We start from the raw sequence: 72,089 nt of genomic DNA, 5'->3' as shown, positions 1-72,089 counted from the left end.
GTTCATGCAAGTGGTTCTCTTTTCTCCAGAGGTCTCTTTAATTTTCCTGTAGGCAGTGTCTATCTTACCCCTCGTGAGATAAGCCTCTACATCCTTACATTTGTCCTCTAGCCATCCCTGCTTAGCCATTTTGCACTTCCTGTGGATCTCATTTTTGAGACATTTGTATTCCTTTTTGCCTGCTTCATTTACTGCATTTTTATACTTTCTCCTTTCATCAATTCAGTATTGCTTCTGTTACTCAAGGATTTCCACTAACCCTCGTCTTTTTACCTGCATGGTCCTCTGCTGCCTTCACTACTTCATCCCTCAGAGCTACCCATTCTTCTTCTACTGTATATCTTTCCCCCATTCCTGTCTTTGTTCCCTTATGCTCTCCCTGAAACTGTCTGCAACATCTGGTTTAGTCGGTTTATGCAGGTCCCATCTCCTTAAATTCCCACCTTTCTGCAGTTTCTTCAGTTTTTAACCTATAGTTCATAACCAATAGCTTACGGTCAGAGTCCACAACTGCTCCTAGAAATGTCTTACAGTTTAAAACCTGGTTCCTAAGTCTCTGTCTTACCATTATATAATCTATCTGATACCTTCTAGTATCTCCAGGATTCTTCTATGTATACAACCTTCTTCATTTCAGTATTTTCACAATTTTATATAACTAAGGCTGTGGTGAGCGAGAGAGCTGCTGCGCTCCCCTGCACCTCGGTTAGACTGAGGCGAAGGCTGGATTAGCAGCAGGCGGATTCTCGAAGTTTTGTCGTGATGTTTTGCTTCGTGAAATCAAATATTGCATACTTCTCTTTTCATCTGTGATGTCACGTCTCCTGCTTTGAGATTAGCTGATGAAAGGGAAGCTATCAGACACAACACTTTTTTTTGTACTATGCAACGCTGCAGTGCTTTGTTTTGGCTGTTCTTGTGTTAAAATTTGCGTGAGAAGTCCATGGCGTGCTGACAAAGCAAAGCACAAGGGATCTCTCCGAAACGCCTCGAGTTCTGTGTGGCTTTTTGTGCAAAAAATTTGCCGCAGTCGTGCTTGGGCGTTAATAGCGTCCTTTGTTACGAAAGAATGGACGACTGACGCTGTCACTTACAAACTTCTTTACTTGAGGTTCAAATGACACGATTAAAGAGTAGTGTAAATTTTCACGTCCAGCCTACAACGACGGTAGAATTTTGTCATTTCCAGTGCAATAACGGCAAGATTAGGCGTAGACTACTCTGTTATTAGTTTTCCTGAAGGGACTGCTCCCCACATCCAATCGTGGCAATATTCAGAACTTGGTACCTCTACTTCAGCAGAAGCACCTTCCTCCGGGTTTTGTGCGTAAAACGTGCTTGGTGGTGCTTAGAGCTGGCCGCATCTTCGTCGTAAGTAGTTACAGAGTACACAGCAGGCAGGCACCGCATTCTGCATCAATTTTCTGCATCAATTTTTAAAGGACTGGAATGTGGAAGAGAGAGTCGGAAACACGTTCTCCACAGTTCTTCGACAACGGGATTGGGGATAATAGCAAACCACCTTCTCAGAATTTAGTACCTTGAGACTATAGGGATCAATAAAATCGTGCCTTACGCAGAAGGCATTTCTCCTGCAAAAACATACGGCAGTTTGTGACCTATGACACAAGATTCACACGGTATTCTTAACTTACTTTTCTTCGGTTTGTTGCAAAATACTGTGTTTCGCACAACGCCACCATCAGGTATCCCGTCATTGGTTCCAAAGCCTCCATAGTGAACTCGTAATTTGCGTTTACTGTTGCAAGCAGCACCATGTTGCAGTAGCCATTGTAGTTACCACTCTCCAGGAGGAGGGACGATTAATGCGCACGTGTTCGCCGTCGATATGATCAAGACATTTCGGAACTCTTTTGCATTGTAAATCCATCCCTCTTGAGACCTTGGGAACTGTAACATAGGAAGGAAAAACACAGCTACATATAACGTCAACCTTTTTTTTTAATTTACAACCTACCTCCATGTGTTCATTTATCAAAGCATAGAAAATTGCGGCACAAGTATCTGGCATAATTTTCGAGAGACCCAGTTGTGAAATAGCAACACAGTGGTGCAGATGACGGTATGTAGGGCCAGTAGCTAAGTACCTTAATGCTGGTGCTGATTTCTCATGCGGTGCCGCAGCTCTCCCCATCTGTGTCTCCCGTCTTTGTAGTAAAGGGCTCACGAAGGGGGAGCAAGTGCTGGTAAGTTTCTCCATCCATTCTTAGGTAATTGTCGAAATCACCACACTCTAAAACTGGCAACATTTCTAGGTGAGAGTCTCTCCTCTCTTCTTTGCAGCCATTTCTTCGTCGAAAATGTTGGTGTCCTCCTCCTCTTCTTGCTCAAGCAGCCGTATAGTTTCAGAACCGGAAGTGCGCACAGCGACAGCCAAACGACGTCGTCGTCCACCCTGTCCCGCTCCACACAACAGACTGACAGTCGGTTCTGCCACCGAAAATCCGCGCGTTTTCTGCCGGGAGAAAGTGTCCTGTGGGACAGCGCTTCGTACGAACAATTTGCCCGCGGCGGGAAATGAGCGCACTCCCGCCTACGCCCTGACAGCTTCCCCTGCCGGCAAACCGCGCATTTTCCCCCGCGGTAAAACGCCGTGTCGCATAGCGCCGACGGGGAAACTGCCCTGGACGCTGAGGGCAGAGACGTGCTGTGTGTGGGAGGGAGGGAGGGAGTGGGAGCCGCTCCACGCCCTCAGGAGTGGAGGGACGGCAGTCGGGCTGGCAGAGGCCGAACCACGCAGTGGGGTCGCGAGTGCCAGTTTCTTCAGCTCTTCCAGGCGAATTGCGCTGCTGGACTCACGGATAGTAATATTCCCGTGTCACGACAGGGTGGCGAGCGAGAATGTTACCGGATCGCTGCTGAGTGGCTGTTTGAGACACTCGCCATTGGCCAATCTCTATTCTCAGAGTGCGTGTGTCCGTGACGTCCACAAATGCGCCAATACTTTGTCAGTTGATTTTGATTCATATATTCTGCTAGGAAAACATTATCTCATGTCTTCTTCAGTAGCGTTCGTGTATGAGCAACTTACTTTCTGGAGTTCAGGTTTAAGAGTGCCGTTGGCGGCTGCTCCACAGGTGGTACAGGGCGGCGCGAGGCACACACAGACTGTTTACGTGCTATGCCCCAAAAGAGCAAATAGTCCTGTCCCGGAAAAGCCACGTATAACACTTCTGTCAAATACACCTACTGTCATACCGTAACCTCAAAACTGGACGCAGTTCGTATAATGAAATTATTTTTATTCAAGCAGTTATAGTATAAAGCAACGGAGCAGTGTTACCTTCTGACAGGAATTTTGTTATGTTGACCGTGTTGTACCTAACGGAGGTGGTTTATCGGAAGTGAAACACAAAGTTACGTAAATATTTAAACAGTAACAAACAATATCTTACCGATCTACACTGTTCAAAGAATAAAGAAAACGGTCGCCAGCCTAATTAGGCAAGAGAACGATTGACATTCTTGTTCAACAAAATAGGTGTGAGTAACTTCACTGGACCAACACAACCTATACTTCGCCACACGTGACTGCAATGAACTCTGGCACCTGAATACAGCATGTTCACGTTAAGGCTGGAGCTACCAAATCAGAACAAACTATTTGCATAAATATAACACATAACAAAACACACTATTACCTTGAAGACTTGGTCAAATTGAATGCTCTCAATATCGTTACTACTAATATTCACTGTAGAATCGTAAATTGGACACAGATTTAATATTACTTTTCAAACAAATTCCTATCTGACATGAAATATGGATATGGTCCACAGCAAATTTAGTTACTGTGCGTAGATTTAGTCTTTCGCTACTAAGCACCTTTCTACTTAAAATGAAAATTAAATGGAATTAACTAACAGATTACTCCTCACTGTCTTTTGAATAAAGAAATTATTGTTTTCATAGATAGTGGTCTTTCTATGAATCGTTATCTAGCATGGGCACAATAGACAAACTGTTGCTCCTGTTACACCATTAACGGTCACTTTTAATACACAAGAGGAACCCAGTATTCTACAGAATTTCACTTGAATAGCAAGAGTAGTAGAAACTACTTTGAGTGGAGAGGGGCCCTTAATCATGACCACTGTAGCCGAGCATACTAAGCACAATTTCAATACACTAAAGAAACAAGGCCTTAACAAGTATGAACACGTAACCTTCAATAGTATTAGTTCTCAACTCTTACTGCAGTAGAACACAACTCGATGTGGTTATAAGACAATAGCTCGCCTTTGGTTGACTTTCAACAGACTGCACTGTCATCATTTACTAAGCAAACTTCATAAGCCACAGTTTTGAGGACTTTCACTTTAGAAGTTGGCAATAAAATTTTGATAAGCAGTTTTAATAGAGAAATTACTTTCAGCAAGCATTATTTACTATGTTACTCAGTTGTGCTAAAACACTGAGCTTTAATGTTCTTTCAATAAAGACACTCCGTAATCACTTTAGCATGGGAAGGACCCTAAGAGGTTGTGTGACTACGGATAAAAAAATCAAGGTAGGTATAAGAGTTCGAGTGTAAGTTACCTTGTATTTGCCCACACTAACCATCCAATGAGCTGATCCTTCACCGTACACTTCTACTATTCCTTGGTTCCTTTTCAGTGGCTGCGCAATGTGGTGGCGATTGCATGTAGGTAGGTGGATTTGCAGGTAGAACTGCTGGACCCTGTCATTTCTTGGTGGCGATGACAGATATCAATTCAAAAATAGTTCCAGCTCTTTATCCATCCATCCATCTGAGGCATTGGAAAGCGCCACGGAAAGCCTCTCTCGGTACCAGCACAATACACAACTTTTACATGAGCGGTTGACAGTTAGGTAGCTCGGTCCCGACTGACTCTTGGTTCCACCTCTCTGTCCATGCCCACCACGTTTAGCGCGTGCTACGGAGTTCCGTTCCCGAGGGGAACCACAACACCTTTTACATTTCAAATAACTTAAGAACCCTAAATGAAGGTCAGTAGTTTACATAACAGCAAACAAACGTTTAAAAAAACAGAACATTAGCATATATTGACATTTCTACAAAAAATTATTTAAACAAAATTACAATTATATACATTAAGTTTCGTCTCCCTCCGAATGAGACAAAGAATTTAAATGATAGATACACTACATTGCATAGAATCAAACCATGACGTCAGAGTTTTTACAAAGAAAGGACTACACAATTTTGTCATCGATTCAATCAAACATCATTTACAGAAACTCAACGATCTGACATTAAATAAAAGAAAAGGCAAAATGAATCAGTAGAGCATTAGAGCTATGGTGTTAGATGCTGCATATCGGCGGGCACACTTCTCTGTACGACATGCAGCCCGTCTTGTTCTCTCTAGTGTGTTAACTTTATTCACAAAAACGTGATTCCTGTTTTCGGCAGTTACATGCAGACATCAGTTTAAATACGTACAAGCAGAGACGAATTTCAAAATTATCGACATGTGCTGTGTTTTACCTGTAAGGAAGACGCAGTTTTCACATCGTTTAAGTGACATCAGAAGACATCAATGTGTACGACACCGCCCTGCTAGCGTCATTCACGAGTGCAGTTTGCTGCTGAGCTCGGAATGGAAATGAAAGAAAATTACAGGTTGCCTTAGAAACGTCCTTCCTTCTGTGCAAGGAATGACAGCTGAAACTACCGCTCGCGAAGCAGACAGCGTAATTTCGAAGTAGAGACAAATCGCTATCAAAGTACAAGTGGGCCACGTCACACGTATGCGCTTGTTCGCGCCCTGACAAGACTGCTGTGGGAAATCTTAACCCAATAGTCTCCGTCTCCGTCAGTGCACGATAGTTCCAACTGCATATTCCAGTGTATTCAACTAGATCCGTAATCGAGCTAATGTAACGCCTAGATACTCTGAAACAAATAGAACTCGATGGTTACAATGGCTGTGTCAATACCATCTCTGTATCACATTACACTGCCCTTGGGAGATGCATACACTCTCGTCTCACGATTACAGCTGCGTAAATAAAGCGAAATGGATTCGCATTTCACGAATCTGGATTTACGTGAGCCGTTTGTGGCACATGGAAGTTTGTGCGGGATTTGGGTTCGAGTCCCGCTCCGGCAAAACGTTTCATGTTTCGCAAATAGCGGACGTCAATTCGGATTCGCGAAATTTGAATAAATTTCACAATAAATGTAAAACTCTTTCCAAGCTAGATGAACCACAGATCGATGGTAACGTTTCTACTGAGCTTATGTTTCTCACACGCAAACAGATTGTCTATCGGAAAAACATCACAAATTGCAATTTTGTAAGTTTTTTTTAGTGTGTCAGATGTGACGCTTGCATATCTTCCGTATAAAGGAGGTAACAGAATGAACCGTGAACGCTGCAGGGTAGCGTATACTGTTGTAAAACTTGCTGACATTTTAATTTTGTGACGCACGACAGATGAAGCTTGCGTATCTGGACATGTTTAAAGTTGTGTCGTAAGGCGTGGGCGGCTAGCTCAGCTGGCAAGAGTGAAGGTTCCGCGCTGGAAGCCTCTTTCGGGGCACAAACGACACAACTCGGGTGCGGCTGGCGTCCTGTTGACAGACAGGCGCGGAAGTAAACACTGTGTCCGCAAGCCTGGACACTGGGGAGACACACAACACAGCCGCCGGGAGAGAGCGGTCTGCCGCCAGGGAGCGGTCTGCCGCCAGGGAGCGGCCGTCCGCCGGTGGAGACATCTGCGTCCGCTGCGGCCAGCCCGGGCTGCACAGAGGCCGGGACTTCCCCGAGCAGCTGACGCAATGCGGCCACACCCGCGGAAAACTACTGGCAGTAGTGGGTGAAGGAGGGGGGTGGGGGGGGGGGGGGGGGAAGGGGAATGTGCGGCAGGCAAGGCGGCGCGCCGGCGGAGCGCAGAAAGGCCCTGGTGCTGAAAGTACCCTCCACCACACACCGTAAAGCGGCTGGAAGTAGGTTACTTTCTCCTTTTGGATCACACCCCAGCTGTGCCGTGGGATTAGAATTTTCTCAGGTACTTGGCAAAGTGAGTTATGACATGGAAGTTGTATGCTCTGGATTTTCCGCAATTTTGTGATTAAACTGCCCTTAATCCACTCACTCGGCTCGTACTGCTTCAGAGAGCAATTTCCAATTATTTTACACCTTGTCCATAATTCCTTCACGTCCATCGTATCGAAATTAAATGATGCCTATTCATTGTCTTAAGATACTAATACCTCGTTATTTACTATATCCATCATACATATTCTCCTAGGCTTCGTGAAGCATGTATTAGCTTCAGTAAGCATCGTCCCTACGTTGAAATAGAGATCATCAATTCCTGTCCTTATAGTTGCAATATCTATAAAGTCAGGTCACTTTGTAGTTTCATCGTCTAAAACATTCCCAATGTGTGTGGGTTCCCGAAATAGCGGCTCAAGACAGTTCTCAGAAAAAGCGCAGTAGCACTTTCTCTTGCGATTCCACTTGGTTTTCTATCACATGGTCGCATCTTTCGATATCTGCTATTTTGACGTTTGTGCGATTATTAAAGGCGGAACTACGGACCAATATTCGTCAGTGAAACAGTTTTGGGAAAGGACGTTTAGTATTTTGGGCTTTTCTCTGCAATCCAAGGTTTTGAGGTTTTCTGAGGAATTGGAAGAGAAGTTAAACGTAATGGACAGTGCCGTGGAAGGAAGATACAAGATCAACAACAAAAGCGATACAATGTAGCCAGATCATATTAGGCGATCCTGAGGAAATTAGATTATGAAAAGAGACGCTGAAAGTAGTAGGTGACCTTTCCTAGTTATGCTTAACTGATGGTAGACAAAGTAGAGAAGATATAAAATGCACACTGGTAAGGGTGAGAAAAGCGTTTCCGAAGAAGAGAAATGTTTAAAATTCGAATATAAATTTAAATATTAAGAAGTCTTTCCTGACAGTATTAGTGTGTAGCCTTTTCTGGAAGTGAAATGTCGACGATAAAACGTTCAGACAGGAAAGGAACAAAGGTTTTAGATTGCAGTGCTGCAGAAGAATGCACAAGAATTGATGTGTAATCACGTAAGTAATGAGATACTGAATAGAATTGCCGCGCAAAGAAATTTGTGACACAACCTGACTAGAAGAAGGCATCAGTTGACAGGACACATTCTCAGACAGCAAGGGATCCCCAATTTAGTAGTGGAGGGAAGTGTAAAACAGGGGGGTTGGGGTGGACAGATGGTTTCGACCTATTTATTCACTTAAAGCGGGACTAAAACTTCCTGGTACCAGTACATCCTGTCAAGTTGGTAGACAGGATTTGCCTTCTAAATTCGTTGAATGCTGCACATAAGGCTCTCCTTACTCTAATTTAGTTCTGCTGTGGGGTTTTGGCCGCGCGTAGTTTTGCAGTGGAGCCGTGTTTGCCTCCTAACGCTGGTGCGGAACCTCGGCGGGTGTCGGCCCTCCGTCACCACTCTGGCCGGCGCACCCGTGCCGGAAGCGTGTCGCACAGTGCTGCCGAACTCTGCCCACTGGTGCTCAAGACAGCCGCTGGTGATATTTTCATGCTGACCCCCCACATAACCTGCCGGCCTCTGTATGCGTATTTACAGCCGTACTGAGTGATGCTGAAGGGTACAGTTACCAGTTTGATCTCTTGCTTCAGACGTTGTTCTACAGTGCAGTGATACTTTAGAGGTGATTAATCTTCTACTTGTTGAATATTCTACTTTGGTAAAGTAATTAGTCAGCATCAAGCCACGTCCGATGGATCCCGTACAACCACTCACACGAAGAAACATACGTAGCTAAAGACGGGAAAGTCGCACGGGTCACACCAATACTCAAGAAAGGAAATGGGAGTAATGCGATGAAAAACAGCCTCACATCACTGGAATCATTCTGCAGAATAATTTTGAAAATGAGTTACCTCAAAGAAAGCGATTTGTTCAGAATAAATTTCTTGTAAAGCACAACTAGCTCTTTTTTTCACACCAAATAACGAGCGTTGTCGACAGAGGATCTCAAATCTATTCCATATTTATGAATTTCGAGAAAGCTCTTGACAGCGGTCCTCACATGCAACTTGTAATCGAACTGCGTGTCGCCGGCCGCTGTGGCCGATCGGTTCTACGCACTTCAGTCCGGAACCGCGTTGCTGCTACGGTCGCAGGTTCGAATCCTGCATCGGGCACGGATGTGTGTGATGTCCTTAGGTTAGTTAGGTTTAAGTAGTTCTAAGTCTAGGGCACTGATGACCTCCGATGTTAAGTCCCATAGTGCTCAGAGGCATTTGAACCATTTGAAACGGCGTGTCCAGGGAGTGCCTTCCCAGTTGTGCGACTGGATTCGTCATTTCCTCGCAGAAAGGTCGCAGTTCGTAGTCATTCGAGGAAAGTCATCGAGTAAAACAGAAGGTACATCTATTGTGCTCCGAGGAAGTGTTGAAGGTCCTCTGCCGTTCCTGACGTACGTAATAGCTTTACTAGATAATCTGAGCAGCCATTTTAGACTGTATAAAATTATCACATTTACCGTCTGGTAAGGTCAGCAGAACATGGAAACCAAATGCAAAATGATTTGGAGACGGCAACTTGTTTGTACGGATACTGGCAACTGATCCTACATAATGACGTGTTAAGCTTTATGCAAAACCGGCTGAAATTACCATTACGGACAACTTAAATTGGAAAGAACACATAGAAAATGTTGTTGTGAAGGCGAACCAAAGAGCGCATTTTATTGGCAGAACACTTAGTAGATACAATAGAGCTACTGGAGAGACGGCCGACACCACGCTTGTAGCAAGTTACTAAATTACTAAATTGGTGATCCCTTGACGTCTCCTCGTTCGGAATGTTTGCTGTGGTGAAGGGATGCTTACCAGATGCGATTGACTGAGAACTTCGAAAAAGTCCAAAGGAGGACAGTTTGTTTTGTTTTATTACTAAGTAGGGGGGAAAGTGTCACGGATATGACACGCGAGTTGCGATGACAATAAGTGAAAGGCCATTTCGTCGGGGCGAGATCTTTTCATGAAATTTAGTCACCAGTATTGTCCTGCCAATACAAGAATACTTTGCTGCATAGTGAAATGACCGTCGCAAGAGAAAGTTGTCGTGGAACGTCTTGAAGTGTGCATTTTTCTCGCGCGCTCTTGGGAAAGTATAACGGGAAAGAATTAGTCGCAGGGTAATTCGATGAACCTTCTGCCAGGCTCTTAAGAGTGAATCGCGCCGTAATCATGTACATGGTGAAAATGTTGTGTCGCATAAATTATATGAATGATTCATCTGGAAAACTTTGTTGCATATTGCATGGTAAAATGTAAGTAAGTTCTTGATGCGAAATTGGACGAGAAGTGTATCTATACTTTAGGGGTATCTTCGATGTACATCACCTGCGGAAGTACGCAGTCTTACCTGTCGGCTCAGAATTAATTGGGGTGAAAGTCTGTCTACTTGATATGAGAATAAGGAGCTGATTTTTTATCTTTTTATTAATCAAATTTTTATTTGATGTTTATTATCTTTATAGCAGTTTACCGTCGGCTGAGAACGACTGGTAGCAAAACTAAACACTCGAACCAACAACGATAGTGAATAATAATGAAAAATGCAAAAATAATTCCCGGGCCCGTCCTGTGTGTCGGCGGTCCAGCAGATGCCGCCACGTTCTGACACACCACGGCGGGGCGTGGATTTCTGAGCAGGAAAGCAACTGCTGGGAGAGAACCCACGACCCCTTACGCCGGTCCAGTAGTCAGGACTCTGTAGAGGACACGGCAGTCAAATACTGTCTCGACACGAGCAGAGGTCACTGGGAAGGTCTTGAAAAAAGTGTAGTAATTGGTGTGGTAGGGTCTTTTCTCGCATTATGAGATGCAATACCCACTCTTTACATGACGAATAGTACAGTGTTTCCAGCTGATGCCAAAGTTTATGAACGTGGCTTTTCTGGAACGAAATTTTTCAGGCAGGACTATACAAAACTACTATGACGTCAACAGTTTTGTGCGGTGATCCACAGTGTTGGCCTTACACTGAAGCGGCGGAAATTAAACTTGGTATTTGACCCTAAAGTAACTGCAGCTTACGGGGATGACGTTTTGATATTCGGTTATTTTGCGCCGTTGTATTGTAAGAAATTGCGCAGGTATATCGAGTGTTCTGTGGCCTTTTCTGCTTTGGACGTAAGTTTCAATACAAAGTGAGCAAATGTGGCACCAAAGCGCCGATAGTATGAAACCGGATACGACGACTGCTCAGTGTGTTCTGCCTCAGCCAATCACAGCACAGATGACACCCTCTTATTACGAACTGTTAGATATTACTACCGCTTATTGCAAAAACTGCTGCTGCAAAATAAACATTTCGACCGTCGTACTTTGCGCAGTACATAGGAGCAGACAGAAAATTTTAAGCTGTTGCATGGACACCAGGGCAGCAGGCAGTCAACTGAAACGCTATAAGATGAATGGCCAGATCATGCGAATTAATTACGTTATGTACTTGTGACCTATGAGCTTCTCGGTTAAGACTGAAATCAAAATAACTACGGAAAATACAGGCGATGACGTAGGGAGAAGCGAGCGACGGAGGTGTTCATTCGTTAGGCAGCGTTCTGTCGCAGTAAGCGTTGCGTGTGCTCGCTTCTCGGAGAAGGGAATGAAACGCTGCCACGAAGCGCCAAGGTCGTGGCGTTGCTGGCGGCGGAGGGGTCACGTGACCTGAGAGCCGCTGCCCCGGGCCGGCCCGGCCCGCCGCTTGTGGGGCAGCGAGGCGGCGCTCAGTCGCTTTCCTACGGGTGGGGGGGCGAGTGTGCGTGTGGGCGCAGCAGCAGGTGGGGACGACGCGCAGTCGCCCCGTGCTGTCTGAAGAGTGCGAGATTTGTTTGCAAAAAATGTTGCAACTATTGCCGGTACTAATAGTTGAATTCAGTATAAAGAGCCGCAAAGTACAGACAGCTGTTACAATTGACAGCATGTACTCAGTTTACTCTCAAAACAAACAAATTTTTTCGTTGTAGTGATCTGAAAAGGCAGCAACACAACTCATTTAGGTACAATAAACTCAGCTTGCTACTAAGTGATAGAATAGAAATGAAGGAAAATTACTTGTTCCCTCAGACACGGCCTCTCGCGAAACAAATTTTATTGCACGCAACTTCCTGGCAGATTAAAATTGTGTGCCGCGCCGAGAGAAGAGAACTCTGGTCATTTGCCTTTCGCGGGCAAGTGCTCTGCTGCGGAAGTAGAGCTATGAGGAGGTGTTTTGAGTTGTGCTTCGGTAGCTCAGGTAAGCTGGCACGGTAGCTCAGCGTGTTCCGTCAGACCTGTTTGGCCTGTGCAATAAAAAAAAACTGAGTCCAAGGATCAACAAACGAACCAGACCGGATGTCATGTGACGTCCGCAACGAACAAACACAACGATCAACAACGAACAAAATGCAAAAAAAAAAAAAAAAGTGGTAGAGCACTTGCTCGCGAGAGGGAAAGGTCGGGAGTTCGAGCCTCGGTCGGGCACCCAGTTTTAATCTTCCAAGAAGTTCAATATCAGTGCACACTCTGGAATTTCACTCTGGAAATTTTATTCCATGTTTAGAAGTGAAACTGTGACTGAAAGTACTCTGGTGAAGTAAGTAGGATACTTCAGACTCCGTATTGGCTAAATAAAATTCGTTTATATCGACAAGCCTACATCAAACTACAAATGTCCCACGTCGTCTGTACAAGCCTCTTACAAATAGTTACGTAGATGAACCCATTTCGTTAAATAAGGCGCCTCAAACGACTTCTGGAGGCAAAAAAATTTTATTCTCAGTATTTCACTCTGTTATCCGGCGAATTTAAAAGTTATGTCGTAAACTGCTCGCTAAAAGGTCCAAACTTGTGTTTAAAGCCCTCTTACAGCGAGACAAGTATTACGCTGAACGAGACAGATACGGAGATTGCCATCGCATCTCGTGGAGCCCAAATAACCCACGATACGTTCATCGATTGTCTGGGAATGACAGCACATGGCAACTTGCAACAGTTTGAACATTATCTCAAACCTTCTCAAAAGTTTCTCTCGCTTCCATGCATAACGTCAAATATTCGAGACAGTGGCGCATTTGTAAAGTAATCGATTACACGTGTAGTATAAGTGCGAGTTGTAGTCTTGGCAGAATCGGCCGTGGCGTGGGGTGGGGTTTATACTGGATGTGACTTGTGAGACTCTGCACTGTACCTCATGCCGCTGTAGGACTTTCAGCAAACTTTAACACCTAAGTCTGTATGTACGTGCCGGCAAGCCGCGTGGCAGTGCGTGGCAGAGGGTACCACTCACTGCTCCCATCCGCCTTGGCTGTGCCGCTCGCGAGTGGTACGTGGCTGGCGTCATCGGCGCTAAGCCCGTGTGTAGGCTGCAGTTTCTGGAATTTTCTCGTCGCGCTCATTTCGCCGCAGGCCTGAAAGCGTCGAGGAGACGCGCTTGCACTGCGGCACTGCGGTTTGTCGGCAGGAAGCGGGCGTCCGCGCGGTGGGTGCAGATAAGTGCGTGTCGCCAGTCCAGGGTCGGCAGCGGCGGGAGGTGACGTCACGCGGCCACGCTGGTGATAGTCGGCGGGGGTGGGCGGGAAGCCAGCGAGGCGCAGAGTAGAACGGCCTCTGTGCACGAAATACCCTCCACCACACACCGTAAAGTGGCCTTAGGTTTGAAGATGCAGGTGGTAACTCATTCCTGCTACATTATGCATCGCAATATTAGTTTTTAGTACTTCATGTTTAGATTTGATTGCTACGCGTAAGGGGCGATGTAACGAATTAACAATTATGCAGACGAGAGTATACCGGTACATTCGTAACAGGAAACACTGGAACCACTTAAAATTTACGGTTTACGGGTGGAACAACAGTTTCCTTCAGGTTGTATAAATAATGTAATTGTTCACATGCAGGCGTACTTTGACAACACAAATTGTACGGTTTTGTGGTGAATGTGGTTCGTCGATTGGCGGTCAGCGTCCTCCTTCCTGCTCCACGCTTCCGCAGTGCGTTCCTGCCGCCACCGAGTCCACGGCACTCCCACCAGAGCCCCGCTGGTGCCAGCCCGCCCGTTGCTGAGGAAGGGCCGTCTTTAGGCCTGGGCGCGACACGACGCTACAGCGCGACGCGCACGAATCACGCGTGTCCAGCGCAGGTCGAGACGCGTGCACGTGTTTTGCACGCGCCGGCTGACGGCGCTCCACGCTGACAGAAACGAAGCGCGCGCACACTGTAATCTTTCTCAAACGATTTTGCAGAAACTACTCAGTAAAAATATTTCATTTTTTACTTGCTTGTAGCGTTATATGGCAGCTTCCTGGCCAAGTGCCCATAATCTCGCTAATTGTCATACTTATTTCGATATACACATTATAGTAAGACGCTACGCAAACTTCGAAAAGCCTGCAATGAAAAATAAGGGTCGCTATGATTTTGCGTTTGGTTAAACCATATGTTGTTGCGTTTGAAATTTAGCCAACATGCTGAATTTTTGTTTAGACTTGGGAGGAGGTCTCTATCTGCCTCCGATCTCGAGAAAACGGATCCTATGTAGCGCGCTCACTTCCAGTCTCACGCCCGCGAGAATGAAATACGCGCAACATCTCTCGTATCTCCTAAACCGCTCGAGACATCGAGACGAAAGGTTGGCGAATGATAGCGCACAAGGAGAATATTTTGCTAATTCGTAAACACAGGGAACTCGATCTTTGGCGATATATCAGTACTTATACTTCCCTTCTTATTTTTTTCACTCCATTGGTATTAATTTCTTGAGTTATCGACAGCTAGCGAAACAAGATTTTCGTAGTTGTTGTTGTTGTGGTCTTCAGTCCTGAGACTGGTTTGATGCAGCTCTCCATGCTACTCTATCCTGTGCAAGTTTCTTCATCTCCCACTACCTACTGCAGCCTACATCCTTCTGAATCTGCTTAGTGTATTCATCTCTTGGTCTCCCTCTACGATTTTTACCCTCCACGCTGCCCTCCAATACTAAATTGGTGATCCCTTGATGTCTCAGAACATGCCCTACCAACCGGTCCCTTCTTCTAATCAAGTTCTACCGCAAACTCCTCTTCTCCTCAATCCTATTCAGCACCTCCTCATTAGTCATGTGATCTACCCATCTAATCTTCAGCATTCTTCTGTAGCACCACATTTCGAAAGCTTCTTTTCTCTTCTTGTCTAAACTATTTATCGTCCATGTTTCACTCCCATACATGGCTACACTCCACACAAATACTTTGAGAAACGACTTCCTGACACTTAAATCTATACTCGATGTCAACAAATTTCTATTCTTCAGAAACGCTTTCCTTGCCATTGCCAGTCTACATTTTATATTCTCTCTACTTCGACCATCATCAGTTATTTTGCTCCCCAAATAGCAAAACTCCTTTACTACTTTAAGTGTCTCATTTCCTAATCTAATTCCCTCAGCATCACCTGACTTGATTCGACTACACTCCATTATCCTCGTCTTATACCCTCCTTTCAAGACACTGTCCATTCCGTTCAACTGCTCTTCCAAGTCCTTTGCTGTCTCTGACAGAATTACAATGTCATCGGTGAACCAGGAGAACAGTTTGTGCCGAACATGCGTGTAAAAGTCGACGGTTTGCGAAACTGTTAGCGCGTTACGGAGATGATAGATAAACTCCAGTGGAAGACTCTGCAGGAGAGACGCTCAGTAGCTCGGTACGGGCTTTTGTTAAAGTTTCGAGAACATACCTTCACCGAAGAGTCCAGCAGTATATTGCTCCATCCTACGTATATCTCGCGAAGAGACCGGGAAGATAAAATCAGAGAGATTAGAGCCCACACAGAAGCATACCGACAATCCTTCTTTCCACGAACAATACGAGACGGGAATAGAAGGGGAACCGATAGAGGTACTCAGGGTACCCTCCGCCACACACAGTCAGGTGGCTTGCGGAGTATGGATGTAGATGTAGAAAGAATTTTCTACGCGTAACATTTTTTTCTGTTACGCAAATTAGCCATGTGGAAAACAAGGAGTAAAATTCTACAGAACGAAAGCAACATTCATTTAACGCTAAGTGTGTGTGTGTGTGTGTGTGTGTGTGTGTGTGTGTGTGTGTGTGTGTGTGGGGAGGGGGGGGGGGTCATCGTAAACACCACTAGTCCTGCACATTTGTTTTTTCCCTTTTTTAGTCCAAAGTGAGTGTGTGAAAACGTGCCTTCACATTTTTGAGGAAATAAAATTACTATTTCCGCTGGATGGGCAACTAGTTTAAATGTTAAGTCATTTTCTATTACTTTCAACAAATACATTTTCATTAAAACTTAATCTCCCTTTGTACTGGTTAAAGAAATCTACGCCAATTGGCATTTTTATACATAGATCAGCGATTATAAGGAAGTCATGGAGTACACCATTTATTTTCAATCGCAACAGAACTTCCTGTTTAACAGGTTTTCAACTTTTCCTGTAGCTACAATTATCTGCAGCCCCGTTACTGGCATTATTACAACTTCATTTCTATTTGGCAACGATCCTAACAAACTTTTACCCACAGCACGTAAACCACTGCCACTATCTGCCAAGCACTGCACTTCTTCGTTCCACACTTGCAGGCTGATTACTGGCTGACTCAACACCTTCCCTTCATTGCTGGTGTCAGAACCCTGCTCCAAAAAATCGTTCACAACCTCTCTTCTATCGAAATCTTCCCTGTTTCCAGAAATTACACAGATTTTTGCAGAATTACCCACATCACTTTTCTCCCCCATACTATTTATTCTGTTCACTAATGACAGCTCAAAAATTTTTTCCGGCGTTTCGCCATTCTCCGTGTTCTCCTTCCCCACCGCCCCAATCTCTCTATCTCTCTCTCTCTCTCTCTCTCTCTCTCTCTCTCTCTCTCTCTCTCTCTATCTCTATCTCTTTCTTTCATGATTAGTTGGCTGACCGCCATTTTGGTCACAATTTTCCTGCCTCTCCCTTATAGCCTCACAAATGTCATTTATAGACAATAGTATTTCTTCTATACTGACATCACCAATCTCTTATAATTCTGCAGCTTCTGTACTTATTCCTTCCCCAGAACATGACTAGACTTCAACTTGGTTGCTAAGGACGTTCTCCGCTAATTCATCACCCGTTTCGTCTGCAATACAGTGCTTATTTTGTGTCTGTCCAAAAAATCTCCTAGACCTCCGTTAAATGTACAGATGTGTGTATATAGCTCGTTTCGTCTGTTGTTACTACCTTCTTCTGCTCCTCACTCACAGTCCCAGCCTGTTTAGTTCTAACACGTACAAAGGGTTTTGCTAGCGGGTTCAAATTGCTACTTCCCATCTTGTAAACGCTAGCCCTTTCACAGACGGCATTTAGTTTAACGGATTCTGTACCATTTCTTAAGTTTACCACCATTTGCTGTCACCTTGGCGCATCATCATCCTCTCGCACCGGAGAATACGGCCGATAATTGAGCACCTGCTCCCCATTATTTCGCCTATCTTGTTGGGTAGCGCCACCTCCTGCTGTTTCCGGGGCTCACACCAATTCTGTTAACGTTTGCATTCTGCCGCGGTTCTGCATTATTTGGTGGTCTGATGTTACGATTTGCATGCTCCTCCTCATGGAACAACTTGTCAACTCTCTCCAAATAGCAATGAATTTATAAACGTCATCCCTAGGCGCTGCAATAATTTTGTTTCGCCAGTTCATGGGCAATTTACCTTCCAGGCCCATAACAATTTCTTCTGTCTCGGCTTTGTTGTTTAAATATGAAAAGTTTGTCGTCCATTTTAACGCAAACTTTCTTAAGCTTTCCTTCCTAGGATTAAACGTTTCCCTAGCCCAGAAGCTATTTAGCAACTTCATTTGTTTTTGCTTGCCCCAAAATTCTTTAAAAAACGCCTCTTTAAATATATATAGAATATCGTACTGTTTAGTAGCAATAACCCCCCAAATTCTAGCCTCTTCCTAGAATTGAGAGGTAATGAACCCTATTTTTTGTCTGTCTGGCCACAAACTAGGTAGAACTCCTTCGAAGTCATTCCAAAATTCTTTTGGATGTACATTTTCTGTTGAATCAAAACTGCCTGTTAGCGACATATGATATTTCAGATAATGCTGCTACAAAACTACACCCACTACTGTTTGTTCCATATCTGAGGTTAGTTTCAACTTGGCATAATCTACTGCTGTGCTCACCAGACTTATTTTCAACCTCTTCTACCTGGTTAGTTAGCTGAAGAACATTTTCTTCTGTCTCGCCCATTCAGTCGGACACACTTCTTACTTCAGTCATACATTTGGCATATTCAGAACTGATTTTACTGCCTAACAGTTTGTGATCTTAAACACACACACACACACACACACACACACACACACACACACACACACACACACACACACACACATTACCGCCGTTATTTTGACCTAGTTTCTGCACTCTATCTTTTATCACATCTGCCCTTTGTTTGTTTCCAATAGCAACTTTTTTCAAGGCATCTGTTAATTCTTTTTCTACAGTTCTAGTGGATTGTTGGCAGTTATTCTCAACTTCAGAAATTTTGCCATCCACTTTACTTTCTAACGACTTCAGATCATTTTCCCACATATATTTTAAAACCGCAGTCTGCTTTTCAAGTTTTCCATTGATGTTCTGATCAGTTGTTTCAGCCAAATTAGTATGTCCATCTTTCATAGAATCCATTAATGCTGCAAACATAGCCTCTTTGTTCTATTTTCTGCTTTACTGTTCCCTGTTTATCTTTTTCCTTCGGTACCATTCCGAATTTGGTATCCACATTTGATTCAGTAACACTACCAATATTGTCATCATGCAATTGATTTTTACCGATTTCATGCGTAATGTGACTTTTTTTCAAATTGCTCTGAGCACTATGGGACTTAACTGCTGTGGTCATCAGTCCCCTAGAACTTAGAACTACTTAAACCTAACTAACCTAAGGAAATCACACACATAGATGCCCGAGGCAGGATTCGAACCTGCGACCGTAGCGGTCGCGCGGATCCAGACTGTAGGGCCTAGAACCGCTCGGCCACTCTGGCCGGCTTAATGTGACTTTCAGGATCTTCATTGTCTCCACTAGTCACATCAACTGACGTACTTGAAGCAAAGTCTACTTCACCGTCCGTAAGTAACAAAGAAACATCCTCAAAAACCTCCTCTTTTACTTTAACATCTACTCCTCTCTGTTCAAGCGTGCTAGTTTGTGAAGCACTTCCACTGAATGAGAATCCTTCTTTTTTCGTATTTACAAAATCTTTATCACTTACCATGTTACTCAGTCTGCAGCTCGCTCGCGCGCGCGCGCACACACACCACACACACACACACACACACACACACACAAACAAAACAGTTCTAACAAACTCATCTTTCGTTGAATGCTGCAGCCTCGGCGTGCAGAAACTGAGTGTCAGACCTCCTCCGTCTGCCGCCGTCCCAGTTTCAGGGTCCCCGCTTGTCGTGTAAGTTGGTAGCGCTGCCCTGCCGTATTGCTGCTCGTTGATGCCGCTATGAATGAATTTATTTACCTTCACTGTAAAGCACTTTTGAGACATGTAGCACATGCAGACATGAAACTGGCAAACGACTACTTCCTTCGGAGCTCATACTACACACGACCGTACCATTGAAAGGCTGGGATCTGACTTCTATTATTGGTGTAAGCATTCTCCATTTGCAAGAGAAGAGATGCGTGAAGAATACTCTGTTGTGATTGCGCAGTCTGCATTAAGGCCAATACAAAAATATTATTCTCCTGTGTTAGCGCGCTTTTCTCATGACTAACAAATCAATAAACAACACACTCGAACTGTACTTTTTTCCAAAATATTTGACATTCTGATACTTTATTTATACTTTACATTATTAACTGTTTACATTTACACTGAAATTAGCTTCCCTTTACCATAAACTTACTTGACACACTATAATACAAAATTCCCCGTCGTCTTAATTCACAGTGTATTAAAAATTTCTCACGTTACTTCGTACGGCGTTTGTCACTATAACAGTGATCTACATATTTACTTTAGACCACATTCACACATCATCCACACTACTAAAAACATACACAAAACTGTACAACCATAAAAGAAAAATCCTTCAAGAAATAAACAGTACAATTCACTGTTTCTTGAATGTGTCTGTCCGCTACTGTACCCTGGTGGATGACAATTTGAACTGCGTACTCGGCTGAACCCACTTCACGACCTTTCACTGTGAACGCACGTCAGTCTCCCGACGCACGGGCTTCATCCCCTGTGTGAAGCAACTCCTGCAAGGGTACACGCATGACTGCTTGTTAAATGACGAATAATACAGATTCAGGTCATAAAACGGTGTTGTTTTCTTGAATAACAGAAGTAAAGAGAACATCTCGTTGAATAGAGTAATACTATAGTTCTGTACAGCCTATTTAGTATTTTGGTAGACGTCTATTTCAAACCATTTCCATACCAAATAACATTGCACTGTAGAAAAAAAGATGGAAATAATGTCCTTGCCGCTTCTGGAGCTTGTTCTCCAAATGAAATATGCTGAAAGAAAAGGTAAAGCTTGAAAATGGTATTATTAAAGATCTGCTGTTATTCACCAATGGCATCAGTCGGACAGAAAGGGTGTGATACTGCTGGAACCGACTAAGGATGGACTTTACACGGTGAGTCACCTAACATTACCGCTGGATATATTTCGTAAACCACATCAAATACTGACGAACCGATTCCGCACACCGAACGTGAGGAGAGGGGCTAGTGTAATTGTTTAATACAAACCATACAAAAATGCACGGAAGTATGTTTTTTAACACAAACCTACGTTTTTTTAAATGGAACCCCGTTAGTTTTGTTAGCACATCTGAACATATAAACAAATACGTAATCAGTGCCGTTTGTTGCATTGTAAAATGTTAATTACATACGGAGATATTGTAACCTAAAGTTGACGCTTGAAACATTGTCCCCACTTCATTGTAGGGGCCCAAACAGCTGCAACATACATCGCGTTTCTACAGAATGATCTGCCAACGTTCCTCGAAAATGTCCCCACTGGAAACGCGTCGACGTATGTGGTATCAGCATGATGGTGCACCTGCACATTCTGCAATTAACACTAGGCTGGCCCTTGACAGGATGTTCGACGGGCGTTTCATAGGACGTGGAGGACGCATAAATTGGCCAGCCCGTTCTCCTGATCTTACATTTCTGGACTTCTTTCTGTAGGGTACGTTAAAGGAGAATGTGTACCGTGATGTGCCTACAACCCAGAGGATATGAAACAACGTATTGTGGCAGCCTGCGGCGACATTACACCAGGTGTAATGCGGCGTGTACGACATTCATTACGCCAGAGATTGCAATTGTGTGCAGCAAATGATGGCCACCACATTGAACATCTATTGGCCTGACATGTCGGGACACACTATTCCACTCCGCAATTGAAAACGGAAACCACGTGTGTACGTGTACCTCACCCCTCATGGTAATGTACATGTGTGTCAGTGAAAAAGACCAATAAAAAGGTGTCAGCGTGTGGACGTAATGGGCTGTTCCAGTCTCTTCTGTACCTATGGTCCATCACTGTTCCCTTTGGATCCCTACGTAATTCGGTGCTCTCCGATACAGACGATTGAACAACAGAGGAGTGGTATTCAAGCGTCAAGTTTAGGTTACAATATCTCCGGATGTAATTAACATTTTAGAATGCAACAGACGGCACTGATTATGTATTTGTTTATATGTTCAGACGTGCTAACAAAACTAACGGGCTTCCATTTAAAAAAATGTAGGTTTATGTTAAAAAACAGTTCTGTGCATTTTTTTATGGTTTGTAGTAACCAATTACACTAGCCCCTCTCCTCACGTTCGGTTTGTGGAATCGATTCGTCAGTACTTGATGTGGTTTACGAAATATATCCAGCGGTAACGTTAGGTGACTCACCCTGTATTTATCAACTGTCGCTGGAGACAGGTGTGGCTGTCCCTCGTAGAAGTATTGTCAGTCACCTGTATGCTGAAAGGGCTGCTCCGTGTTGCCGTGTTTCAGAATCGTCCGCAATGGAAGCAGTTAAGGACATCACAGAGACGGTGGCTGTGGACCTGGGGGACCTGCTGGACGCCGGGGACGACGCCATGGTGATACTCGAGGCAGGTGAGACTCGGCTGGTGGTGCACAGGGCCGTCCTGGCGGACAGGAGCCCTGTGTTCGCGGCCATGTTCGCCCACGACACCCTCGAGGCGAGCACTGGCGTGGTGAGGATTGCCGACATCGGGGGCCCGGTGCTGAGGCAGCTGGTCTCCTACCTGTACACCCAGCGGGCCCCCCAGCTGCCCGGCACGGCCCCCCAGCTGCCCGGCACGGCCCCCCAGCTGCTGGCTGCAGCAGATAAATACGGGGCGTCGGGGCTGAAGGCGGAGTGCGAGCGGCAGGTGGCCGCTCAGCTGACCGTCGAGACCGCGGCGGCCGCGGCCGTCCTCGCAGTCCGCCACTCCTGCAGTGACCTCAGGCGAGCCGCCATCGAATTTATTAAGACCTGTCCCTTCGAGGTGATGGCCACTCAGGGGTGGGCAGATGCCATGCGGAAGCAGCCGGAAGACTTGATCGAAGTGAGCCGGTTGCTGTACGATCCACCACCACAAACCAGGTAAGTGTGAGACAACCCACTGATTAGTGTCTCTCGGTTCTAGGTGTGTGTATTTCCAACTGTGTAATTTTTCCCACTGAATTTTCGTAGATGTGTGTCTGCTGTAAAATACACCATCATAGACAGTCATTTCACGATAGCTCACAATGCTATCATTACCCTCGTGTAGCAGTTTCAGCGAACCCCTAAACTGAACAGTGTTCATTACCAGGTATGTTAGCTAACAAAAACCATCAAAGAGGCAGTTTGTGGGCATTATATTAAACTACATGTATACAGAAAGTGGTTGTTTAGGTTTTAGCATCAACTGTCATGACAGAGGGTACACTCACTGTGTGAATAGAGCATGAGGCAGACTGCTGTGGACACAAAGCTGTATTGCCCAGCACAGGCTCAGACACAGTGACGGGTGTAGTTTGCAACCGGCAGCCTGTACGGGTTGCTGTAGCCCTGTTCCCATGAAGTGGTCTCTAAAGTTGTCCATTGGTTCTGTGGCTGATGACAATGAGACACCTTTGAATAGTGCCACACTGCATGAAGATGATGACCGAGTAAGTCACTTACAGCCGACACCTCGAGCAAGGTAGTGTACTGCAGAATGATTAGAGGAGGGCGGCAACTTATCTACAATTTTATATTGCTGATGTTGACCTGTGGAATTTTCTATGTGTAGTAAAGGAGACTATCCAAGTAATGATTATTCACACCTTAGTATTACAGCTTTGGCTGTTACGTAGTTGTCTGTCACTTTCTTTCCACGTGCAAGCCATATGCCAGTAACTATTCCAAGATAATTCTTAGTTATCTCCAAATCCAGATAGTACACGGAAGATGTTAATTGCTCTAAAGGCACATTATATAAAAGAATGCTCTGCTGTGAGGGCTTGTATGGAAGATGTTCAGAAAACCAGGTGAAGTAAGCATCGGTGCCCCAGTGGCTGACTGCTCACACCTCTTGCAGCGCAGTTCCAGCTGGTCCCATAAAGTTGAGTGTTCCCACCTCATTTTGTTCGCCTCTGTACTCAGCATTACGTAAAGCTCACGCAGTTCTTGGATACGTTCCCTTCTGTGACACACAGAATACCGTGCTTTACTGTGTATTCGACAAACAGGTGTCCACCCCTGTGTGTGTGTGTGTGTGTGTGTGTGTGTGTGTGTGTGTGTGTGTGTGTGTGTGTGTGTGTGTGTGTGTGTGTTCAGTGGATCTATGGCTTTACTATAGCCACCCAGTGAAAACTACAGGCTTCCATTCTCCTGTGGCACACCTTATGACATTATCTATCCCATCCATTGTTGTTGCTGTTCCACCTCTGATAGTCTGTGATGCTTAAAGTGTCTGTGCGACCAGAGTTACCATTTTTCTGCACCATCTTACAGTTACATATGTTCATACAACTCTAATAGCCACTAACACTGATAAATAATCATTTATTTTTCATTTAGATTTTAATACTTATGTAGTATTTTATGTGCTATTTGACATATTGGAAATCTTGTGTTCGAGATGACACTGTGCATTCCCTGAACCAATTGTAATGAACATAGAGCCAGTGTTGTAAATCATTCAGTGTCTTTCTCTTGTATTCTATAAAGATTAACTTCAAAATTCATTGTTCAAGCAATAAACATATTACAATTGTTATTTACATTCTTGAAAAAAATGTAAAACATTACATTATTCCAAACTCGTTATGCACGCTGTGGGAAATGACTCAAACTCTTATGTTTGAAAAAATTTTTGTTGACGGGAATCTTTTTACTAACAGTTATCTTCGTGTACATTTTAAAAATTCTCTTCATGATGTATAATAGATTCTTGTCGTGATCTTCACCTAGTTCACTGCCTCATACTTCCCACACTATTGGGTGTCAGTTACAGACAGATATACAATGTTTGGTTCTGGAACTGCCTCTGTCTTTCACTGATTCCACTTGACACCACCCCCCCCCCCCCCCCCCAGCCTCTCAAAATTATACATAGTATTACACACACATTTTATACACCACAGGTACATATGATTTTAATAATTAAAATAAGACGTATAAAACCACATGTAAGCAGAATTATTTTTTACTTCATACAGTGTCCACTTCACACAGTGAAGTGATACAGTGTTTTCCCATTTTTTGGGGAGGATGTCTCACTATCCCATGTTCATCCTACTCCCTCTTGTACCCATGCCAGCCCTTCTAGATAGACTTCCGATTCTCACGGAATTTACCATTCATACCTACTGTTTGTGGAGGACAAACTTAATTCTATTTCAGTAGCAAGTTTACAGCACAACTTACATCATCAATCACAAACATTGCTCATCACCCCCCCCCCCCCCCCCCCCCCACACACACACACACACATTAGTGTGTGTTTTTCCATCACTGGGGAATGACACAGCTTACTTTAACTACCCCATGGTTTCATGTGTGCTTACACTGTGAGGATGCTCACTTGAAAAATACTTAAATTCCTGTCAACCGTATTTAATTAATGAAATTGAGATGAATGTGGTAATACTGTTATGACATGTAACTGTTCCACACCCACAGCCTCTTTCTGTTGTCAAATCACGAGTTTCACCGTGCCTTACTGCCCGCTGTACTGATTTCCTTCTCCAGCTCAATTTGAAACACGCTGTCAACCATTTCATTAGCTGTACCTTTCAAAGACCAGTTTTAAGACAGGCTTTGAACGATGTCTGATGATCAAAGTATCACATTAATTACAATACGAAATGTTTGACAATCAGACGAGTGTCGTGCCTGTCGAATTTATATGCGTGTGTTACCATGCTCAGAAGCAGCCAAATTTCCTGAACTGCGTTCCACCTGGTTTGTATGCAGGCACATAACTTTCTTGCACTTCGTCTATTATCGTCCATATGAAAACCAATACCACAGTAATGTAAATATCAGAAAACCCTTTACCAGAGATGATGGTCCTCAGTGCTTGTAAACTGAAGTGAATTACAATAAATGAGATTTCAAAAAGCAAGATTCAGCTTCAAACTACATGCTTTTGTATTGGACTGCGATCCAGGACTCCAATCCGGTCACTACAGATCTTAACTATCATTTTAACTGCATGTGACATCATATGCACTTTTTCAAACTTGATATGATGGGGCATAAAGTTTTGTTTTGGGCAGGGATTGTGAATGAAGCACAATAAACTGTTATAATTTTATGTATCAAAATTTTTCACCGCTAGAGGGATGATGAAACTGAAATGATTATACAACAAAGTATTCCCCTGCTGCATTTCGAACCCAGCATATATCATGTTGTTTTCTAGCCACATATAGATACACAATGTCAGTTCATTTCACCACCAGTGAGATATGCTCATGTCTGAACTAGAAATTATGCGAGGAAAAGTTCTGTGCTGACTGGGACTCTTAACCCTGTATGTGCTATCACCACTGGCTACGCACCTGTCAAATACTTTTCCACCAGCCACTAGGAGTGGAATTTATAAATCTGAAATGATAGGATAAAACGTTCTCTGCCTGTTTCATAGTCAAAATTGGCACCAATTGTTATTGTTGATGTTAGCATGCACAAATGCTAAAAATCGTAATTGCTTTCCACATGTTATTTGCAGTGCGAATGCTACAACTTGAAATCACACAGCGAAAATTTTTGTACCCAACCAGTATTTAAAACCAGACCTTCCCCTTTCATTGAAACCTGGAAAACTGTGGAATGTTGGGGACTCAACAAAACGATGGAACTGTATTGTCCGAAAAGTGTTAAAGATGGCAGAAAGAGATATCCAAGTTAGATTCCCAGTTCAGCACCAACATTTTCAACATTGCAAGTTCAAATAAGTGTGCTGTGACTTTACATGACAATTGTTTCAGGGATGAAATAAAATTTCTGGTGCAAGAAAGGTTAATGGTGAGCTTCCACTAGCTGGACGTCTGCCTCTGTCATGGCCCAACATACACCGACTCTCCTCCAGCAGGTAGTGAAGGAGCGTCTGCTTTATTGTAGATTAGGAAGGAAAGTGGAACCTTATGTTGTTAAACAGAAGTCACCGGAGGCAAAGAGGGTCTGTTAATACTAGTCAAGTGTTTGGCTGACCAGTGACTCGAATATAGAGCTTAAGCAAATGAAGCCAGAGCAATTTTAACAGACCACCAAACTACTTTCAATGCAGTGCCACTGTTTTGCTGTTAACGAAGGATGCTCGTCACTGGATGAGCGTTCCGTTTCCCTGAGGTTCATTACAGCCTTTACAAAACATTCTTTTCCTTGTTAATCCATATCAATGGCCACTAGTTGCCTCAGCTACCTAATATGTACTTTAGAGTTGTTTTTGTAATCACTGAAATAAAATAGCATAATTGTCAGCTGCACTACTGGCATTATTGTAGGCTACAGAAATTTCTGCAGGAAGTGTTTTCTCCCACCTGAGCTGCTGTGATCTTGTAAGAGTTTAGGTTACACCAACATTAGATCGTACAAAATAAACTCAGCGACAAGTATCAATCAAACTTCCAGAATGTTCTCCATTGTCACATTTATAACTGCAGTAGTGTGCCATTGTGTCAAGGAACGTTAATTATTTTCTAGCTCTTTATTATTGTGATAGAGGCTTATAATTTTACTAAAAGAAGAGAGGTCATTTGATATATAAGGAAGTCAATCATAGGCAGTGACTGTTGTTTGAGAATGCGTCCATTGTTATTCTTGAAGTGGCTTCCCTTTATTATAATTTCAGAAGGAATTTATTTTTTACTTTAAAGTGGTATTAAGCTACTAAGCAGCCATGTTTATCCACTATAATAGTTTTTTGAAGAGATCATTCATTATTATAATTTCTTCTGTTATTATTAACACCGTCAATCTTGGCAAAGATGAGGCTTGTCTTCAGTAAATGTAGCTTATGTAGCACAGATAATCCCTCCATATAAATTCCATGTGGAAAAAGGGGGCCTAAAAATGTACTGTGCAAGTGCGTAAGAAAGTCCATCATTTTTCCTCATGTAGCATACTACATTGATGCATGTAGCCTAAAAGGACCATCCATAATTTAATTGAAACAAGTAGATTCATGCATAATATCATAGACTTTTGTCTGACGTGTTGTCATGCAGGTTGGAATAAGTATATTTATCAATCATAATTTTTTATTTGTAGCTATAAAATATTCTTGGAGTGACTTATTGAATATTGTACACTTGAAGGTCATAAGGATTGTTGTTTAAACCTTCGAAAATGCTGCATGAAGTATTTTGTGCATCTCAGTATATTCATAATTTTTACTTATGGACCATCTGACAGCAACTGAATAAAACACAATTTTAGTGCCATACGCGTTTCGAGTTTATTTTCTGCAAGGTGTTATCAGTGGCCTGGAATATGTACATATGCTAGCTATTTAATTTACATTTTTGTCACTGTGCCTATAGGTTATAAACAGTTCTGGTGGTTGGTATTTCCTATTAAGTAGAAAAGTAGTAATGTTTTGAACTGTACTTACAGGTTGTGTGGACAATTTCTTACATATTACACTCCCATTGCATTTTTGGTGTTCTTCTTATGAATGCCAATTTGCAGTTTTTCCCACATTCCACAGCACTATGAACTGAAAGATTGTTGCAATGCAATGTTTTGGTTTCTGTTGCCGACTGTCAAATGTTTTTGCCAAATATCGAATGTTATTGCGAAACTTTCGAGTGTAATTATTGAAGTATCTGTGATCTGTTTGTGTACGCATTTGTGCGTGCATGCGTTTGTGTGTGTGTGTGTGTGTGTGTGTGTGTGTGTGTGTGTGTGTGTGTGTGTGTGTAAGTTTTCAGCTTGTGAGTCCTTTTGTATTCTGGAAATGTGTTCGTTTTGTTGTATTATTTTGTGTGTGTGTATGTGGTAAGTGTGTCAAAGAAATTACGTCAGGAAATAATTTTTTCATTTGCAGTTGGTTTGTTTTGATGTGGTGGTTTACCAGTATGGCTCAATCGATCACTGCCAAATGTCATGAAATGTGACCAATTAGCCATCATGCGGCACTTTAATTCATAGGAAATGTTGAGGAAGAAAGAAAGAAGAAATTGTCAAACATCCCATCGACTGCAAGACCATTAGAGACAAAATAGAATCTACAGCTCTGAAATGTTAGAAAGGAAATAGATAGTGCCATTTCAAAGGAATGGTCACAGTATTTGCATTGCTTAGTTTAAGAAAATAAAGGAAAACTTAAAACAGGATGGTTGGATGGACATTTGAACTATTTGGCTCCACCTTCATAAAACAAAAATGTTTGGTCCTGACAAAAAACTTAAAATCAAAGGCTAATGTGAGTCCACAGAATGTAACAGTACACATCTGGTGTAATGAAGCTCTTTTGTGTTACGAAGTTCTTCCCACGGATGTGTCCATAGTTATTAGCATCCATTGTATTCATGGTTGTCTGCAAAGATTTTCATTGTGTCATGCACATAAAACCAGAGGAGAAAAGCAATTTTGATTTTTATCGCCTCTGCATGTCTTGTCAACTATGACAGCTGGTGTCGATTTCAAGTCTGTCACACAAAACTTTAAATGATTGCTTGAAAAGTTAAAACATGTACCTCGTAGCAAGTGGCGAAAAAGAATTCGATAATCAACATTATCTTGTGTGCAGTCAACAACGATGGTGCATGCAGCATGCAGGGATAGATTCCCACCCCACACAGAATGTTCCGTTAGGTTATTTCCAGTTCATATATGGGCACATCCTGCTACAGCTAAACTAAGCAGATGTTTAACATGTATTTGTGGTTAGAAAACAACGGGAGGTGGTGGATTCAGATCCCAGTAAAGGAACAAAATACTTTTTCTCGACAGTTCAGATTCTCATATTGCTATATTTGGATATGTAATGTATTACTGCACTTAGTTAACAATCCTATTAGTTGCTAGGTTTGAATCATCGAACACAATGCGAAGCCATTTCAACATTCCAACATGCACACATACACACATGCTTACCTGTGGCTGAAATGATATTTAAGATCTTTCGTACTTAGTTAACAGAGACAATAGGTGCTCAGTTGGAATCCTGGATGGTAGTCTTAATACAAATGTTTTCGTCACTTAATTTCAAGTTGAAACTTAGTTTCCAAAAAGTCATTTATTGCAATAAACTTGAGTTTACAAGCTGCCATCTAATTATAACAGGTTTCGATATTCACATTATCGTGATATTAGTCTGATTGTGGACTCAGTGTTACAAATCAGTTGCTTCAAGTGGGGTCTTTTAGTAATCGTTTTGTAGAGTGAAATGCCCATATCGAAAAGAGATCAGAGGAACTGCAAGACAGTAACATTATGTGGGTGCATTCGTCTTTCCCCTACACTCTGTCAAGGAATATGGGACTTCATCATCATCATCATACAATTTAGGTGGAGTGGAATTCAGGCCGTTTGGATAGTTTTGATGGCGACAGCACCTGAGCTAACCTGTCCAGTAATTCTGTAATTATGTTTTGTGCAAGTATTGGGCGTTGTATGTACCTTCTGGCTGCACTTAGATTTGAACTACCTGTTGTACGGGGTTGAGCGACTGCCGTGGAAAGCTCGGATGGTACAACTGATTGTTATTAGCTTACTGGTAATTCATTTGTATTAACTGGAGCCCTATCCCCTGTGTGGATGGTCCCTCAGCAGTGCTGGCCATAGTGAGCCACCTCCACATCCCCACGAGGACACGCCTAGCCAGCTCACACCCTGCCTCTCTGTATGTGCAGTGCACCAGTCGTTACAGAGCTGAGGACCACCACTACCACCAGCACCACAACCACAACCAGAACCACCACCACCACCACCGCTGCCACCGCCACCTCTGCCAGCGCACCTCGCCAGACACCTGCTGCTGCGCGGCCCACGACTCCTCCACCTGATGAGGCCACTGTCTCTCAAATGCGGTGAGTTCCCTCAAAACACACACGCGCACACACACGCACACGCGCGTGCACACAACATTATATGGTAGATAAGATATAAATACTGAAAAGCAAAGTGTAAATGCTCAGTCTAGACTTAATGAGGGTCAGCAAAGTGAACTGGGAATAAAATCAAAACATACAATCAGAGGTGGTATCCCCACGACTAGATCATAGTACCATGGAAGAGAGGTTAGTTAAGAATAGGTTGGTAGGAAAAATAGTTATTGTCAACAGTTCAGTGTCTTATTCATAAAGACCAGCAAACAAATGCCAACAATAATTCAGACTGAGATTTTCACTCTGCAGCGGAGTGTGCGCTGATATGAAACTTCCTGGCACATTAAAACTGTCTGCTGGACCGAGATTCGAACTCGGGACCTTTTCCTTTCGTGGGCAAGTGCTCTACCAACTGAGCTACCCAAGCACGAGTCAAGCCCAGTCCTCACAGCTTTACTTTTGCCAGTACCTCGGCTCGTACCCTCCAAACATTACAGAAGCTCTCCTGCAAACCTTGCAGAACTAGCACTCCTGAAAGAAAGGATATTGCGGAGACACGGCTTAGCCACAGCCTGGGGGATGTTTCCAGAATGAGAGTCGTGCTTGGGTAGCTCAATTGGTAGAGCACTTGCCCGCGAAAGGCAAAGGTCCCGAGTTCGAGTCTCGGTCCGGCACACAGTTTTAATCTGCCAGGAAGTTTCAATAATTCAGACAATGTCATGCCCAGAAAATTTAGTGATGGGGAGAGTATGAGTGCACTGAATGTGTAACACTGTCAGATGAGATAAATGTCTATTACTTTAGATGTATTGGAATGGTCTAGCAGAGGTCACACACACACACACACACACACATTTATGAGACCATTTTTGGTGTTTGTCAGGAATGAGAGAGGAGAAAGAACCCAATAATTTGCTATAGTTTCTGTTAGTAACAAGAAATATACTCGGCAATCACCAAACAGAAGCAAACGCCAGCAGAGCCTCAGCTTGCCAGGGTGTGCACCACCTTGGTTGCCCCACTGTAGTCTGCTGTAACAGCCAGTCTCGGTAACCACAGACATGCAAAGGGGAAACTCTGCCTTCTGTTGACAATGTGTCTGTCTATCTGAGCAGCAGATTTGCAGTGCCATGAGCTCCCAGAGTCCACAATTATTTATGACATGCATTCCTATCTCTGTCTTTCCCTACAGTTTTTAACCTCAGCAACCACCTCTAGTTCCACAGTGGTTATTCCCTGATGCCTTCAAATATAACTTACTCTGCTGACCCTTGTACTTGTCACAGTTTTCCACATATCACACTATCCTCACCTATTCTGCAGAGATGTTCGATAGTTCTTCTGTTATGAGTTCACCTAGTTTAAACATCCGTCAATAGCACCACATTTACAATGCTCCGATTCCCCTCTTGTTTTTTCCATAATCCATGATTAATTTTTATGCAGTACTCTGCTCCAAGCATACATTCAGGTATGTCTAACACAAATTAAGGCATATCTTTGATATTAGTAACTTCGTTTTGCGGGGAATCTCCTGTTTTTCCATGCTACATTATTCCTTATAACAACCGTGCTTTGACCCTCAGTGTAAATTAGCACCACATGTACCAGAGTCTGTACAAGTGGTCTACTGTGTGGTCCTTAATTCTGTAAACTTTGCCACCAATGTTACTTCTGCCACACCCCAATACTTTCCTCTTTCTTCCATTCATTAATCCTGATTTGGCACTCATTCAACTGTTTATTACATTCACCAATTCTGGTGATTCAGTCTGACTTTCGGTGAACACAGAAATATCACCAGTGAATTTTATCAATGATATCCTTTTCAACTTAAGTTTTAATTAAATTGCTATAAGTTTCTTCAGTTCCACCAATGATTCTTCAGTGTTCATCTGAACGTGTGTGGAGATTACCTGCATCCTTATCTTTAACAATCTTTAATTCAGAATACCAATTCTTGTTGATTATTGTACATATTCTATGTTACCTGCTGTTCAATATATCTTATATGTACCTTTTAAAAAAATTTCACACACTTTCATTATTTCATGCTGTCAAATGTCATGTAAAGATCTTCAAATCCAATAAAGATGCCTTGATTTTTCTTACACATTCCTTCCACTATCCCTGGATCCTTTACTCCAAATTTATCTTCCTCAAACAGATAATCACCTTTGTCTTCCATTCTTCTTCATGTTGTTGTTATTTTTTCAAAAAGCTCTATTCATGAGCTGTTTAGCTATTGCACTTACAAGTGCTTGGTTGCTTCTGTAGTATCTGGATGGTGTTTCTCTGGCATTCTGTTGCTATGACTCCTGTCTCACGGATTATGCAGACAAATGTGGATACTCGCTTGATTGCCGTTCATTATCACGTTGTCTAGAGCCTCGTAGAAGTTAAAATTCCCATTCCATTCCTGGGTACTTCACTATCCTATTTATTTACACACTGAATTCTCATAACAGTTCTCTTAAAATTTAGTTCACTCATTATCATACCTGAATTGTGCTCCGAGTGCACATCTGTTGCTGGATACACCTTACAATTCAATACCTGATTCCAGAGTGTGTGTCTGGTTGTGATGTACTCCAGCTGGAAATGTCTTTACCAACTAAAGCTCTGCCTTCCTCCTGAAGATCTGAAAATGCCAAGATACCGAAGCAGCCATACAAATGTCACAGAATACAGGGCACAGCCTTGCAGAAAGTCAGCCACCCACATGTGGTGGAATTGTGCAGGAGGGCCCCTCCAAAGGGACTGCTTTTAGCGGTAATGTGGCCAACCATAAAAGGCAATCAGTGCTAACCTTAAACCGCTGTGAGGAATTTTTGAGAAAGTTGTGACCACAATATAACCTAATGGGAACAGGACAAACAGACTGGGATTCGTTTCCAAAACACTCCAGCAGAGTATAACCAACACTTAACATTTGTGTGAGGAACAGATGTTCTCCAGCACAAAAGCAAGTCTTATTAATTACATATTAGTTATGTATTAATATCAGTCGCCAGCCTAATTAGGAATTCTTGTCAAACAATGTAATAAAGCAGAAGGCAGTGCTAAGGCTAACCTAACCTTCCTTGACAAACACACACACACACACACACACACACACACACACACACACACACACACACACACACACACACCTGTTTCATTATATCTGTTCACATTACACCAGAGCAACGTAACCTTGCAGATAAATGTAATACTAATTTGGAGGTCAAACAAATGGCCAATAAGATTGCAAACTGTAGCATATGCCTAACAACAACATGTACCTTGAATCAGGGCTTAATTTTGGCCACAATGCATTCTGGCACCTCCCAGAAACTCCCTTTCTTCTAATTCTCTCTTTTCTCCCCCCCCCCCCCCTTTTTTTAACAGTACAGTACCGGAGATTTGAAGTAGTACATGTGTATTAAATCAAACCGTAACCGTAATTTTCTGCTGCACCAGCACAAGTGAACATGACAATGGCTCGCCAACATGATGTGACGGGCAGGAGGTAGAGAGAGAGAGAGAGAGAGAGAGTGAGAGAGAGAGAGAGAGAGAGAGAGAGAGAGAGAGAGAGAGTGAGAGAGAGTGAGAGAGAGTGAGAGAGTACGTACAGTATACCCAAGATAATTGGAGTATCATTCTAAAGTTGTGATTGGTGCATATTGCCTTTTGTATACGACTGCCAACAACCTCGGCAATGTAGTAGCAAGGCAACATCTCATGTTATGTGTGTTAATGAGAAATAATGTAAGCCATGTTTGAATGTGAACGTCTTTATAATGTGCTTTCACGAAATCATTTTATTCCATGTTGTAATTTACGTCACAGCTAAAAATCATATGTGCGAATGGAGCAAAAATGACTAAAAGTTGGCAGCCTTGCGACCCGATATGTCCCTTTGCCCACGGCACTCTTGACCTTTGTCTTTATCTGCCCGCACCCTCGTTAGAACATGGTTGACGCTATACAGTAGAGGGGAGCTCCCACAGGGGGCAAATTTGAACTCCCAATGCAGAACGGACATGTATATGTTTGACCCTTAAGTCTGTCTGTCTGCCCCAGCATAGTCCTCAAACGAAAGTTCCAATTTTAAAGCCGTTTTTTTATTTGAAAGCTGGTTTAATGGGGACGGTTCTTAGCTATATTTCTGAAAGTCTGTTCAGCCGTTTAAATGTCATCAGCTATGTGAAGTAAAAATGTTTTCTGCCAGCATGCTCTCTTGAAATACATTACATAATCCATAAGAACTATATCACGTTATGTAGTACCAAACTGTAGAGCTCAAAAAGATGTACCTAAATAAAAGATTAAGGTTGAAGAATAATGATGATTTTTGTCTTCTGAAGTCAGCTGTTTAAACACCCACAAAGCAGAAAAATTGAGTGTGACTCAACTGTGAAAGACAAACATATGCTCTTGCTGACTTTTTGTGGTTCTTTTTGAGGTCTACAATTCATTAAAAAATCAAATGATTTTGCTCTAATAGTGTAAGGAGCACGACGGCAGCCCAGTTTCTTGCGACTTGACTTAAAATTATAGCCACAGCTTATTTCTTGTGCTACCTAAAGTAGCTAAATATATAATAATAGATAGTAAATGAATATATCTGTGAGTTAAAGAAAGAAACAAGTAAATCCCATAAGTGGTTCTCGCATTACAGTTGCCTGTCTGTATGTCTATGTGAATTCAGTCTTTTTAGTCCACGATTCAGACAGGTCGTGTCTATGGCTTTTTCAATTTGAATCAGTTTACCTTGTTAGCCATCGCTGCCTCACAGAGAAGCCAACAAACAATCCAACAGGCACTTCAGGAATTCACGTTCAACAATATTACTCAATCACTCTCTGTACGTCAATCGCTTGCAGTGCAGTTGTTCTGCTCAGAACCGACAGCATTGTTTTGGTTTGTTCGTAGTGTTTATTTACACATTGTGACTCAGTGGACAGGAGAGTTTAATAGTAATGTGTATCTCTACAAAAATTAGTGACTTCTTTAAACCTAAAAGACAAAACGTTAGTGATGGCAATGAAAACCACAGTTTAGATGTAGAATCCATGACGTCATCTGTGGCTGGAGAAGAAGATGCAAACAACAAAGCAGACAATCCGTCTCCTATGTCATTGTTGCAAAATGAAAATTTCTATAAGTTGGTGGATATGGATACAGACAACACATCTATAGACTGTATTGATAATTGTAATGATGATGGAAAGCCAGATTGTCGGTCTGTCGAACAATGTACAGATTATAAAGCTAAAAACCCGTGGTTGATTATTAAAAAAGGCCAAGTTTGTAGATATACACTAGGTGCTGAAAAAACAAAACGGTTAAAACTGAGTGAGCAATGGCTTTTAGGAACTGTAAGCTCATGTGGGACATGATCAAATAACGTCTCTTAGGAAAAAACTGTTTGATCACTGCACATTTGAAGCTCACGGTTTAGCAAACAAAATCCAGACTACGCAGAAAAATATCACATTCAGAACTCCGTCGCTTCCACAGTAAAGGAACAAGAAGTTGTTACTGAGCGTATTTTTGGACAACTTATAAGCAAGCAAAGTTAAATAGACTGTTTAATGAGTTTCAGACAGAAATTGATCTCCAAATTAAAATTGGTTTGGATATGGGCCGAATACTATGTTCAAATGTTGCTTGATCTAATATAGTGATTCATATTTCTGACCAGATGACATCAGATCTAATAAATAAATTAATAAAAAGTGACTCCAAATTTTCACTTCTTTTGGATAAAGCCACTTCACTTTCACACAAAAAAGCTTTGATTGTCTAGTTCAGAACATTGTTAAAAGGGAAAACGCCATGACAATTTCTTTGCGACTTTTTGAGCTAAATGACACAACAGCATCTGATATCTTGAAAGAACTTTTAAAGCAGTTAGAATCACTAGGACTAGGCTGTGAGTTTTTGAAAGACCATTTAATCGCTTTGACTTGCGATGGAGCTTCTGTCGTGTTAGGAAAAAAGTCTGACCTTGCAAAGCTGATGTTTCCAAACTTATTCATCTGGCATTGTTTGAATCATCGTTGAGAACTCACCATGCATGACACGATAGAAGAAGTGGTGGGAATTAATCACTTTAAAATATTCATGGATAAAGTTAGCAATATCTTCAGCTGCTCCCCGAAAAACAGCAGTGAGTTGGCAGTTGCTGCTAAAGGTTTGGAGCTAGAAATTTAAAAATTGGTCATGTGTTTTGACACTCGTTGGGTGGCCTCCAGTTTATTGGCAGTAAAAGCTGTGTGGAAAGATTGCAGGGCTCTGTACAGTCATTTTTTAGAAGTGTCAGAGGACACGAAACGAGACTCAAAACAACGGTCTTCTTACAAAGGGCTTTGTAATACATTGTCATCTACAACTTTCGTCTCCAACCTAGCTGTAATCTCTGATGCCTTAGAAGAGTTGGCCGATCTATCCCTACAGCTTCAAAGATCAAGTGTTAACCTTGCTCAAGCTCACGACGACATTACACTTTTATTAAAAATGTTTGAAAGTCTGTTTGATGCAATGGGACAACATGCAAATGTAGCTAACATTGCACTGGAAAATATGAACTTTCAATGTGTTAAACTTTCTCAAAGAACAATTATTTCTAAGATTCCTGATGAACAGTTTAATCGCAGCTTGGCAAATAATTTGTGATCCAGGTTGCTATCAACAGTGAATGCATTTGAAAGCTACGATGATGATATGAACTACATGAAGGCCATTCACCTGAAATTGTGGCCTAAAAACATATCAATCACTTATGGAGAAAATGAGATTTTTCGAATGTGTGAAAGATTTAAGATTAATAGCCCTCTGAAATAATGAAGGACTTCAGGGAGTACAAACAGGGTCTGAAACCACTACTAAGTGGAGAAGTGCCAACTGTTCTTGTACAGCCACCAATGTTCAAAAATTTTGTATCAATAATAAACAGCATTGCAGTGTCGATTGCAGAGTGTGAACGTGGCATTTCTGCAATGAACTTAATTATGACACCACCGAGATCGTCACTCTACATCTGCACTGTTTGTAGTTCATTACGCATCAGACTTCTGGGACCACCTGTAGCTAGATATGAAAATGGGCGTCTTGGATGGTGAAGGGATATCATTCTGCACTTGCTACACAGTCAAAAGCACGAAGTGATAAAGTGGATAATGAGGATAATTCTGTATTATGGAAATGTTTTTCGTAATCCATCTCCATTGATTGTGTTTAAAATAATTTCACAATGCTTACTTTTTCTTCCTTTATTTGAGCCACTGAGTATGAACTTAGTTAAAACTAGGAGTTCAGTTAATAATACATCCTAAAAAGGTACTTTTTAACAATAAATACACAATGTATATTCTGTATAAACTGACTCCTCATATGCCACTGACTTTTGTCAGGATAACAGATGTTTGTCATTTTAAGTTAATACACTATGTTGAAAGTGTAATAAAATTTAAAGGGAAATATTTAAACAAAGTTGTATACCCTTAGGTCAAAGATATATACTGCATGTTGACAGGACTTGTTATTTTATGAGTGAAGGGAAATTAAATTCATATTTCAAACTACAAAACTGTAATCTCAAAATTAACGCTCGGTACAATTTATTATTAATGTGATATTCTTGATTTGGAATCATTTGTAATTTTATCATATATGAGTTAACAGATCGATACTCAATCCCACCGATTCAGTTTATTGGTCATTAGCGGTTTAATTGTTGAACGGCAAATCGAGCTAAAAATCTACTGAGATGTGGGATTCTTGAAGTTTTCAACTGCTGTTTGAAACAGTATAACATCTTCGTGCAGCCCGCTGAAGTAAAATTGTTTAAATAATGGTTTAACGTACAAACTAATTTTTTTATATACACAGTATGTTATTGGAAATGAAAAAGTAATTTTAACAGAGCTATAATGGAACTCAAGAAGCTTTGACATTTTTGTAAAATATTCGCCAAAGATGGATGATTGTTATAAGTGCGACTTTGACTGAAATGGTCGACTTCACTGTGAAGCTGATTTTAATATAAGTGCATGTTTATTTTTGTAATAATTCTCTCCCAATGCCAAATGCATTGATTGCTTTTCCTACAAGATGTATTCTACATGTAAAACATTTTTCGGTCAGATTGCAGCAAATGTGTTAACATTTATAATAACAGGTCCCTTTTGATTTTTTGTGGTTTAATAAATAAATATTCAGTTTGCAGTGGCTACCCATGAAGTATGTATTTCTCAGTTAAGACACTATGGGCTTATGGAAAAGAACAAATCTGCCATCTCTATGACGAGTTTATCATTTCCTGATTATTATAACATAAAGAACACTTGCCCACAAAAAGCAAAGGTCCCGAGTTCGAGTCTCGGTCCGGCACACAGTTTTAATCTGCCAGGAAGTTTCATATCAGCGCACACTCCGCCGCAGAGTGGGAATCTCATTCTGGGAGCAATAGTGTTTTTTCAGTTCAATTTTTACACATAGGGTCTCATGTTAATTAAATGGTAAAGACCTTTCTCTTTGGCTAGTAACATAGGAACAACTAAATTTTTTACGAGTGTAAAAGTTAAGTCATAGATATTTTTAGTCTATTAGTTACATTTTACATTCAGAAGGGAATTTATTTATTACCTGTATAAATAAAACTTGTGATTTCTTTTTCACTCACTATCATGAAAGTTTCAAATGACAAAATCTGACTGAAGAACATTACATATAGTCTTTTCCCATGGCAGTGTAACATGTGGGGAGGAGAGGAGAGGAGACGAGAGGAGAGGAGAGGAGAGGAGAAAGATTACGGCAGCCTCAGGGTGAGGAAGTGGGAGGGGGGAATGTTTTAACTTTATCTTGCATTATTATCAACTCAGGCGCGACGCAACGATCAGCTGCTATGGTACAAAATGCTCACAGAATTAACATTGCGTGAAGATGTGGGAAATCGAAATTGTACTAGACCCAGATGGAGCAGGAATATCTTAGTCATTAACTGCTAAATGCCTTGTTGATGAATACTGAACACACGTTCATAGAGCAGCTACAAAGAAACTGTTTGAACGTTGTGGCTGGCAGCATTTGAAAACGTGATGTCGTGAGTATGACTTGGTGCCAATACGTGTGAAGCAGAACTATGGAGCAAAGTGACACTGGTACGGCAGGTGGTGGAACCTTGTGGTGTTATGTTTTTGATTATAAGATATTATGGTTTAAAAACCTGAATTTCAGAACTGTATTTAAGAAAGAATTTCTCATTGTAAGTCTTATCACAAGTCTCTCTCCGTGGTCAGTGTGGGGAGTGATAGAAGGGGGCGCCTTACGGCACCTAAAAGTTTAAAAGTTAAGCCCTGCCTTGAATGAACTAGATGCAGCAGTTAATAGAACCAGTCACCAACACACATGATACTAATAGCAATACTAAACAGGGCAAAGCATGAAATGATTGATTTAAATCAGGAGGTCTATTATGATCCTACCATATAACATCATTGCTAGTACACGGTCTCTATACCTTTACGTTACCCAGCTTACATTTGAGTAGCTAATGCAGTAAATATTTCTTTATTGGGCAACGTTTGAAGCAATTAAACAGAATGCAAATCTAACTACACTGGCTGTGGAGGTACCTTTGCTTTGCTTCATTAACTAACTAGTTCAGTACATGAGGGCCTCAAAGTTTCATGGTTTGAACAGCCATGCTCATTAACAAATCTTCACAAGTGTGTATGGAAAATGGTGAGTATTCTCATCAATAATTATTCATTAAGCGAAGCACAACAAACTATAACTCTTCAAATAACAAATGTGCTTTGAAAAGTAGTCTTTTAACCTTCTCAAAGTATAGTTGGGTGGGCAAATGCCAACACCATTAAATTCAAGTTCAAACACCTTCTCATGGAATGAACAGTAATAAAACTTTGTAATTCTGATCAAAGTGCATAAATGCAACAATTAATAATCTTTTTCACTTCTAATTAGTATTATTATTATTATTATTATTCTTTTAACTAACAACTTTACTATTTTTGGACAGCTTTTAAGTAAGGCAAAGTATTTAAGAAAAGTAATGCAAATCAATTTAAAAATGCACTGGAAGTGGTCTATTTCTCAAATTATTAAACTGAACTTGAAACACAATAACTCCACACATTAGAAAGCAATCACAACTATTTTTACGGCTGCTGAATAGTCTTTTCATAATTAATTAGCTCACTCGGAATTAAATTCACTAGGATAGGATTCCTGGTGAGGTTTGTGATTTGGGATAATCACAGGTGCAAGATAGAGCTTTTAGCAATACCGTGATTATTATTAAAATCAACCAAATTTCACAGATACCTGGTCCATTTACAGAGTGCCAAATATAAACATTTTGCTGGAAGGCTGGTGGCACTGCCACTGGTGGCATGATTTGCAGTGGCTGTTAACATGGCAGCGATGTAGTCATCGCAGTACTGTTGGCCCCGCCCTGTTATAGACCTTCTGAATTATATTTTTGCAGGGCCAAAAACAATGCCTTTATACATGGTATCACCAAATGCAGCATCTGAGGTCCATATGTAACACTCTTAAGTTCCTCTGCCTCAATACTCCAAAAATATGAACTACAATGTTCTGCTACTGCTAGCGAGATATTAACCACAGCACTGCTCAAGCCAGACTCCTTAGCCGTCGCAAGGGACGAGTTGCCGCTTGCGTGAACGACACCTTTTCCATTCTGCCAGGCTACTTCTGTAGCTGCAGGGATTCCCCACATTTTTTACATTCAACCCTGCATTCCCTAACTATGGACCAAGTCATTTACAGTACATTATATAATAATCATTCCGGGAGTTATTTTCATTCATAAGCATAAATTGAACATTGTTCAAAAAGTTCACATAACTGAAATATGTATACATTGTCTAAGAATTTCCGTGACAGGTAAAAAAACACTCTGCATATGACAGATACAGCACTCTACATAAGCAACTCTACAAATAGAAATATCAATACAAAGTAGGTCAAAAATGGATGTTACATATGCCCCATGGTTCACTGAAGATTCCTGCTACGCAAACATCAATAACACCTTAATGGTGCCAAGCAGTCGAAAATAATAATCACTTCATCCAGAGTTGAGCATGAAAAGAATACATTGCAAAACACATTAAAACACTATACACTCTATACACGTAATTACCAAAACAAGACATAAGCAACATTATTCAATTATTTACACCTGTCACATCTCTCATTTTGTGAAACAGTAAGTTGAGTAGTAAGCAAAATTTATCTGTATTGCCAAGAATATTGAGTAGCATTTTGTAAGCATTAAGAAATGTAGGTATACACATAAAAGTATACCCCCTACAAATATCACAAGCAATTTGACATTGTACATGCAACACATCCTATAGCATGATTTTGAATTTACGAAGGAGGAAACTATCAATGCTGATTCTAATAATAGTAGTCCATTATTTGATATTTACATAAACAAACATATTTAAACTGAACCTACTATTCTTTTCTTACTGCCTTTATTTGAAACACAGTCCCTCTTTGAAAACTGTAGCAAAACACATACAACACTAACAGATATGAAAATAAAATGATTTTGCTACCTGCAATGGCATCTTGCACTGAATTTGACAACATTAACAAATTACATATCACATTAATCAATTGGCTGCCCATTTTGGGTTTTGGCAGTCTATTATAAACAGTTTTTTTTCCCCACTTTGGCAAGTCTTCTATGCTGCCCATTCTGTATTTAAGGCATTCCACATTTCTTTTCAGTTTGGCAACATTTGCTTGCAGCCCTTTCAGTACAGGGTTTTACATATTTTACAACAGGTTTTAGAATCTGAAACTTCTAAGATAGTAACAGCAATTTTACATAGGTAACAACATTTTTATAGGAACATAAATTACAGTTAAATACAGTATGGTAGCTTCATAAGATAGATACATTTCATCTACAGCATAATACACATTTTTAGTCTGGTATGATTTCTTCATTTATTCATTCCTAGGTACATACAGTTTGAGATCCACTACATTATGGACATCAAGGAGCTTCTTCGACTCTGGGTAGATTAAATAGTAGGCATTGTTGTGAGGTGTGTCTTGTACTGTGAATGGCCCATTATATATACATAAATTTAGAAATTTCGTGGTTAAGTTCACCTGATTATTCATGGGTCTTCAGAAGAACATAGTCTCCAATTTTGAACATGGAAAACTTCAGGTTGCTCGTTTTAGATCTCGTTTCGGCTTTGTTTTTTCTTTTACCAATTCTTTCTTCTGGGCTAATCCCAAATCTGTAAACGGTGGGAACTCTAGTTTTTCCTCATTTAAACATTTGCTCTTAGTACTGAGCAGAATTTCCCCAGGTGTGAACTCAGTAAACCCATGAGGCAACGTCTTCGTTAATATATTTAGTTTCTACACCATTGTGCTCCATTCCATCTTTCCAGGTTTTGAAATTAAATTGGGGCCATTATTGGGCAGTACTGCACTGGGTTTTCCAATGGTTCTCAAATACTGAATCATCCTATCGAATACTGACATTGCTGTCACCTTTTTCAGGAGATACAATTTTATAAATGTAGAAAATACTTCCGAAATCACTAAAATACATTTACAATTACCAGAAGTTGTGGGGAGGGGTCCATACAGGTCCACAGACAGTAAATCCATGGTATCTTTAGGTAACGTGTTCTGCATTGGGCCTTGATTAGTTCTATTGGTTACCTTAGCTATCTGGCAGATGTCACAAGACCTAATACGTTCAGTTACCTTTCGACTCGTACTATTGGCAATCACTATAACACTAGCCAATTTATCTAGACACTCCTTTGGCCCAATGCTAGTGAAAATAATCTGACATCTGTATCAAATTGGGTAGGCCAACACACCATCCATTCTTCAGTAATGAAGCCTTTCCTCTTATACAAGATACTTTTAAAAATCAAAATTTACTTATACAGATTTCCAATTTGGTTGCTCATTTTGATGATATCGCATGGTTTTGCAAATCTGTTCAGATTCATTTTTGCCTGATCTTCTTCATGTAATTAATTTGGAAAGTTCCATCTCCATTGCATTCCTTGGGTACATCAGTACCATTGGGACAATTCATTGCCACATAATTTTTTGTACCCTTTACATAGCAGATTTGATAATGAAATTGTTCCAGGTATTAAGCCCATTGGGTTAGCCTGCCATTTAGCAGGCAACAACCTTTAAGGAATGTTTGAGCTTTGTGGTCAATGTGTGAAGATCATAAAACCCCACCAACCTATAAATTTCTTTAGATCCCATAATATGGCCAAGGCTATCTCCTCTGATATGGTATGGTTCCTTTTGTTTCCTGTCAATGCCCTGCTGGCAAAAGCTATAGTTCTATGTGCTAAATTTCCTGTACCATTTATCTCCTGGAAAATTTCAATACCAATCCCATAGGTGCTACTGTCAGTATTCATATTGAAAGTCTCTGACAGTACTGGGTGATGTAAAACATTATCATGTCAAAGTTTAATCTTTAAAGATTCACAATCCTACCGACTCTGATCTGTCCAAACAAAAGCACTAAATCTTTTTATAGATTGTTCAAGTGTGGATTGTTGAAGGGTTTCCCCTTAACAAATTTTCTGTAAAATCCACACCAACCTAAAAAGGCTTACACCTGTTTCCTATTTTTTGGTGGGGGAAATTTTTCTAAGGCACGTAGCTTTCTCCAGGTCCTTATTAATGCTGGTAGTAGTAATTACACGGCTCAAGAATTTAATTTCTAATTTTACAAGTTCACATTTCTATAATTTTAAAGTGATGCCTCCTGCTTGAAGAGCAACAATTTGGAGCTTTTTTTGCCAGTTTTCATTGTAGATAAATAAATCATCTACATAGATAGTTAACCTGGAACTCAACTCCTCTCCTAACACAAAGTCCAGAGCTCTAATAAACACTGCCAGAGAGGTATTCGGTCCAAATGGAACTACTTTGTATCGATAACATTTCCCAGTAAACAGGATTGCTTTATATTCATGCAATTCTAGACTTAATGGGATTTGCCAATAGCCAGCAGTCATGTGGAAACTGGTTAAATACCTCATTATGAAATTTTTGCAACATTTTGTCCAGATTTTCAGGCCTGTGCACCTCTCTTTTTACTTTGTTTAGAGTTTGTGCATCAATGGCCACATGTACTCCTCCATCCTTGTTTACAATGATAAGTGGACTGATATATTCGCTGTTACTGTGTTATATCACTCCTCATTCCATAATCTTATCTGTTTCATTCTGTACGGCCTGGTTTTTAGAAAAAGGTACCGAATACGGTTCCACAAAGAATGGATCTAGAGTTGCAATACAGTATCCAAAATTTTGAGCCAGTCCGGGTTAGCCGAAAATGATCTACTGTTGCTTTCTAAGATAGTAATAAATTCCGCTTTCTCAGAGCCGGCCAGAAATTCTGCACGCATGCGGTGCTCCTGCACATGTGCAACTTCCGGGTCACAGCGTGCATGCCGCAGCCGCCAGCGTTCATATAGTGCACGTTTCTATGCACAGATGTCGCTTTATCCACTTGCTGGGGTACTCTGTACCAGTGCATTCTAGTGCTCTTTCCACAGCATGCAAGCCAACCATGGGGAGGTATTTTGCGTATTAAAACATTTAAAATACCGTCACAGTCTACTCATTGAGACGTCTACTTTTACGTTACCAGTTTAACCCAGTAAGACAAGTAATACAGTTAACAACCGTGGGTTTTTATTAAGGCAGCTTGACTGACGGCACGCAAATACGTGTAATGTTTTTGATCTAGTATTTAAGAAAGAGAGCAGTCAGTGACTTCCAGCGAACCTTATTCATGATTTCAAATAACATTAAACTAATGCAAGGTTTCCTATAACTAATTCTCGGTGCCCTCAGTTACACCCACATAATTTCTGTCTCACTGACCTCTGAACAGAATGATAACCTCAGACCTCTCGATCACCTGCTATTTCAATACTATTATCAGTTCCGTCTAAAATCTGCATAATAACAGACAATTAGATGAAGGTTATTGTTTATCGACTTTAGCTGAGCGTAGCCCTTCACACATTAAAAAAACCCTAAATGTAAGTATACATTGGAACAATCGGTTTAATGAGCAATTTTCCTGATAATAATGTACCATGGAGCAGAATGATGCAATAATGCACAGTTAGTAAACAATAATTTTTAATTATGAAAGGAATAAATCCAAACACGTTTATCACTGGTCATGAGGAATGATATAGTTAATATCGGGCGTAAAGGATTAGCTCATTGACGAACGCAAGCAGTTGTGTAGATTTTCATAACTTATGCTTGACAGAAACCTTGATTTATTCATTTTCATCACCCAGAAAAACCTTTCACAAACATATGTCAACCCAAACATGGACATAAGTCTCGCGGCATCTTTGTGCAGGCGTGGAAATTCTTGTTGTGAAAAATTTTCGTAGAATTCTTTTGAACTTCCCACGTCAAAGAACTTGTCCTTCAGTCTTGTATTGCACTGTAGGTCGATCAGTTCCCTCTGTAGAACATTCGGAGCATCTTCAACTGACGACGAGAACGGTTGAGCAAAGAGGCCAATGGCAGGAGACAAACTCGTATCATCTGCAAATTGTGCTCGAAATTGTTCCTTAATTTTTACAATTATTGATATGTATTCTTGAAATCTAGCACTTTCATGGACCAGTCCAAGAGTCGGGAAATGTGCAGTGTTTTCTGTCATTAGCTGGCACTCCCAAAGCGCAAGCTTCCTTTCAAAGGCATTTACTTTTTCCAACGTGTCAGAAATTATTTTCACCTTGCAAACTGATGTTCAGGCTGTTCATGTGAGACGTAATGTCCACAAGAAATGCAAGGTCTGATATCCAACAAGGGTCTTCCAACATAGGTTCACTTTTTCCCTTCTCATGTAAGAATGTTACTATGACCAAACGTAAATCAAAAAATATTTTCAGCATTTTACCTCAACTGATCCAGCCTACTTCAGTATAGTAAGCTATGTCGCCGTACTCCGCTCCTAATTCCTCCAAGAACCGCCGAAACTGGTGATGCTTATGCCCATGTGTCTTCAGGTAGTTTATAGTATGCACAATAATTTGCATGACGTTTGCTAACATTACTGATTTTGCACAAAGTGCCTCTCGATGCAGAATGCAGTGAATTTCATACGTCCCATTTGTGCGCCCTAGATTTTGGCGCATCCGTGCTATGAGTCCTCTCCGATGGCCTTGCATTGATGGTGCTCCATATGTGGTCACTGAGACTCACAAATTTCAATCCATACCTACACCATCAATCGCTTGCTTGACAGCTTGGAGTAAGTCCGCATCTGTAGTAGTCCCTTTCAAAGGTACTAAGTCCAAAACGTCCTCTGTTACACAAAGTGCGTTATCGACACCTCGTATGTATATCACAACTTGGGCTGTATCTGTAACATCTGTTGCTTCATCAAGCATAACAGAGAAAGCAACAACGTCTTTTGCCTTATTTATTAGCTGCCTGTGCACATCGCCGGCCATAGCACTGATACGTCTTTGTCACTGTTTGTTTGGATAGACTGATTTCTTGAAACCTGCTAACGTTCGTGGGACACTCAAGTTCTGCAGCATCAGTGAGACACCCTTTCACAAACTCCCCTTCCTAAAAGGGTTTCCCAGATTGCGCAATTCTTAATGCGATTTTAAAACTTGCTTGCAGTGAAGATATAGTGTGGTTGTCATTCTGGAAAATTGAAAACAGTACATTGTACAGCATACAGTAAAATAGACATAAATGTAACACAAGAAACTAAGAAGTATCAGCTACTCTGACGTACTGTAAAATCGAGTTGGTGTCTCATCCATTTTCTTAAGGACATTTAATTTTGCTTGCCGTTCTTCACTGTTGAGTACACTATACTCGTCTTTGTGATATGTATTGTAGTGTCTTTCAATTGAAAACTTACGTTGGCTGCCTATTATTCGGTGGCACAGCACACACTGAGTTTTCACCAATGGCTACAAAAAAGAATTGCAGTACCCAGTCACTTTTAAACAACTGAGAACATAGATCTACATCTACATACATACTTCGCAATCCACCATACGGTGCGTGGCGGAGGGTACCTCGTACCACAACTAGCATCTTCTCTCCCTGTTCCACTCTCAAACAGACCGAGGGAAAAATGACTGCCTATATGCCTCTGTACGAGCCCTAATCTCTCTTATCTTATCTTTGTGGTCTTTCCGCGAAATACAAGTTGGCGGCAGTAAAATTGTACTGTAGTCAGCCTCAAGTGCTGGTTCTCTAAATTTCCTCAGTAGCGATTCACGAAAAGAACGCCCCCTTTCCTCTAGAGACTCCCACCCGAGTTCCTGAAGTATTTCCGTAACACTCGCGTGATGATCAAACCTATCAGTAACAAGTCTAGCAGCCTGCCTCTGAATTGCTTCTATGTCCTCCCTCAATCCGACCTGTTAGGGATCCCAAACGCTCGAGCAGTACTCAAGAATAGGTCGCACCAGCGTTCTATAAGTGGTCTCCTTTACAGACGAACCACATCTTCCGAAATTTCTACCAATCAACCAAAGATGACCATCCGCACAACTGCCATTACATGCTTGTCCCACTTCATATCGCTCTGCAATGTTACGCCCAAATATTTAATCGACGTGACTGTGTCAAGCGCTACACTACTAATGGAGTATTCAAACATTACAGGATTCTTTTTCCTATTCATCTGCATTAATTTACATTTATCTATATTTCGAGTTAGCTGCCATTCTTTACACCAGTCACAAATCCTGTCCGAGTCCTCTTGTATCCTCCTACAGTCACTCAACGACGACACCTCCCCGTACACCACAGCATCATCAGCAAACACACACATTGCTATCCACCCTATCCAAAAGATCATTTATGTAGACAAAAAACAACAGCGGACCTACCACATTTCACTGGGGCACTCCAGATGATACCCTCACCTCCAATGAACTCACCATCGAGGGCAATGTACTGGGTTCTATTATTTAAGAAGTCTTCGAGGTATTTACATACTTGGGAACCAATCCCATATCCTCATACCTTAGTTAGGAGTCTGCAGTGGGGCACCGAGACAAACGCTTTCCCAAAGTCAAGGAATATGGCATCCGTCTGATACCCTTCATCTATGGTTCGCATGATATCATGTGAAAAAAGCGCAAGTTGCGTTTTGCAGGAGCGGTGCTTTCGAAAGCCGTGCTGATTCATGGAGAGCAACTTCTCTGTCTCAAGGAAATTCATTATATTCGAACTGAGAATATGTTCAAGAATCCTGCAATAAACCGACGTTACGGATATTGGTCTGCAATTTTGAGGATCTGCCCTTCTACCCTTCTTACATACAGGCGACACCTACTCTTTTTTCCAGTCGCCCGGGACTTTACGTTGGGCAAGAGATTTGCGATAAAAGCAAGCTAAGTAAGGAGCCAATGCAGTAGAGTACTCTCTGTAGAACCGGAATCCCATCAGGACCTGGCGATTTATTTATTTTCAACCCATTCAGCTGGTTCACAACCCCAGGGATGTCTATCACTATGTCCTCCATATGGGAATCTGTACGAGACTCAAACGGTGGTATGTTTGTACGATCCTCCTGCGTGAAAGATTTCTCAAATGTTAAATTTAAAATTTCAGCTTTCGTTTTGCTGTCTTCGGTTGTCAGGCCAGACTGATCAGTGAGTAACTGGATGGAAGCCTACGACACGCTTACCGATTTTACGTAAGACCAGAATTTCCTTGGGTTTTCAGCAAGATCTTTTGCTAAGGTATGACGGTGGTAGTGGTTGAATGCTTTGCGCACCGCTCTTTTTACAGCAGCGCGAATCTCTAATAACTTTTGCCTGTCCTCATTCTCCCGATCTTTCTTGCACCGTGAGTGCAACTGCCTTTGCTTCCTGAGCATTCTCCGAATTGCGCTGTTAAACCACGGTGGGTCTTTCCCGTCCGTAACCCACATTTTCGGCACACACTTGTCCAATGCATGATTTATAATGTGTTTAAAATTTGCCCGTAATACTTCCACGTCCATCGTACCGGAAGTCAATGAAGTCGATTCATTTACTAAGTGGGATGCTAACAACTGCTTATGTGCTCTTTCTAGTAAGAATACTCTGCTAGCCTTCTTGACGGACTTTTTAACTTTCGTAACCATAGTCGTAATGACAACATGATCACTAATCCCTGTCTCAACACTGACACCATAAATAAGGTCTGGTCTGTTTGTGGCTACCAGATCTAAAATATTTCCATTACGCGTTGGCTGTCGATTCAGCTGCTCAAGACAGTTTTTGGATAATGTGTTGAAAAGTAATTCACGCAACGGCTTGTCTGTACCACCTGTAATGAATCCACAGACATCCCAGTCTATACTACGTAGGTTGAAGTCGCCTCCAACTAATATTGCATGATCCGGGTACTTCTGCGATACAGAATGTAGACTCCCTTTGAATGATTCTAGAACTGTTACGGTGGGACCTGGTGGCCGGTAATAACACCCCACAATTACCTTTATTTCCCCTAGCCCTGTTAAACGTGTCCAGTAACTTCACTATCACACTCTACTTCGACCTCGGTAGACACAATATTTTTGTCAACTGCATTGAAGACACCACCTAGTATGGTGTCTAACCTGTCTTTCCGATACACGTTCCAACCCTCACTAAATATTTCAGAACTTTCTGTCTTGGGGTTCAGCCAGGTCTCAACCCCGAGAATAATTTGCGCGCCACACACTTCCTGGAGGGCAGTAAATTCAGGAACTTTATTCTGAACACTCTGAAAACTTACTGCTGATATCTTGATAGCTGAAGTGTCTTTACACAGAGCGCGTCCTGATTTCTCTGCCTGCACGTCAACTGGTGAGCGTTCATCAGGACACCTCGCACTACTGCCTAGCCTAAACAAAACCCATGTGCATGCCACAAGTACTCTGCTACCCGAGTAGCCGCTTCCTTTGTGTAGTGCACCCCTGACCTATCTAGGAGCGTCCTAAAATTCCCCACCCAAAAGTGGAAGTCTAGAAATCTGCAGCCAAGACCGTCACAGTCGACGAAGCCTCTGGTTGAGACCCTCCACTCGGCTGCAAACAAATGGACCCCAATCTACTCTGGGAACGATGCTGCAAATAGAGAGCTCTGCTTGCACCCCGCGTGCGAGGCCAGCGGTCTTCACCAAATCCGCCAGCCGCCCGTACGAACTGAGGATCGTCTCAGAACCCTAGCGACAGGCATCATTGGTGCCAACGTGAGCAACTACTTGCAGGCAACTGCGCCCCGTACGCTCGATAGCCGCAGGCAAGGCCGCCTCCACATCTCGGATGAGGCCCGCCGGCAGACAAACAGAGTGCACGTTGGAATTCTTTGCAGCCCTGTACGCTGCTTCCGTAAGGGGCTCCATTACCCGCCTAACGTTGGAGCTCCCAATAACCAGCAAGCCTTTGCCCCCGTGTGCCTGCTCGGGCCCTGCTGAAGGAGCGGTCACCTGCCCACTGACTGGACGAATGGGCGAGGCCAGCCGGCCAGCCTCCACATTGGCCCTCCGCCTAGAGAGACGCGAATGCGTTGCAGTCCGCCACTCGCCCTGAGGTGAGTCCTTTGCTTTTTCGCAGTGCCTGCCATTTCTCAGTACTTCTGTCAAGGTTTTGGACACCAGGGGTAAACGGGACTGGGTGTGTTGCCGTGTTGCTTGTACCACATAAACAGGGAAGTGGAGCCGCCGCCGTTCATTTAGGACACACGTCTAATAACAGATGTGACTGTAGTTTGCTGCCGCACATGTGTGCACATGATCAGCACATCCGCATGTCTGCACACTCATTTCCACTTTGACCTTTTTAATACATGACACATGGTCGTGTGACTGTTTTCATTTCTGAAGAAGTCCAAAGTACGATACATGTGAATGTGATGCTTTCAGTTTATCTTGTTCTCATCGTGACAGCTGGTTAGTCCAAAGACTGTGTTTATGCATACATTTTCTGGGAATTACCTTTTATTTTGAGTAAAGAGGTCCACGGGACAGTTTTAGATTATGCTCCGGTAGCGCCGAAAATAAGCTGTTGCGATCCCGCAGTTGCTATACTCAAAATTCCTATGTTTCATGCTGTCCATCCACCCTACACTTTTCGTCAAACTCTTTTTCCGCGCCCTTTATAATGTTGTTGGATGGCAAACCTCGCTCAACCAGCACTGCTTAAATTATTCATTTCTTAGGTGCGTTATGCATTATCACTGAATGACCGCCAACCCGGGCGTCAGCCTGTATTCCGCCAAGCGTCAGCAGCTTGTGGTCTTGCCGTAGTGTTCTCGGTTCCCGCGCTCGGAGTCCCGGATTAGTAACGCTTATTCAGGTTCCAGTAACGTTACTAAGACAACTGGTGTAAGTTTCATCTAAACGTACTTGTAGTACAATATACTGAATACGACACTGCAGAGCCCGTGTTATTCCGAATCACAGTGCGAAGTTCCGCTGCATATGCTTGCGTCTCCAGTGGAACAGGCACTACGGCGGCTACAGCGTGTGCTCGTACATCTGTACAGGTGAGGCATTTTACCTGCAAGTCGTTTGCCTGATGTCGGCGAATAAATACGATATTGCGACCGGTCGCGATAAGCGGGAAACACGGCTTCGAGTCCCGGTCCGACACAAACTTTCATTGTCGTCATTCCACTGTTCATCTGACGGTTGTCCGTATTCGCGACTGCGGAAGCGTTTCTCGTATTTCATAGCACCTGTAGTCGCCGCTTCGCCCGTTCCTTCGGAGGTGCACAGGAACTTTGCATCGTAATTCTGAATACCACAGGCACTGTAATAACGCAAGTAAATTCAATGTTAGTGCGTATCTGTAAAGATAAGATTGTGGCGGTAACTCTGTCATTGACGCAAACTTCCGATTACCCTTCCAGGAAAAAAAGTCAAATGTAAATACAACGCATCGAAAGAAGCAGAGCAATGGGCAATTCCGTTGAGTTTTTAGTACTCAAAGCGACATCAGTGAACCCCTGTATCGTAGATCGTATCTCTGCGTAGCAACGTAAACAGAGATCGCAGTTTGGTTCGCACTGCTAAATAATTTAAAAATATATTTGGATACGGACAGTTGTACTTTGGGCGGTATCCATTATCGTTCATAGCCTTTCGACAAGCAATTACACAAAAGTTTCGTTTGTCTGGGACCAGAATAGCAGAATAGCGGCTTTTGCGGCCGTCCTGAGCGGGCGCGCTGTGGCGCTTCTGTTTGGGTTTTACGACTTTACGTTCAGTCTCCGCGTTACAGTGTTGTGTAAAACTGATTCTGGTGATGCAGCATTTTAGTTTCCTTGTTTTCCCGAGCTGTTAACTGCTGACATGGCAACCACGTTTCCCAGAAAGCTTACCCCAAGATTTGGATTTGACAAAGCAGGCCGTAATGTTCAGCCAAGTTAACTGGAAACTCGTGACTGGATCGTTGACGTTATTGGCGTTACTTCGGACCAGACGCACACTGCTTATTATAACTTGGAGCAATACTGCTTTTTTGTGAAGCTGCTTTCCTCGTTGGTGCTGGAACGGATTTTGCAGAAATTTGAAGTAAAAGCCGAATTCCGCCATCGCGATAATTCGGTGAGTAGAGTTACCATTTCAAATGCTGATGTTGATTATAAACAAGTCAGAGAATTTAATTTGCCCCCTGAGGTAGAAAACTGCTACTTAAAAGACTTATTATCTAAATAAGGTGCCATCAGGCAAATTTGTAATGAACGATGGTCAAGCCAGCATAGATTTGTTCTGTCGATATGCATGTCAAACAGAACATTCCATCTCATATTTTGGTTTGTGGCTACAGAGCGCACGTTATATACAATGGACAGACTTTGATTTGTCACATATGAAAGTGGGCAACTCCGGCAAAACTGTCCAAAAAAAGTGTTTGTATTGCAGAATAATTTACTACAGCGTAAAAGGTTATCACTGGCTGATCTTGTGACCGAAAATGAATGACGGGCGGTCACCTTTCCAGCATTACGGGAAATGTGGACGAAAGGCCACAAAATACTCTTGAAGCATTTCCACCTTTACTCAGGAAAGACACTGCAGACAATCCGGCTGGAAAAAGTAGTATAGCCACTAACAAGAGACGTCGAACTTGTAGCGACAGTAGCACAGATGAAGAAGGTATCAGCCTGTCGCTGAAAGCTGTAGGTGACGTTCAGAAAACAGTACTGCGAACTACTGTTTCAGACAATATTGTCAGCATAGATTCAAACTCTTGAGTCAAGTGCATCAGTAGACAAATCGAACCCGCCACCATCACCGGAACAGGTCAAAGTGACACTACAGCCCCACTCTGTAGCGCTGGGCGCGCCGGTAGATGGCAATGCGCTCGTCTTGGTGACGCCACAGCCCCGCGCTGCAGTAGCCGTACGTCGACCAGCGCAGACAGATTCACTCGCAGATGCAACTGAAAGCAAACGTGACGAGGTAGCGAGTGATTGTCAACAACAGGCGACGTCACAGCCCAAATCCCAAGGCGAAGAAGCGGAGTTTTACAGCAATAACACACAAACAGCAGACGAAAGTGATCATAGAAGTGACGGGGCGTTGGAAGAACGTTCGCAAACTGCGTGTGCGCCGCCTTTGGCAGACGAGACGAGATGGTGGCACACGACTGCCCCTCAGATCCACCGACACCGCCCTCAGTGGAAAACTGCTCAGGGGGTGGGCGGAGCAGACATTCGGTGAAGGCCAGACTCAATGCAAATCGCAAGAAAAGTGTAAAGAAAGGTTCTAATGCAAACCGGGACGGTGGTCTCCAGTCAGATTCTCAGGAAGTATCCGGCATCGAGTGGCATCAAATGATAGACTAGCGGGAAAAGAGGTCACTCCCCTAAGTTTGTCATATATGATTACCACGCTAAACATTAATAGGATACAGTCGGATGTTAAAATAGCTGCTCTGAAACAGTTTCTGTATGAGTCAGCGACGGATATTGCTCTCCTACAGGAAGTGGTATTCCCACAATTAAATTTGTCCAGTTACGTCGATTTTTACAATATTTCCACTGAAACGAGTGTTGCACGGCCATTTTAGTTAGAGAAGGCATCCCCGTACATGCTGTTGTTGTGGTCTTCAGTCCTGAGACTGGTTTGATGCAGCTCTCCATGCTACTCTATCCTGTGCAAGCTTTTTCATCTCCCAGTACCTACTGCAACCTACATCCTTCTGAATCTGCTTACTGTATTCATCTCTTGGTCTCCCTCTACGATTTTTACCCTCCACGCTGCCCTCCAATACTAAATTGGTGATCCCTTGATGCCTCAGAACATGTCCTACCAACCGATCCCTTCTTCTAGTCAAGTTGTGCCACAAACTCCTCTTCTCCCCAATCCTATTCAATACTCCCTCATTAGTTATGTGATCTACCCATCTAATCTTCAGCATTCTTCTGTAGCACCACATTTCGAAAGCTTCTATTCTCTTCTTGTTCAAACTATTTATCGTCCATGTTTCACTTCCATACATGGCTACACTCCATACGAATACTTTCAGAAATGACTTCCCGACACTTATATCAATACTGGATGTCAACAAATTTCTCTTCTTCAGAAACGCTTTCCTTGCCATTGCCAGCCTACATTTTATATCCTCTCTACTTCGACCATCATCAGTTATTTTGCTCCCCAAATAGCAAAACTCCTTTACTACTTTAAGTGCCTCATTTCCTAATCTAATTCCCTCAGCATCACCCGACTTAATTAGACTACATTCCATTATCCTTGTTTTGCTTCTGTTGATGTGCATCTTATATCCTCCTTTCAAGACACTGTCCATTCCATTCAACAGCTCTTCCAAGTCCTTTGCTGTCTGACAGAATTACAATGTCATCGGCGAACCTCAAAGTTTTTACTTCTTCTCCATGAATTTTAATACATACTCCGAATTTTTCTTTTGTTTCCTTTACTGCTTGCTCAATATACAGATTGAACAACATTGGGGAGAGGCTACAACCCTGTCTTACTCCCTTCCCAACCACTGCTTCCCTTTCATGTCCCTCGACATCATGTCGAGGGACATGTCCCTGTCCCCGTACATAACGTTGATAAATTAGAATCGGGGTGAGGTATTCGAATAAACGCAGCAGGAGTCACTATAGTCAGTTTATATGCTTCTTCTGGCAGCAGTAATAAAGCTGCAAGAGCCACATTCTTTAATCAAAGCGTAACTTCTTTACTGAGGAAAAACCACCTCCAACTTAATAGGAGGAAATTTTAATTGTGTATTGAGTCGAAAGGATCAAATCCACAACTTCACTTACTCAAGAGACTTGAGACGTCTCGTTGTTGAAAAAAATAAACAACCTACGGCCGATTTCGCTTTTAAATTCGGATTATAAAATTATAGCTCGAGAAATTAACAAGCACTTTACACCATGCACCGCTGACGTCATAGACCAACAGCGGATTTGTGCTTTCAGAAGGACGATTTTACAAACTGCGGCTTTGTATCGCGATGTCATTGCGCTAGCGCAGGCAAGTAACATAAAATGTGGACTGCTTTTCATAGACTTCCATAACGCGCTTTTCATAGACTTCCATAACGCGTTTGATCAAATTAATCACAAATACCTGATAGAGACAATGCGTCGAATGGACTTCCTGCCAAAAACCATCGACATCCCCGAGAACGTGGCTATGGGCGTTACTGCACAAATCTCTGTTGGCTGTCAACTGACAAAAAAAATTGAAATAAAAAGGGGTGTTACCGAAGGAAGCCCCTTATCCATGCTCCTGTTCGATATACCGCTGGAACCTTTCTTGAGACAGCCACAGCACAGGCTGACAGGCATTACCATGACCGTGGTAGGCGCTTACGCTGACGATGCAGGCGTAATCATCAGAGACCAAACAGATGTGACACAACTAGAGATGGTACTTGCAAAATACTGTTCCGCATCAGGTGCGAGGGTAAATGAAAACAAAAGTAAAGTTCTAAATACAAAGCGGCTTGCTAACTTGCGCATTGAGTGGGTGAACCATGTTAATGAATGCAAAGCTCTTGGAATAGCATTGACAACTCCCCTTTTAAAAATGATAGCAATAATTTGACGGGAGCTGGCAAGAAAAATCAAGGGAGCTTTGATTGAAAACTGTCAACGTAGTATAGACCAGTTCCAGAGAATACTGTTTATCAACACGTATATTTTATCCACGGCCTACTACATAGCACAGGTTCTCCCCATTCCATCAATGGTGGAGAAGGCGATCATGTCCACCTTAGCAAAGTTCTTGTGGAAAGGGGAATTGTTTCGAGTGCCGGTGAAGGCAGCAGTTTTGGATCCAAGCAATGGAGTAATGGGTCTGACATAAAGTATAAAGCGATGGCATTGTATGTTAAACGAACATGGGGCATAATGTGTAATGATCCAGGGTGCACTACAGCAAAACTATACGACATTGTCAGGCCAGAAAGTATAGATCATCATCATCATCATCATTTAAGACTGATTATGCCTTTCAGCGTTCAGTCTGGAGCATAGCCCCCCTTATACAGTTCCTCCATGATCCCCTATTCAGTGCCAACATTAGTGCCTCTTCTGATGTTAAACCTATTACTTTAAAATCATTCTTAACCGAATCCAGGTACCTTCTCCTCGGTCTGCCCCGACTCCTCCTACTTTCTACTGCTGAACCCATGAGTCTCTTGGGTAACCTTGCTTCTCCCATGCGTGTAACATGACCCCACCATCTAAGCCTGTTCGCCCTGACTGCTACATCTATAGAGTTCATTCCCAGTTTTTCTTTGATTTCCTCATTGTGGACACCCTCCTGCCATTGTTCCCATCTACTAATACCTGCAATCATCCTAGCTACTTTCATATCCGTAACCTCAACCTTGTTGATAAGGTAACCCGAATCCACCCAGCTTTCGCTCCCAAACAACAAAGTTGGTCGAAAGATTGAACGGTGCACAGATAACTTAGTCTTGGTACTGACTTCCTTCTTGCAGAAGAGAGTAGATCTTAGCTGAGCGCTCACTGCATTAGCTTTGCTACAGCTCGCTTCCCGTTCTTTCACTATGTTGCCATCCTGTGAGAATATGCATCCTAAGTACTTGAAACCATCCACCTGTTCTAACTTTGTTCCTCCTATTTGGCACTCAATCCGTTTATATTTCTTTCCCACTGACATTACTTTCGTTTTAGAGATGCTAATCTTCATACCATAGTCCTTACATTTCTGATCTAGCTCTGAAATATTACTTTGCAAACTTTCAATCGAATCTGCCATCACAACTAAGTCATCGGCATATGCAAGACTGTTTGTGTTCACATATCTTCATCTCACCCAGCCAGTCTATTGTTTTCAACATATGATCCATAAATAATATGAACAACAGTGGAGACAGGTTGCAGCCTTGTCTTACCCCTGAAACTACTCTGAACCATGAACTCAATTTACCGTCAACTCTAACTGCTGCCTGACTATCCATGTAATGACCTTTAATTGCTTGCAAAAGTTTGCCTCCTATTCCATAATCTTGTAGAACAGACAATAACTTCCTCCTAGGAACCCGGTCATATGCCTTTTCTAGATCTATAAAGGATAGATACAATTCCCTGTTCCACTCATAACACTTCTCCATTATTTGCCGTAAGCTAAAGATCTGGTCCTGACAACCTCTGAGGCCTAAACACACACTGATTTTCATCCAATTGGTCCTCAACTAATACTCGCACTTTCCTTTCAACAATACCTGAGAAGATTTTACCCACAACGCTGATTAAAGAGATACCTCTGTAGTTGTTACAATATTTTCTGTTTCCATGTTTAAAGATTGGTGTGATTACTGCTTTTGTCCAGTCTGATGGAACCTGTCCCAACTCCCAGGCCATTTCAATTATCCTGTGTAGCCATTTAAGGCCTGACATTCCACTGTATTTGATGAGTTCCGACTTAATTTCATCCACCCCAGCTGCTTTATTGCACTGCAATCTATTGACCATTTTCTCCACTTCCTCAAACGTGATCCTATTTCCATCATCATTCCTATCCCATTCTACCTCGAAATCTGAAACATTACTGATCGTATTTTCACCTACATTGAGCAACTCTTCAAAATATTCCCTCCATCTGCCCAAGGCATCCACAGGATTCACCAGCAGTTTTCCTGACCTGTCCAAAATACTTGTCATTTCCTTCTTACCTCCCTTTCGAAGACTGCTAATTACACTCCAGAATGGTTTTCCAGCATCTTGACCCATAGTCTCCAACCTGTTTCCAAAGTCTTCCCACGATTTCTTCTTGGATGCTGCAATTATGTTTGGCTTTGTTTCTTTCTTCAACATAATTTTCTCTGTCTACCTGGGTTCTGGTATGTAGCCATTTTTGATACGCCTTCTTTTTCCTTTTACAGGCTGCCTTGACTGTATCATTCCACCAAGCTACATTTACACACTACTTTTCCAAGACATTCTTTAGCCACTTCTAGTATTGTGTCCCTGTACCTTGTCCATTCCTTTTCCAATGACTGTAATTGACTACATTCAACTAACTGGTACCTTTCTGAGATCGCTGTTATGTACTTGTGCCTGATTTCCTTATCCTGAAGTTTCTCCACCCTTATCCTCCTACATATGGACCTGACCTCCTGCACTTTCGGCCTCACAATCCCAATTTCACTGCAGATTAAATAATGATCAGTGTCATCAAAGAATCCCCTGAATACACGTGTCCCCCTCACAGCCTTCCTGAATTCGTGATCTGTTATTATATAGTCAATGACAGATCTGGTTCCCCTGCCTTCCCAAGTATACCGGTGAATGTTATTATGTTTAAAAAAGGAGTTTGTGATTACTAAGCCCATACTGGCACAGAAATCAAAGAGTTGTTTCCCGTTCCTGTTGGCCTCCATATCCTCTCCAAATTTACCCATTATCTTTTCATACCCTTCTGTTCGATTTCCAATCCTGGCGTTAAAATCACCCATGAGCAGAACACTGTCCTTGTCCTTTACTCTAACAACTACATCACTGAGTGCCTCATAAAAACTATCCATCTTATCTTGATCTGCCCCTTCACAACGCGAATATACAGACACAATCCTAATTTTCTTGCTAGACACTGTCAAATCTATCCACATCAGTCGTTCGTTTACATACCTTATTGCAACTACGCTGGGTTCCATTTCTTTCCTGATGTAAAGCCCTACACCCCATTGTGCTATTCCTGCTTTGACTCCCGACAGGTAGACCTTGTATTCTCCCACTTCCTCTTCTTTCTCACCCCTCACCTGAATGTCACTAACAGCTAAAACGTCCAGCCCCATCTTACTTGCAGCCTCTGCCAGCTCTACCTTCTTCCCAGAGTAGCCCCCATTGATATTAATAGCTCCCCATCTCATTACCATTTGTTTGCCAAGTCGTATCTTAGGAGTCCCTGGTTTGTCAGTTAGAGGTGGGACTCCGTCACCTCCAAAGGTCCGAGGCATTTTGCTCTGATTGTTGCCAGCATCATATTTAAAGTACCAGGGAAGCAGGTTGCTAGCCTTACTTGCCCCGAGTCCCATTGGGTTTTACCGCTAACGGCTGAGGGACTTACCGGTGGATTTGGTAGTCTTTTCCGTATGAGCACAAAGGTGACCACGACTCAGAATATGTCAGAGACGCCCAGCCTTATTCCAAAGTAACTGGTATCCCGACTGTCGGGACCACTTACTTGGCCACTCATACGTTGCCCGTGGTTCATGAACTAGGACATGACTACAGGAACGCACACCATGAACCACTTAAGCCGTCGATAAATATACAAAAAATAGGTTTTAAGCTAAAACACATTAGGGAGTATAATCTGTAACTAAGTTATCTCAGCAAAAAGCTTTTAAACTCCAAAAAAGTTACAGCAAAGGCGATTTTAGCTGAAAGATGGAAACATGAAAATATGGAAAATGAATTCGAGAAAATAGTGAAATATCAGAATCACAATAAGAAATGTGGTAACATGCTCCGAATTGTTTTCAAAAGAATGGGTATTGGTTAGAAACTGGATTCCTAGTAGAGAGGGAATGGGTTGAGTTCACGTTCCCAACCTCACCTGCAAGTCGCACATGAAAAATAAATCAGCAGTACAGCAGATACAAGAATATGACGGCAAACATCTGGTGTCTGATACAAAGAAAGATCTTGAACTCCCCAAGGATGAGTTTAGAAGGCTGGAACTGACAAACATAACAAGGCGGTGAAGGACTTTGCGATGTCGCTGTTCGGGACTGCTCCTCTGTCCACGTAATTTACCCTGGAAGGAACAGCCGTCAAGGATTTGCTGAATGATTAATTTGGGTCTGGGAAATGATGAGGAACCTCAGGCTGCAGAAGAAGAAAATGTGCGTGCTGAACTGCCGCCAGCTGAAGGCGACAGTGAAGGTGCGGATTTGTGCTACTGCTAAAGACTGAATATGATTCCTCATTCTTTGAATGTTGTAATTTATGACTGCAATTATCTGTCACCTCATTTGTCATTTCTTTCTTTTTGTCCAACAACACAAATCATGGCAGTGGGTTTTCCATTTTCCATTGTAAAGTATATGAGGAGAAACATTGGTTTTTTATCAGAATAACAAAGTCGATTGGGAAAAATTCAATTTTTATACATATAATAATTATAAACTAGAACTGCAGTGACAATTATCGTAAAAACAAAGCAATTTTTGCGACATCTTGCGCAACAAATGAAAACGGGCGTTTGCAATAAATCCGTAGAAAAACATGCCCCTTTAACATTTACGAAAATGTTCCTGATAATTTTGAGGCAAACCAGTCATACTGAATCATGTCTCGGAATATTGGTGACGATGATTGATGGAGAATTATAGAATGAATTTTGATGCAATCTTCCCGGGAATTATTTCACGATTCTCCTGTTACAATGCGCTGCAGTTGTGCAAGCGCTTTACGAAATTTTTAACTTGCCTGTAAACGTAAACATCACAAGGTGGCACCAAAGAAGTGCATTTTTGAGGTATGACTTTTAGAGACCAAGTTGGCATACTTTCGTCATCTTGAAAAATTGCATCATATGTCTCCGGAATCGTTTGAACTCCCCAAGAGTCAATGAGAAGTAAATATTTACTCTCCCCGACGAAAGATTTTTAAACATTTGTGGAGAAAATCCATGTATAAAACTGTTGTTCCTTTCCCGGACTGCGATGATGTTACGATGACGTTCGTATAAGTATTGCCATAGCCATCTATTAATTAGTGAATACGAGGTCCGAAACGACCGGTCGCTTCTTGTAAGCATATGAAGACATGTGGGAGCAGTTTTCCGGATAATGTTATTGAATATTGTGCGGTGTACGAATGCGTCACTTTATTCAAATCCGACTTTTTCACGAAAACTGTTTTACTTACTTTTTCAGTGAGATTGATATTGGTATCCTAAAACAATAGTATTTTAACATTAAACAATATTCGAATGTGTATGTAAATATCTTTTTCTATAATTAAATTTGAATTGATATATTTTACATCGGTAAACATTTTGTACGCAGAAAACATGTATTTACCTGTTTGGTCAGTATTTATCGCATGATCCTCGTCGTGGTATTGAGGGATTAACCGGCACGTCTGCCGACGAAAGGCATCCGCAGACGCCTGGATGGCCTCCATTGACGCCGCCTCTTTTTTCGAAACCAGTTTCGTGAGCTTGCGTTGTGAAATTCTGTGCTTCTGTTTAAATGCCGTGACCTATCGATCAGACGCCTTGAATTTGAAATCGACGAATTGTGCAGCCGCAGCCAATGTCCATTGCCGTAAATTTTTTGTCGCAACTTGCTGATATTGCTGTCTTGCTTCCACAGAATTCACGACTTTGTGGGCAAAGGGAATCATGTCACTTTTAAATCTTTTCGGTGACGGTTTATATTCGTCTGGAGACGAATTATTTTGTGGCACTTCGAAATGTCGGTCGTTCTCCTCACATTCTTCACAATCCTCTTGAGCGTGAATTAATTCCTCTTCAGTTACGAATGTTTTTGCACCCAAAAGTTCCAGTGTATTATTATAAAGTTCTCCGGCCAATAACATAGCATCGTGAGAGATTTCTTCCGAAGATGTCGATGCAATTAAAATATTTTCCGTCGACAGCTTTTCATAATACATCACTGCGCCCTTCAATCGTAATTTTGATAGGTCACTATGAACGGATTCTTCAGGAATTTCTTCTCCTATTCCAGATGAGCCAGCAACTTCTTCAGTCGACGTGTTTAACCGCGGATCGGAATAACACGTCGAAATTTGAAACGGGCATGTCTGTTCACGACGAAGTCTAAAAACAAACTGCCGTTTACTTCTCACGGCTCGCGCACAGTCCTATGCCCAGATGGCCGTTACAATCCCAAGGGGGCCGTTACAAAGCCCCTCTAAACCTCGAAACCCCATGAAACGAAATAGAATAACGAGCACGAATATTTTTCAGAATGAAAAACTTTACATTCTTGAGCTAAAATAGTGTAAGTTTGAGAAACTTTTTGAATAATTGGTGGAATAACAAAAGAAAATGAATCAGAAGAAAAAGAACCCAAGGCCTCTGGCATAAGAGTGCGAGCCCTAACCATTTTTTAAAATTGGTCATAACATTCCACAGTAGTACATAATTATCAACTAACATTTAAAAGTAATAAAACAAACGAAAATTAATTACAGGTTCCTTGACATTTTAGAAGAAATCAAGGCCTAAACCAGATAGTGATGTTCGTCACTTGATCGTATTTGGTTTTCAAAGATCAAATTGTCTCTCGTTTCTTCATGTTCTGAATCGCATAATCGAAAATAGAGTTCACATGACGCTTCTTCTGAGGAAGTTGGCGTATGTATCATAGTAATTATTTATGTGTAGTAGCTTGTGATGCTGATCGGAGATTAACGTCCAAAAATCTCCTTTGCTCCTTTCTTTACTGGACAGCAGGTAAAATACCGCGTGTCCCTTCAACCAGTTGACGGCATTTTTCTTTGAGGTGGGGTATAACTCCTCTTCCGGGTATAAAAGGCACGTTGGCGTTATCAAATACGGCGGTTTTCTCTGCATAGTTGCTAATTTTTTTCTGATTGACAACCATATATTATCTGCATTTCCACAGACAAATTGATGTTCATCTCTGTCAATCAGGTTGCAAGTGGTACACGAAGGGGAATCAGCCAGGTGAATGGAATGTAGTCTGGAGTTCGTAGAAAATTTCCTATTCACAAAATAATACCACACGGCGGCTCGGCACTGGACCAACATTTTATACTCATAAGGCACCTGAGAAACTTTGGATCGATTTTTCACGGGATTTTCCGAGTAGTGCGTTCTAATATTTTAACCACGTGAGGTGTTAGGGGTCCACGCTAAATTTCGGACAAATCCCCGACCCCGTGGTCGTGCCGTCTCCTTGTGAGTTGTGGTGGGCAGGTGGCTGACCTCCACGTGGCCTGCGTTTACGTTTAGTGGTTTTGCTGTCTCCTCTTCGTTTATTGCTCTCACGTCAAACGAAAACAAAATTGATTTCTGTGGCCGCGAGCTATCAAGCGAAGTAAAATACACTGATGAGAGTACAGTAGACTAAAATATGTTGTTAGTTTCAGATTTTATTTTATTTCCACCTTCCTGACAGTCGGGCCTTAATCGCCTTGCAGAACAATACTTATTTGGCTTTTATTAATCTTCCTCGCTGAGGCAGTGAAGTTATTTTTTTAAATCCACATTATTGGCTAGTTTCAGCTGTTTGCTGCATCTCAAAAGTGCACGTTTTCATCCAACCAATTATTATGTTACTAGCACCTGCAAACACGATTTAAGTTTTGAGAGAAACTTGTCCAGTTTTTAGGTATAATTTACCCTGGTTGCTTACATGCTTCAGTACTCTCCCCATAAAATTCAGCAGGAATGCAATTATGCGAGACGAAATGCAATTTCGAAACCAAAGACGAGAGTATGTTCGATATCTGGTCTTTGGGTTTACACAAATTTATGAATAGACCCGAAATACTATGAGCGTAGAATCGCAAGTGGAGAGACACATCCTGCAGAAATCTGCGCACTATACCGTGTTGCCCGTTCGTGGTTGGTTGGTTGGTTGGTTGGTTGTTTTGGGGCAGGAGACCAGACAGCGTGGTCATCGGTCTCATCGGATTAGGGAAGGAAGTCGGCCGTGCCCTTTCAGAGGAACCATCCCGGCATTAGCCTGGAGTGATTTAGGGAAATCACGGAAAACATAAATCAGGATGGCCGGACGCGAGATTGAACCGTCGTCCTCCCGAATGCGAGTCCAGTGTCTAGCCACTGCGCCACCCCGCTCGGTGCCCGTTCGTGCAGCTGCCTCTTAACGTGATTTCATTTCGGCGATAACAGAACCAAGTCAGGAGCACGCCTTAGGTAGCCAAGGTGGCCAGTGACTGTCGATATGGACCAACAAAGAAATGTTTCGAACAGGTGGTAATCGACCTCCATGGAATCGGAATTTTCCATTAGTGTGCAAAGGCCTACATAAAGACAGTCATGAACCAATGCTCTGTCCAGACGGGTGTTCATTTGGAATGATTCTTGTGATGGTCGGGGCTAGGTTCTCACATAAGGCAATCAATTTAAGAAGTACAAACAGCACATCTTCACCTCTGGTGACGGCATTCGAAAAATGTAGTGTTGCACTGTGGTTCCAAACGGACATAAGAGACGTCACTTTGCTACTTGTTGCGCGAGAGTCCTTATAGGTTGGGCCATGGCGGAGGCCTAACCATGCCAGGTTGAAAGCCAGTCACCAGTAAGCTTTCTTACGCGAGAGTGTTTTTTGATGAATGTGCCACTCATCGTGCAAGATCACTGGGCAGCTGAATCTTATTTTATTTCGGCATGAGATGTGCAAAATATCGGTGCTGGACTGAGATTCGAACTCGGATCTCCCTTTTCGTCACGTCTGATGCCTTTGTGTTGATACTTTCCACCGTTCGCCGCGCGGTCTGCGCGGCTGCCCCCGTCGGAGGTTCGAGTCCTCCCTCTGGTATGGGCGTGTGTGTCGACCTTAGCGTAAGTTAGTTTTAAGTTAGATGATGTGGCGGAGGGTACCGTGAGTACCTCTATCGGTTCTCCCTTATATTCCAGTCTCGTATTGTTCGTGGAAAGGAGGATTGTCGGTATGCCTCTGTGTGGGCTCTAATCTCTCTGATTTTATCCTCACCGTCTCTTCACGGTGAAGGTATGTTCTCAAAACTTCAACAAAAGCCCGTACCGAGCTACTGAGCGTCTCTCCTGCAGAGTCTTCCACTGGAGTTTATCTATCATCTCCGTAACGCTTTCGCGATTACTGAGTGATCCTGTAACGAAGCGCACTGCTCTCCTTTGGATCTTCTCTATCTCTTCTATCAACCCTATCTGGTACGGATCCCACACTGCTGACCAGTATTCGAGCAGTGGGCGAACAAGCGTACTGTAACCCACTTCCTTTGTTTTCGGATTGCGTTTCCTTAGGATTCTTCCAATGAATCTGTCTGGCATCTGCTTTATCGACGATCAACTTTATATGATTATTCTATTTTAAATCACTCCTAATGCGTACTCCCAGATAATTTACGGAATTAACTGCTTCCAGTTCCTGAGTTGCTATATTGTAGCTAAATAATATGGGATCTTTCTTTCTGTGTATTAGCAGCACATTACACTTGTCTACACTGAGATTCGATTGCCATTCCCTACACCATGCATCAATTCGCTGCAGATCCTCCTGCATTTCAGTACAATTTTCCGTCGTTCCAGCCTCTCGATATACCACAGCATCATCCTCAAAAAGCCTCGGTGAACTTCGGATGTCATCCACAAGGCCATTTAAGTATACTGTGAACAGCAACGTTCCTACGACACTCCCCTGCGGCACACCTGAAATCACTCTTACTTCGGAAGACTTCTCTCCATTGAGAACGACATGCTGCGTTCTGTTACCTAGGAACTCTTCAATCCAGTCACACAATTGGTCTGATAGTCCATATGCTCTTACTTTGTTCATTAAACGACTGTGGGGAACTGTATCGAACGCCTTGCGGAAGTCAAGAAACACGGCATCTACCTGGGAACCCGTGTCTATGGCCCTCTGACTCTCGTGGACTAATGGCGCGAGCTGGGTTTCACACGATCGTCTTTTTCGAAACCCATGCTGATTCCTACACAGTAGATTTCTAGTCTCCAGAAAGTCATTATACTCGAACATAATACGTGATCCAAAAATTCTACAACTGATCGACGTTTATGTTCTGCACATCTGTTCGACGTCCCTTCTTGAAGACGGGGATGACCTGTGCCCTTTCCCAATCCTTTGGAACGCTACGCTCTTCTAGAGACCTACAGTACCACGCTGCAAGAAGGGGGGAAGTTCCTTCGCGTACTCTGTGTAAAATCGAACTGGTATCCCATCAGGTCCAGCGGCCTTTCCTCTTTTGAGCGATTTCAATTGTTTCTCTATCCCTCTGTCGTCTATTTCGATATCTACCATTTTGTCATCTGTGCGACAATCTAGAGAAGGAACTACAGTGCATTCTTCCTTTGTGAAACAGGTTTGGAAAAAGAAATTTAGTATTTCGGCCTTTAGTCTGTCATCCTCTGTTTCAGAACCATTTTGCTCGCAGAGTGTCTGGACATTTTGTTTTGATCCACCTACCGCTTTGACACAAGACCAAAATTTCTTAGGATTTTCTGCCAAGTCAGTACATAGAACTTTACTTTCGAATTCATTGAACGCCTCTCGCATGGCCCTCCTCACATTACATTTCGCTTCGCGTAATTTTTGTTTGTCTGCAAGGCGTTGGCTATGTTTGTGTTTGCTGTGAAGTTCCCTTTGTTTCCGCAGCAGTTTTCTAACTCGGTTGTTGTACCGCGGTGGCTCTTTCCCATTTGTTACGATCTTACTGGGCACATACTCATCTAACGCATATTGTACGATGGTTTTGAACTTTGTCCACTGATCCTCAGCACTGTCTGTACTTAAATCAAAACTTTTGTTTTGAGCTATTAGGTACTCTGAAATATGCTTTTTGTCACTTTTGCTAAACAGAGAAATCTTTCTACCTTTTTTAATATTTCTATTTACGGCTGAAATCATCGATGCAGTAACCAGTTTATGGTAGTTGATTCCCTGTTCTGCGTTAACTGTTTCAAATAGTTCGGGTCTGTTTTTCACCAGAAGGTCCAATATGTTATCGCCACGAGTCGGTTGTCTGTTTAACTGCTCAAGGTACTTTTCAGATAAAGCACTTAAAAATTTTACTGGATTCTTTGTCCCTGCCACCCGTTATGAACGTTTGAGTCTCCCAGTCTATATGTGGCAAATTAAAATCTCCACCCAGAACTATAACATGGTGGGGAAATCTAAATATTTTCCAAATTATCCTTCAGGTGCTCAGCCACAACAGCTGCTGAGCCAGGGGGCCTATAGAGACATCCAATTACCATGTCTGAGCCTGCTTTAAACGTGACCTTCACCCAAATTATTTCGCATTTCGGATCTCCGTCAATTTCCTTCGATACTATTGCAATTGCCGACTTTGGGAGAAAGTGAGAAACTATATTCGTGTGTTCGAGACACGACATGCGGAAGAAGACACACAGACGGCCCTCACGCCGCGCTTACCAGAGGAAATTACTCCCACTGCTTCGAATCCACCCACAGATGTACGGCACGTCGCCAATGGCTTTTATCATTTTGAACAATTTTGATTCCAACTCAGTTATACTCAAACCAGAGTTGGCCGTCGAATATGGTAAAAGTCTGGAACATGTACGTGGAATTAATGAGAAGCAAAAGTGGAAACGTGACTGTACAAAAGGAGCCGCACTACGGCTGGAGGGCCATCTGGACAAACATCGGCACCCCTCACCTACCAACAAGTGTGAAAACTACTCGGTAGAGGGCAGTAAACAGCAAAGTAGCAACCAAAGCGAAACTTGAGGCAGTCCACCTGGGTGGTCGGCAGCACGTGAGAGAATTACGACCTGATAGCAGGCGAGGTTCGTACGCCCTCAAGTGAAGGACATCTGGTGAGTTATGAGACAATTGTTTGCCACAATAACACGAACTCTGCTCCCAGTACCTTGCCTTCCAATTTTTTTTAATCGTAGCGACGTGCCGTGTGAGTAAAGGAATGCTGTAAACTGGCTAAGAGGACAGACAACGTACCACCTGCCAGCAGAGGGAAGCGAGACGGGCGGGCGCTGGGTGGGTCGCCGCACGCACGCCGGGCACAAGCGGGCCACGGGGCGGCGCGTGCGTCGCTGAGGCGGGAAACTGCGAGAGGAACTTCGCAACATGTTTCAGTACATACAGTTACGTGGTACAGTGTGCAAAGTGAATAGAAAAAGGCGTGAACATCATAATGTATCGTCCTTAAGCTCTTTTGTGTTAAACGGTGTTTCTTACTGCCTTATTTATTTTTAAGGAAACAGAAATCTAATTTGAAATACATAGGTCAGAAGCACTCTATTTTGTGTTGAAGGAATCTCGGAGGAAAAGCTCGTCCTCACGACAGAACACGTGGTACTTTTTAGTACACTTTATTTCACTTCATTATGTATGTTAAAACTCCTTTTAACCATAAGGGACTGCGCTGATTTCTGCTGTTCTGCGTTACATTCATCACGAAGCCAACAAAGCACAAGTGTAGCTGTTCTGTGTGTGGAAGTGTGATTCAACGTACACATCTGGCACAGTTCTTCTTCAATAAGGCAAGAAATTTTAAATATCATTTATACTGAAGTAATTAAAGAAAATAGAAATACTATAATTACGCAAGAAAACCAGAATTACACTCTAATACAAGAAGACAAGCCAGATGCTTTGTTGACTGAACCTGTAATGACGCATTATTCAAGACATTGAAATAATGAGAAAAAAAGCGAGTTTTGTTACCTTCATATACATTGATGAAAAGCACTCTAATCATTACAATATCTCCATTAGAACAACATCTGCTGTTTAGCCCATCAAACAACTGCATAAAACATGGAACAAGCACTCCCTACTAAAACATCTCAACACCGACTCGCTACTACCACATCTCAACAAGCACACTCCAGCACGACCTCTCGACCAGAACTCTTTACTACGACATCTCAGCAAGCACTGACAACTGCCACATCTCGACAAGAACTGCCAGTGGAGGCGGCGGAATAAAACTCTTTGGCTCAATCTCTGGCGCTGTGGCTCAGTGTGGCCACCTTTCAACTTGCAGGAATGAGTGTGACAAAATGTGGTAATGAAATTCTTTCAGAGGTTGTATAATGCTATTTGTAATGGACGATGAATGAAGATTTTCTAATGCGGGAGATGGAACAGATTTGCTGTAATTTAATACATACACACAACTGCGCACTGTTTTGTACTGTGGGAGGGGGAATACGGTAGGTTTGTTTCAGGACAGATTTGTATTCGCAGCAGTTGTGTCGTCGTGTGGCTGTTTTCCTCATTCTGTGTGTTGTGTGTTTGTAGCAGAGAGTGGCAGTTTGTGTGTTTTGTGCAGGAGCCTCTCTGCTAAGGAGAGGGGCAGGAGGCTGGTCCAGGCGGCTGTGGAGGGGGCAGTGGGGGAGCTGAGGGCGCTGATCGCCGCAGGGGCCGACGTGGAGGCGAGGGGCGGGTGGTGGGGGTGGACCGCCCTGCACTGTGCAGCAGACAGGGGAGACGTCGAGGCGGCGAGGCTGCTGGTGGGGGCGGGGGCGGCGGTGGACGCCAGGGATGATGATGGGTGGACGCCGCTGCATATGGCGGCACTCAATGGCCGCGCAGAAGTGGCGGCTGAGCTGCTCGTCGCGGGGGCCGACAGGGGGGCCACAACTGGTGGTGGGGAGACAGCGCTGGACCTCGCCAGGGAGTGGAACCACAGGCGGCTGGTGGAGATGCTGTCATGAGGCAGGCAGTCCAGCGAACTCTGTGCAAAAAAACAGGTACTGAAAGAGTTTGTACGAGAGCAATATTCATAATTTTTTAAATAAAGATCGAAAAAGTCAATCCTATTGTGACTCACTAATTTCAGCCCTCCTCGAGTAGCATACAGCACACAAATACTCTAAGCAATGCTGTAGCAAAACTGAGACAACGCCAGATAACAGCAAAATAATTCAGGTAACAACGGACAATCCTTCTCTCAAGAAAAATGTCCCGAGTAAAACTTCCAGACTAAACTTGGCAAAAGTCAACAGTTCACTGTGAACAATCACAACTGCTCTATAATATCTGATCGCTGAAAAGTATTTCATACCAGTCAGCAAGGTGCTGCATCAGACTATTCTAATTTGCAACATACCGAGATTAATGCTATATCAGCTCTATCACCAGAATTCTCGCTCCTGATACCAGACTCAATTTACTTCTCCATATTCAGCAAACATTCTACTCTACCGTACCTGTTGTGTTTAATAACAATGAGATAGTAGTAGCGGTATTCACACCACATAATGCGACCATCATCTGGAACCATACAGTCAGTCTACGTTTAACTAAACACAATCAGACCACAACATGACACGCATACAAAATGTGAAGGAAATCCTCTCTATCTGGTACTGTTGTCTCTACTTGAGGTAAAAGATTGCAACGAGCAAAGCAATCCTAGTTGTATTGGAGACAGAACACCGAGGCCCGAGTTTCAGCACACGAAAGCAATTTCGCGACGACGCACACGAGTCTCCACACTCATCGGTTACAACGGGACAGCTGAGACGGTGACGCAAGTCCTGGAGCTACAGGTAATAAAATTACACTTACTTTGACTCGTACATTGAGTAAATAAGTGTAGTGGAGAGTGTACGCCTGTCAACTCAGCTGCTGTCACCTCACTTCACTCCCTGTGTCCGCAGCTCGCCGCTCCCCGCCACTCCGTGACTCCTGCCACAACTGTCAGCCGCCCCTCTGCTTGTGAGGCGCCAGCAGGCAAACGGCACAACAGTCCGTGAGGCCGTCACTCAAACTTCACTCACAAAGAGTACTGACAAGGCGCAGAAGAAATGCTCGCACACAACATTGCCTTCACGAATCTTTTCAACAGTAAAATTTCTTCTCAGAGACCCTCGTTGTTAACGTCTACACTGTAGCAAGATTCGTCGTTTCCCACAAGCTCTTGGACCGGAGAATCGTGTTCACTTACGTAGTTCCACGGGAAACGGAATGTGTCCGTGTTGCGTGTGGCTGCACGCGGTACAGTCAAGTTCCCTACAGCTGTGTAATAACGTGGCAAACATTTAGCGAGCTATGGTTTAAATCGTCCCCTGATGCTTCATCAACAAAGCGTTTTCTTCTGCCTTGCCGTTTCTCTCCGTCATCAATCATTACATTCAGTTCAGGTGATATTCCAACATTTTCTGCTACTTGCCAACTTCCTGCGTAAATAGTATCCCAACATTTCTCAGCTGATTTAATTCTTCAGCGTGACTCTTATTAATACTACTTGAAACATATGTTTCTCCGGTTTGAAGTAC

At 42.5% G+C, this 72,089-nt stretch overlaps 1 protein-coding gene across 1 annotated transcript; it reads left to right on the top strand.

Annotated features, from left to right (window-relative positions):
* Window positions 1–11,794: 11,794 nt before the first annotated feature.
* Window positions 11,795–70,623, top strand: LOC124720021 (FYVE zinc finger domain protein UPA1-like). Its single transcript, XM_047245270.1, has 4 exons — window positions 11,795–11,822; window positions 22,059–22,656; window positions 30,387–30,563; window positions 70,139–70,623. The coding sequence occupies exons 2-4, from the start codon at window positions 22,070–22,072 to the stop codon at window positions 70,521–70,523; spliced, it is 1,149 nt and encodes a 382-aa protein (XP_047101226.1). The 5' UTR covers window positions 11,795–11,822; window positions 22,059–22,069; the 3' UTR covers window positions 70,524–70,623.
* Window positions 70,624–72,089: the final 1,466 nt, after the last annotated feature.

This window comes from Schistocerca piceifrons, chromosome 11, assembly GCF_021461385.2.
Source record: "Schistocerca piceifrons isolate TAMUIC-IGC-003096 chromosome 11, iqSchPice1.1, whole genome shotgun sequence".
Classification (NCBI taxonomy): Eukaryota; Metazoa; Arthropoda; class Insecta; order Orthoptera; family Acrididae; genus Schistocerca; species Schistocerca piceifrons.
Note: the sequence above shows the minus strand (reverse complement) of the source record. Positions and strands in the feature narration are given on the sequence as shown.

Excerpts from the sequence above, each read along its gene's own strand:
- LOC124720021 (XM_047245270.1), top strand. The coding sequence starts at position 22,070 with ATGGAAGCAGTTAAGGACATCACAGAGACGGTGGCTGTGGACCTGGGG. Across the intron at positions 22,657-30,386 it reads GATCCACCACCACAAACCAG|TGCACCAGTCGTTACAGAGC; the intron begins GTAAGTGTGAGA and ends CTGTATGTGCAG. Across the intron at positions 30,564-70,138 it reads GCCACTGTCTCTCAAATGCG|GAGCCTCTCTGCTAAGGAGA; the intron begins GTGAGTTCCCTC and ends TGTTTTGTGCAG.